The 53,187-nt window shown below is 49.3% G+C and overlaps 3 protein-coding genes across 6 annotated transcripts in view; 1 reads left to right on the top strand and 2 right to left on the bottom strand.

The window, feature by feature from the left end:
- The first annotated feature begins 25,946 nt into the window (after positions 1-25,946).
- LOC100191412 (Putative two-component response regulator family protein) lies at positions 25,947-30,882 on the top strand. 2 transcript variants are annotated; one of them, XM_008659770.4, is made up of 6 exons: positions 25,947-27,078; positions 27,513-27,665; positions 27,797-28,222; positions 28,333-28,409; positions 28,981-30,102; positions 30,432-30,882. In XM_008659770.4, exons 1-6 carry the CDS (start codon positions 26,919-26,921, stop codon positions 30,501-30,503), a joined length of 2,010 nt encoding a protein of 669 aa, XP_008657992.1. In that variant the 5' UTR covers positions 25,947-26,918; the 3' UTR covers positions 30,504-30,882. The 2 variants fall into 2 exon arrangements, with proteins under 2 accessions (XP_008657992.1, NP_001130318.1); NM_001136846.1 differs by lacking the exons at positions 25,947-27,078; positions 27,513-27,665 and having other exon boundaries at positions 27,955-28,222; positions 30,432-30,800.
- A 6,843-nt stretch (positions 30,883-37,725) lies between these two features.
- LOC100278723 (uncharacterized) lies at positions 37,726-41,518 on the bottom strand. The gene is made up of 8 exons (NM_001151907.2): positions 41,208-41,518; positions 39,550-39,633; positions 39,390-39,424; positions 39,153-39,261; positions 38,937-39,025; positions 38,368-38,467; positions 38,143-38,286; positions 37,726-38,053 (listed from the first exon to the last, which is right to left on the bottom strand). Exons 1-8 carry the CDS (start codon positions 41,433-41,435, stop codon positions 37,976-37,978), a joined length of 867 nt encoding a protein of 288 aa, NP_001145379.2. The 5' UTR covers positions 41,436-41,518; the 3' UTR covers positions 37,726-37,975.
- A 1,687-nt stretch (positions 41,519-43,205) lies between these two features.
- LOC103637982 (CHD3-type chromatin-remodeling factor PICKLE) overlaps positions 43,206-53,187 on the bottom strand; it is a 20,905-nt gene continuing 10,923 nt past the window's right edge. The window contains exons 19-31 of one of the 3 annotated variants that reach the window (XM_008660979.3): positions 50,678-50,756; positions 49,858-50,046; positions 48,961-49,105; positions 48,766-48,868; positions 48,319-48,393; positions 45,999-46,060; positions 45,850-45,926; positions 45,451-45,581; positions 44,632-44,758; positions 44,414-44,554; positions 44,173-44,293; positions 43,870-43,934; positions 43,206-43,765 (exon numbers count right to left, since the gene is read on the bottom strand). In XM_008660979.3, coding sequence (XP_008659201.1) covers positions 43,475-43,765; positions 43,870-43,934; positions 44,173-44,293; positions 44,414-44,554; positions 44,632-44,758; positions 45,451-45,581; positions 45,850-45,926; positions 45,999-46,060; positions 48,319-48,393; positions 48,766-48,868; positions 48,961-49,105; positions 49,858-50,046; positions 50,678-50,756 — 1,606 coding nt within the window. In that variant the 3' untranslated portion in view covers positions 43,206-43,474. Of the gene's footprint in view, positions 43,766-43,869; positions 43,935-44,172; positions 44,294-44,383; positions 44,555-44,631; positions 44,759-45,450; positions 45,582-45,849; positions 45,927-45,998; positions 46,061-48,318; positions 48,394-48,765; positions 48,869-48,960; positions 49,106-49,857; positions 50,047-50,677; positions 50,757-53,187 lie in introns of all 3 variants that reach the window. The other 2 variants (XM_008660980.3, XR_004852554.1) reach the window with 2 other exon arrangements.

The following is a 53,187-nucleotide window of genomic DNA, read 5'->3' as shown; positions in this document are numbered from 1 at the left end:
TATCTGGCAGCCGTTTTGTACGACTTGTCGCGATTCACGAACTCGCATGTCCGCGTCCCCATATCTAGAAATTTGGAATCATGCCATTACGAAAAGTGGATTTCGACACTTTGTCATCGGGTGAGTGGTTTCGTCTGTATGCCATTATGAACCCTGATCCAAACACTTGCCATCGGGAGAGTGAGTTTTGTCTGTATGCCGTTATGAACCCTGGTCCAAGCGCTATAATATCATTTCGGTGTTTAATAAAATATAAAAAGGATAACAACTCCATAATGCTCGTATTTGCCGTCAACAATTCACGACATCGTTGTCCTCCCTGTTGAGCACCAAATTGACCGAGCGGACAGTTCGGCCCTGAGGCCGGACGGTCCGTGGTCCGGACTGTCCGTCGTAGCGGCGCAGACCGTCCGCGCGTGCGTAGAGTCAGTTAAGGTTCCAATTTTCTTGCAGGATTTGTTAGCTAAATATGCAGTATTAACTCGAGAACCGTCTTGTAGCGGGTCCAGACCTCCTTCTTTATATAGATAAAGGGCTACGGCCGATTGAACCCCCAACAATCGACCAATCAATCAATATACATTTAGTTCTTTACTCCATGTCTTTAACGCTATAGAAGGAAACCAGGAACTATTTTATAGTTTTTTTTGTGGCATCCTTGCAATCAATATTCTTACTTCTATAGATGGATTCAAGAATGTTTTCTCCATTTTTTTGTGTTCAAATGTAACAACTGCTAACTGTATATTCTTATGGACTGCAACCAAGACCAAGTAAGAAAAGTGCGTCATCCCTGAATTGAGCATTGGTGGTGTGTTACATAGCAGTGTATTGTGTTCAAATTTTTTCTCGAACACTATTGTTACTCCATGTATCTAGCGCTGCTAGTTTTCTTATGAACTCAAGCAGTTAATGTCTGATCTCGTGTAATTTGTTTTTACTTCTAGATAAGGATACTCTAAATGTAAGTTTGCAGCCACCTCGCGAAAATGGCTATGCGGATGATGGAAATGCAAGTCACCCCATTACCCTTTGTGTTCTCATCTGGATTCAGGTTCGTTTCAGTTTGGTTACTTTACTATTCTGGCTTTTTGTGCAGTTTGAGTTGATGGTTATGAAATACTTCCTCCGTTTCTTTTTATTTGTCGCTGGATAGTGTAAAATTGCACTATCCAGCGACAAATAAAAATAAACGGAGGGAGTAGCAAATAAGCATTTAACTGAACTGATATTTTAGTTTACTAGAAAGGAAGCACACTATTTCAGATTAAAAATGAACGTCTCCACCAATCTACGGACTTGGACCCTTGAAGCTGGCTTGGCTTGGATGGTGACAAGGCGTCGGCCTCCCCATATTGGTAGAATGGTAGTATATACATGACGATCGCACTTGGTCGCACTACAGGAAACGCCTAAATTTTCGTGGGCCGAGATATTTTCGTCGGCCGGCCCACGAAAATACTGACGTTATTTTCGTCGGTCCCTAGGCCGACGAAAATAATGCGTATTTTCGTGGGCCCATCGATATGTTCGTCGGCAGGCCGACGAAAATACAAAAACGTATTTTCGTCGGTCACTAGGCCGACGAAAATAACGCTTATTTTCGTGGGCCATGGCCAAACCGACGAAAATACATCATTAACCGTACTCTATTTTCGTCGGCCTAGTGAGGCCGACGAAAATAGAGGCCCAACATCGTCGTCCTCGGCCCCGCTCGTTTCAATCGCGCGTCACTCGTTTCACCCAACGCCGCCGCCCCACGCTCGCCCTCCCCTCGCCGCGCCACCGCCCGCCGCCCGCCGGTGCCCGCGCCGACGCGCCACGCCGCCGCCCCGCGCGCTAAGGGAGCCCGCCGGTGCCCGCGCCGCCGGTGCCACCTCGCCCGCCGGTGCCCGCGCCCGCCCGCCGGTGCCCGCGCCGCCGGTCCCCGCGCCGTCGGTGCCACGCCGCCGCCCCGCGCGCTAAGGGAGCCCGCGCCACCGAGCCCACGCTCACCGCGCCCCTGCACGCCGCCGAGGCCCACGCCCGCCCCTGCACGCCGTGCCCCTACCCCTACACGCTGCGCCCCTCGCCCGTGCACGCCTGCCGAGCCCCACGCCCGCCCCGCCGAGCCCCACGCCGCTGCCCGCACGCCCGTCGTCCGAGGCACCCCGCCCGTCCCTCGCCGCGCCGTCGTCCCGCCCGAGGCGCGCTGCACCGCATCGCGACGGCCTCCCTGCGCCGTGCCGCCGCCCACACGCCCGCCCGCTCCGTCGCGAAGGTCTCCCAGCTGCGTCGTCGCCCGCCTCGACTCGCCCGCATGGGAGGAGGAGCATGCATTTATCTACGGTATCAGCCGGTACGTGTACTAGTACTACGTAGTACTTTTTGTACGTACAGCGGAAATCATCATCATGAGGATCGGAATCTGCAGGATGCGTGTGTGTGTGTGTGGTGTGGGGACGGGTGCTACAAAAGTTGTGGATGTCGGCGAGCACCGGTCTGCAGCCCGCTCTTGTCGATCAGCAGACGGCAGGGCAGGGTAGCGCCAGCCGCCAGCGCGCATCATCAATTCCCCTTCCCCCGTCCGATGCTCTCTCCCTTCCTCGGAAACGGAGACCGTGAGCAACGGACGGGGACATGCGGTTCAGGCGTCGCGTAGCGCTGGCGACCCCTGCAGGCCCAGACCGCCAGACGGGCAGCCTCGCGTCTCGTCTGGCCAGCCAGGGCCCAGGGATGGCGTTGGCGTTGGGCCGGGGCGCCGAGCTCGGTGTGCTGTGCCTGTGCGAAGCCAGAGCCAGGCCGCCAGCCGCCAGGTGCCGCACTGGCAACTCGGCCAGTGTGGCCACGGCCCACGGCAGCCCGCGCCAGTACGGGGGGCGCGCCAAATTCCGCAGGATCCGCAGTTATTGCCCACGTAAATAAAAAGTAGTACTAGTACTAGCAGCCGCGGGTGAGGACTGAGGAGGCGGGGCGGCAGCATTCATTTCATTCACTCCGGCGAAATCCGGGGTTTAAATGAACTGCAGATCCTCTCGTTTTTGACCTGCTGGCTGCTGCTGCTGCATCAGCATCTGCATGCCCGGCCGCGCGCCAACGTCGCCCATGGCTCGCCGGCTGGCAGCGAGTTCAAGCTGCTCCTACCTACTAGTTCTTCATAGTAATTGCTGATGAGAGCGATCGGGCCGGCCGGGGGGCAGACCGATCTCATGCATATGGTCCTTGCTTTAGCTTTAGCTCCGTGTAGTGGCAAGGCCGGCAGCAGCTAGTACTACGCGCGCGCTGCCATGAATGAATGAATCAGCGTACTCCTCCCCTAGCTACTTGGTACGACGTACTGTGCTACGGAAAAAATACTTCTTCACAAATCGCAAGAGATGCTGGTTCTTGGCCTTCCCCTCTCGATCGGGCTCCAGCTCCAGCTAGCTTCTGCGCCGTGCATGCATGCATGTGTTTCCGATCAATTCGAATCACCACACACGGCGACACTTCTGAAAAGACGGTTCATTTAACCACGCATATCTCTAGCACTGTTTGCGCGCGCCGGGTACGAAGATATCTCTCACACAGTCTGCACAGCACGATCACTGCACTGCACCATCCCGTGCCGTGCATATATACAGATCCACGGTCGCACAAGCGCGCGCGCGCGCGCGCACGTCGATCTTGGAATACGACGTGTCACTTTTTTCCACCCCCCGCCTGGGTCGGGCGTTCATGAAAAGCTGCGATACTGGGAAAAGAAGGTAGCGCCGCCATGGGCTTCTTTTATATATATACTACACACACTGCCGCTAGCTGCTGCTGCTGCTGACGCGGTAGCCTTGGGTTTAATGCGTCTGCGCCATGCATTATATATCAGGCATCAGGAGAATCATATCTTAACAAGGAGACGGAACAAGAGCTAGAGGTTAGGGGACGAATATGTATATACGTAGGTAGACAAAGGGTGTGAGAGAGAGAGAGAGCTAGAAAGTGTTCGTCCCGTTGAGAACTACGTCACCACGTATCACTAGATTCGATCTCTTCCCTCCCTCCCGTTAACAGTAGAGAAGCTGTAGATGACCTGTCTCACTTTCCATAAACACGACAGAATAATACACGAGACACATGATATAGGGTTGTTGGGACATATTCGGTATATATAAAGACACATGATATACAGTTGTTCGTTGAAACGACTCAGCTAGCAAACCTGCCGAACTACGCTAACAACACTCTAACAACAACTAGCAGAGTTGGAGAGAAGCCTATCTATCCCGATAAAATGGGAAGCTAGGTTAGTTTTAACCAGCTGCAAACACCAACAATTAAGGTCGTACAAAGAAGCAGCACACACGAAGTGGACAGAGCTCAACGACGACGTCCGCAGACACATCATCACCATCATCCATGCCCGCTCGCCGCGCGCGGAGGAGCGTCTCGTCGTCGTGCACACGTACTCACGCCGACAGCAACGCGGTTCCAGTACTGTGTCTGCGTGAGAGACAGAGAGAGAGAGATTTGTTTTCATTACACGCGGCCAGGGCCCTGTGTGAGTGAGTGTGACGCCGGCCGGCCGGGGAGGGTTGACTTTGGGCGGGATCCGGATCCGACGCGTTGTTATTGTTGCTGTATGGGACGACGCTTCTGCTTGCACTGTGGAGTACTAGTACGTAGAAAATCGATCGGCCGAAGAGCCAAGCTAGTACACGACTACACGTAGAGGCCAGGAGAGGAGGAGGATACGATACGAGAGATCCTCAAGTACAGCGTGCGCGTACGTGTACGCTAATAGCTGGTGCAATGGCGACGATATATAAATTATATAATATAATATACCATATATACCATTCATGCAGGACCGATGATCGAGCTGCAGCTGTGCACACACGTATCTACTGGGACGAGTACATGGGGCCGGCACCGCCTGCAGCTTGCATATTGCACCGTGCGCATATACTTTACACTATCCAGCGATAAATAAAAAGAAACGGAGGGAGTATCATTTTGAGACTGTGAGCGACAAGCCAGCCAGCCCAGCCCAGAGGGGGACCTTTAAGAGCTAGCGTCATCAGTACGTTCTGTTAGGCCTGCTGATTATTGGAACTCTACATACATACATAGATGGTATTTATTGGTGTACTACTACTGGTCTACTGCCACTGATACAGTCCCTCGTACGTGGCGGAGGCGTAGTACGTACACCGCATATATAGGATGCAACAGTGTATATATATATATATATATATATATATATATATATATATATATATATATATATATATATATATATATATATATATATATATATATATATATATATATCCTTGGAGTAGATACACGATACGTACACCGCCGGTTGGGGTTTCACTCCAATCCATATGTATTGGAAAGGATTTAAGGTTTCATCTCTACTAACTTTGTTTTCAATCTCACGTATTTGGTGCAAACCAACCTCTTCGTGCAACTATGCAAATTTTTAATCTAAACCACATGATATTGATCCAAGGGGGCGTGCGGGGGAGTGGGAGGAAGAATTTAGGCCATGTTTGGTTTCTTTAGTCTAGGGACTAAAGTTTAGTTAGAGGACTAAAGTTTAGTCTCTAACATGCTTGGTTGTAGGGGCTAAAAATAGTAAGAATATATTAAATGATTCATAAGAAGACTAAAATGGTCTTTAATATTCTCCTACTATTAGTATAATTGAACTAAATGTGGAATTAATATGGTTTAGTCCCTTTTAGCACATATATGAAGGATTAAAGACTAAATCATTTTAGTTCATATTTTAGTCCTAGTGTTTGACAAAAAAAGGGACTAAATGAGACTAAAAACTAGAGACTAATCTTTAGCTCCTCTAACCAAACACCGCCTTAAAAAGGTGTGATTAACAACGGGTGGTTAAGTGTAAAATTATCCACGCCAAAAGATTAGAAGTTGCATGGTTGCACAGAGAAGTTAGTTTAATTTACCTTAGTTCCCCTCGTCTATATGCCGTATACAGGAGCAGGAATAACCAAAAGATTGCGCACTGGCGCGGTACGTACGTCTCGGACGCGTGCGTGCGCTCGTAGCCCGCGGATATCCCGTCCCGCACCGGCCGGGACCAAAACCCCTACGCACATGTATGCCACGCACGCGCACGACCCAGAGGATCGAACGGCCGGACGAGCTCCTGCGTGTACGTACGTACGTGCCGCGCATAGCTAGCGAACTAGAGAAGGGATCGCATGCACAACTGCATTTTTCATGCATGCGTAGTTAGGCTCCGTCATCGGTAGCGTGTGTACGTACGTACGTGACCATCATCGGTAGCGTGTCCCGCAGCTGTGTGTGTGTGGACGTGAGATATGATAATCCATATGTACTGTTTGCAGACGCGATTTTAGCTACTGGTAGTTAGGCTCCGTTTGTGTGAGCTACTGCATTTGGAGCTTTTCTGAAAAGTTGATGCTGGGTTTCTTGATACTCAGAAGTCAATAATAGATTTGGGTGACGTTATTAGCTTTCTAAACTCAGGAAGCTATAGAAAAGCCATAAAGCCAAGCCTTCCAGTTTGGGAATGCATGAGACTTTGGTGCACATAAACTAACAAAAATTTTAAAAAAAATCTAATAAAATTGATACATATTTTATTCATTCTACTCTAATTATACATAGATTTCAAGTTCAAATTCGATATATAAAACAGATAAAATTTGTAACAACTTTAAATAAAAAAATCGGCGAAAATGTTCTCTTTGGTTTTTCCCCGGCCGGCTTAATTTCCTTTGGTTTTCCCCGGTTCGAAGGGGAGCCTATTTACTCTCACCCGTGCGCGCGTATCGTGATTGAATATACATGCAGTCGGCGTGCACGTGGGTACGAGATACTGTACGCCGGCTGCAATAACACACACTACTACTACACTAGACAGACAATATACTACCCTTACAGTAGTACGTAATTCAGGTCATATATATATTCATGTTAGCTCGCACGCTGGGTGGTGTATATATATGTGTGCGTTACTATGTACGTATCTATGTTGTACTATTAGCTAGCACACTGAGGACGTATACGTACGTGCAAACGTCTACACTAGGTGGTAGTAATACAACTGTATGCATGCATGTATACCTCATGCATCCCGGCGGTAGCTATATAACACCCACAGTCAGAGTATGTATGTATGTATGTATATTAGGATACACACGTACGTGCATACGTGACACGTGTCCTGATGACACACGTATATTATAGCTAGTATACGCAACGCACGTGGCACACGTTCGCCGTACGCGTCTGTTATGGAGCAAAACGCAAACATGATTCTCACGACGACGACGCGCGCGGATCCCCCACCACCCGAAGGTCCGGACAGTGACTTGGCGGGGGGCGGATGGAGATCTGTAATCGCCGCGCGTTCGTACGCGTGCATATGCATGCACGGCCGTACCCGTACCTACGAGAGAATCCAGGGAGCTAGCAGCGTAACAGTAGCGGACGGATAGGACGACGATCCCCGGCCGCCACGTACAAACTGTCCGTCGACAACGGATCAACTCGAACTAGCTAGGGGATATTATTAAAAAACTACAACAATAATGATGATGATGATGAATTGATGATATATAAGGAGCAGCTACTCGCGTCATTATTACCCGTTTGGGTACTGTGGCAAGCTAATTTTCGGGCCCATTGATCTGATCTGAAACATCGATCACGGCCTCCCGATCGAGCTCGCAAACAAGCGACCATGGTGCCCGGCGGCCCATCGGTGGTGGGGCTTCCACAGTTGCGCCTCCAGGAACAAGTGGGGGATGCAGTATTCAAAGCTGCCGGTCCATCAGTGGATCATCATATATAGACATGAAAAACACACACACACACACACTCATTATGTGCCATAATGTATTTTCCCTCGTGGAATTGGATTAAGACAATGCCCATTCACTACCGGCCGGAGTGATCACAACTATTGTATTCACTTGATTTTAATTTGTACCGAATTATACTGGTTCTATAATATTTTGTCTATATGGATTACAGACGTCAATCAAGGACCCGTGCTTCTACGGCTTGAGATATATACTATAAAGCTAGCTTGGAGAAAAGGTCAATCAGAACCGCTGTGCTTGCATTCAGGTCCTACAAACAATAAGGTCACTAATTTGGCTGCAAAGAATCCGATTTGCAGCACTCCCTCCCTACAACGCCCCGCCCACACGCAGACGTCGGATCACGCGGATTCGTTTCATAAATGCGGCCGGGCGGGCGCGCCGGGAGAGATCCATGGCGGGCCACCGCTGTTGCACAGCGCCTCCGATCTGTCATTGAAGAGGAGCAATAAACTGCTGCTGCGTAGTAGTAGTAGTGGCGCGCGGGGTACGTACGTGGGTAATAACAGTAGGCGCAATAAACACCAGGCGCCAGCCCCGTCATGAACTCATGATGGCGGCGGGTCGACGGACGGACGGCCGGCGGCGGCGGCGGCCGCTCGGGCGACCGGGGACGCGGCAGCTAGCCGCCTGGCGGATAGGCAGGCAGACAGGGCGACCGAGCTAGTTCGTCAAAGCTGCCATCGATGGCCCCGTTCTTTTTCGATCCCGCAATAATGAGGTCGCAGATCGCACCATTAGCCGTCGTCGATGCCTCGATGGCGCCATTAACTCTCCGTAGAAAGCTTTTAGTAGTAGACTAGACCACCGGTCGGCCGGCGGGGGCCGGGGACCAGGCGCACAGGATTCCGTTCTGCCGCGCGCGACGGGCGACATGGTTGGACGACGATTCGCCGGAACCTACGGATTAAGGATGGGTTGATGGCGACGATGTTATATTCATTTCGACGGGTCCATGGATGGCATGGCATGGCATGGCCACTGAAACAATACTGCTGCCGACTTTGAAAATCGATAGATGGTCGGGAGCTATGTATATATGAACTTCCTTTTATTTTTGAGGGGTCGACCGACTCGCGACCCTATTTGCACAAGTACTGCGAAGCTTTTGGTTAGGAATTAAAGAAGGTTTCCGTCCTTAACATATATATAATATGCATGGCGTTGATGACACGTAACGCGAGCAATATTACGCATCAAACCTTTCGTTTTAAAAGAAACACACTAACAAAAAAGTACAATATATATATAATTAGTTACTCCTAGATAGATGACTATTATATATGAGATGTTGCCGCGTCCACAAAGTTTTGGTGAAAAATGAACTAGGTAATTTTTGTTACGTACTGAATACTGATGTACACAAACTCCTAGATAGTAACAACGCGAATGCTCGTACTGAATACTGATGTACACAACCCCGGCCGGCCGGCCCTTTATCACCCACCACACCAAAAGTTGACAGCCTTTTTGTTATTGTGTGCAGGCAGACAGATGTTCATTGTTGTTGATCGACTCAATCAAAGAAGTTATACCTGCAGAGGATCATATCAGACATGGTTAGCCCGATCGAACGACACTTCCCGGCCGGACTTCAATATATATATAGGCGTATTCAATGAATATTGTATCTACAATTTTGATCTTCAATTATGTACATATTGATGATGAACGTCTCATTTTTCACCAACCCTATATATAGTTAGTGCGAAAGTAAAATCATTAATAAGAGCCGTCCACTTAATTAGATTAAGTAGTTATGCATGATTATACGTTATTTTTAGAAGGTAATTTAATACGTGAAATATATAACAGTAGGCAGGAGTAGTACCAAAAACTTATACACGTATACATCCATACGTACGTGCACCATATACGTGCAGTGCAGCGCATCATTCGCGTCGTCACGCGTCTTTGGTATCGATCGGGATCTCTCAGGACATATATATATATATATATATATATATATATATATATATATATATATATATATATATATATATATATATATATATATATATATATATATATATATATATATATATACACACACGTGTACCATATATACATTCATATATACACACGCACTGGTGATCGATTCAAATTATTTAGTTTTACACTATATACTGCCATGTTTTTTTTTTCAAAGCATGTAAGGAGTTGTGGCTGGGATCACGATTTGCAACCGCGTGCATGCATTGCACGCACGCTTTCTCTGGTCCGAACTTTGTCTTGAAGACTTTACGTACAGGAGGAAGCTAGCTAGGGTGTGCATGCAGCAGTAGGCAGTAGTACTAAGAACGTATAAACGTGCACCATATACGCGCAGCGGATCATTCGCGCGCGTCACGCGTTTTTGGTATCGATCGAGATCTCAGCAGGACATATATATACTACGTGCACCATTACATACGTTCATGTATACGCACATGCACTGAGGATCGATTCAAATTGGAGTACCTAGCTCGTACGTAGCACACGTACTATACTACATTCTATCGCATGCATGGACGTCTCTTGGACGAGAGCGAGCGGTGTACGTACGTACGTACGCGCAGGGCTCTTTGCTCGACGATCATGACACGCGTCAGCTCCCGTTTATTTCCACCTTCCAGAGTCGAGAGAGCTAGCTAGCTTTGGGTACACACGTGTCCTTGGATCCTGCAGCTGCACAAAAAAGCACACACAACAATATGCATGCATGCATGGGCTAGGTAGATCGCGGGCGTAATATTAATTTTCCATATCGCCGTAAGGCTGTGCCAAGATATGGACGCGTGCATGATCACCGTACGTGCCCCGCGCGCGTCTTTCCCGCCCTAGCTAGCTAGCTGCCCAACCAACAAAACGCAACGCAACATTCATCGTACTACAGTATATGGCTCAACTGGCGCCGTCACTATTGGGGTAAGTAATGCCGGCCGGTCGTAATTACGCGCGCCAATTAACGTGTCCACCTTTATCTGATCTCGCCCATATCATCAGCCTTTTGCTTTCGGGGATGGCGGTAGTTATTATTGACCCATGATAGCAGGGGGCCGACAGATCGTCAGCCGCTACACACTGCCGTTTCCTCCTCTCGCTAGCTCGTACTGTATCGGAGTTCAAAATTCAAGTTTTTTTTTCTCTCTCTTTCTTGTTGCTGCTTGTTTTCAGCACCATTTATTCGTCTTCTTTATGGTGAAAAATGCAAATGCAGTGCAGGATATTTCTCAGAGATCGAGTACCACGGGCGACTAAAGTCATGTTTAAATAATGCATCAGAGAGCCATAGTTATCTGACAAAATTAGTTATAGACATCTAAATAACCTAACTAATAGTTAGGTATTATATGCTTTTAGTTGGAGACATTTAAACACCTTATCTAATAGTCCAGCTAACTATTAGCTATACCCTCAACTATCTGTTACCTAATTAGCTGGTTCGACCCAGCTAAACTTAGCTAGTAGCTAGCTATCTAATTTCACTAGCAGTTTTTAAAGCTACCTGTCGGGGACCATAATTAGGGGTACCCTCAAGACGCCTAATTCTCAGCTGGTAACCCCCATCAGCATAAAGCTGCAAAGGCCTGATGGGTACGATTAAGTCAGGGATCAGTCCACACGAGTGACTCGATCACGCTTCGCCCGAGCCTAGCCTCGGCCAAGGACAGCCGACCTCGAGAGACTTCCGTCTCGCCCGAGGCCCGCCTTTTAACGGCGGACACACCTCCGGCTCGCCCGAGGCCTTGGCTTCGCTTAGAAGCAACCCTGACTAAATCACCGTGCCGACTGACTAGGTTGCAGGAGCATTTAACGCAAAGGTGGCCTGACACCTTTATCCTGACACGCGCCCCCTGGCAAAGCCGAAGTGACCGCCGTCACTCCACCGCTCTACTGACCAGTCTGACAGAAGGACAGCGCCGCCTGCGCCACTCCGACTGCAGTGCCACTCGACAGAGTGAGTCTGACAGGCAGTAGGCCTTGCCAAAGGCGCCATAGCGAACTCCGCTCCGCCCGACCCCAGGGCTCGGACTCGGGCTAAGACCCGGAAGACGGCGAACTCCGCTCCGCCCGACCCCAGGGCTCGGACTCGGGCTAAGACCCGGAAGACGGCGAACTCCGCTCCGCCCGACCCCAGGGCTCGGACTCGGGCTAAGACCCGGAAGACGGCGAACTCCGCTCCGCCCGACCCAGGGCTCGGACTCGGGCTAAGACCCGGAAGACGGCGAACTCCGCTCCGCCCGACCCAGGGCTCGGACTCGGGCTAAGACCCGGAAGACGGCGAACTCCGCTCCGCCCGACCCCAGGGCTCGGACTCGGGCTAAGACCCGGAAGACGGCGAACTCCGCTCCGCCCGACCCAGGGCTCGGACTCGGGCTCAGCCCCAGAAGACGACGAAACTCCGCCTCGCCCGACCCGGGGCTCGGACTCCGCCCTGGCCTCGGCCGAACGACCTCCGCCTCGCCCGACCCGATGGCTCGGACTCGGCCTCGGCAACAGAAGACAGACTCAACCCCGGCTTCGGAGGAGCCCCCACGTCGCCCGACCTAAGGCGCAGGCTCGCCACGTCAACAAGGAGCGCCATCATCATCCTACCCCGAGCCGACTCGGGTCACGGAGAACAAGACCGGCGTCCCATCTGGCCAGCTCCGCCAGATGGACAATGATGGCGCCCCACAAGCCCTGTGACGACGGCGGCTCTCAGCTCTCTTACGGAAGCAGGGCGACGTCAGCAAGGACTCGACCGCTCCAACAGCTGTCCCTCCGCCAGGCTCCGTCGCTCCTCCAACAACCACGACATCACGCCAGCAAGGTGCCAAGACCTCTCCGGCTGCCACATTGGCATGTACCTAGGGCGCTAGCTCTCTCTCCGCTAGACACGTAGCACTCTGCTACACCCCCCATTGTACACCTGGATCCTCTCCTTACGACTATAAAAGGAAGGACCAGGGCCTTCTTAGAGAAGGTTGGCCGCGCAGTGACGAGGACGAGACAGGCGCTCTCTTGGGGCCGCTCGCTTCCCTCACCCGCGTGGACGCTTGTAACCCCCCTACTGCAAGTGCACCCGACCTGGGCGCGGGACGAACACGAAGGTCGCGGGATCTCCACCTCTCTCACGCCCGTCTCCGGCCACCTCGCCTCTCCCCCCTTCGCGCTCGCCCACGCGCTCGACCCATCTGGGCTGGGGCACGCAGCACACTCACTCGTCGGCTTGGGGACCCCCCGGTCTCGAAACGCCGACAGTTGGCGCGCCAGGTAGGGGCACGCTGCGTGCTGACGAACGGCTTCCCGTCAAGCTCCAGATGGGCAGTCTCCAGCAACCTCTCCGGCCCGGGACGGTGCTCCGTTTCGGGAGTCTTGAGTTCATGTCCTTCGACGGCAGCTACGACATGATACTCCTTCCACTGCCGCGCGACAACGACAATGGCGGCCGACGACCCGCCCGCCAGCGGCGGAACTGACGACATCTTCCCCGCGCGGTGGAAGAACGACATTCGAGCTCACCTCGTCCTCTCCCCCGCCAACGGAGGAGGAGGCGGGGCAACCAAGGCCAAGCGGGAGGCCGCGCTTCATCGGCTGTCGAGCGAATCGATGCCCCCAGCGCCCCGACGGAAGGCGCGTCGGGCGTCGACCTCGCGTTCGAGACGAAGACAAGCGCCGTCCCCCCGCGACACGCCGATCCCGAGCAAGTGGACGACGCCGGCACACTCGCGGAAAGCCTGCAGGACGTCGCCCTCGTACCTGAGATGACGGTGCAACCAGTCCCCGATGTGACTACGTTGCCCCGCGTCGACCAAAAGGTACCGACTAACTCCCATCTTACGTCATTTCGACTCGGCCTCAACCTGCCAAGCGACCTCGCTTCGGCGGGCGCTCTCATTGAGGCGAGTGCAACCCCACTGGGGTTTCGTATGCGGTCGCCTTGGGACCGGCTGACGGACGTCTCGACCTACGGGCTCTCTGGGTCCGAGGAAGATGACGATCCCAGCATCTGTTGGGATTTCTCTGGACTTGGCAACCCCAGTGCCATGCGGGACTTCATGACCGCATGTGACTACTGCCTCTCCGACTGTTCCGACGGAAGCCGCAGCCTTGACGACGAGGGCTGCGGCCCAAGCCGCGAATGTTTCCACGTTGAGCTGGGGGATCCCTCCGAAGGCAACCATCTTGGTATGCCGGAGGACGGTGATTTCCCTAGGCCCGTGCCTCGCGCCGACATCCCGCGGGAGCTAGCTGTGGTCCCCGTTCCGGCGGGGGGTCGCGACCCACAGCTCGAGCAAGTCCGTGGGGCGCAGGCCAGGCTCGACGAGGGAACAGGAGCGCTTGAGGCGATCCGCCGGGACGTCGGGCAGGTATGGGCGGGCCAACCCCCGGCCGGAGAAATACGTCACCTGCCCCAGGGTCTCCAGCACCGCGTCGCCAATGATGTCAGGGTCAGGCCGCCGCCCGCATCCAGCGGGGTTAGTCAGAACCTGGCAGCCGCAGCGATGCTCCTCCGCGCGATGCCGGAGCCATCAACCACCGAGGGTCGGCGAATCCAGGGAGAGCTCAAGAATCTCCTGGAAGGCGCTGCGGCCCGACGGGCCGAGAGCACTGCCTCCCGAAGGCAGGGATATCCCTCGGAACCTCATGCCGCGACTTCCCGATTCATGCGGGAAGCCTCGGTCTACACCGGGCGCACGCGCAACACCGCGCCTGCGGCCCGGGCCACCTCGGCAACGAGCACCATCGACGCGACCGTCGGGCCCACCTCAACGAAAGGGTGCACCGAGGTTACCACCCCAGGCGTGGGGGACGCTACGACAGCGGGGAGGATCGGAGTCCCTCGCCCGAACCACCCGGTCCGCAGGCCTTCAGTCGGGCCATCCGACGGGCGCCGTTCCCGACCCGGTTCCGACCCCCGACTACTATCACGAAGTACTCGGGGGAAACGAGGCCGGAACTGTGGCTCGCGGACTACCGCCTGGCCTGCCAACTGGGAGGAACGGACGACGACAACCTCATCATCCGAAACCTCCCCCTGTTCCTCTCCGACACTGCTCGCGCCTGGTTGGAACACCTGCCTCCGGGGCAGATCTCCAACTGGGACGACTTGGTCCAAGCCTTCGCCGGCAATTTCCAGGGCACATACGTGCGCCCCGGGAATTCCTGGGACCTTCGAAGCTGCCGGCAACAGCCGGGAGAGTCGCTCCGGGACTACATCCGGCGATTCTCGAAGCAGCGCACTGAGCTGCCCAACATCACCGACTCGGATGTCATCGGCGCGTTCCTCGCTGGCACCACCTGCCGCGACCTGGTGAGCAAGCTGGGTCGCAAGACCCCCACCAGGGCGAGCGAGCTGATGGACATCGCCACCAAGTTTGCCTCTGGCCAGGAGGCGGTCGAGGCTATCTTTCGAAAGGATAAGCAGCCCCAGGGCCGCCCATCGGAAGAGGCTCCCGAGGCGTCTACTCCGCGCAGCGCCAAGAAGAAAGGCAAGAAGAAGTCGCAATCGAAACGCGACGCCGCTGACGCGGACCTTGTCGCCGCCGCCGAGTACAAGAACCCTCGGAAGCCCCCCGGAGGTGCTAACCTCTTCGACAAGATGCTCAAGGAGCCGTGCCCCTACCATCAGGGGCCCGTCAAGCACACCCTCGAGGAGTGTGTCATGCTTCGGTGTCACTTCCACAGGGCCGGGCCACCCGCCGAGGATGGCAGGGCCCGCAACGACGACAAGAACGAAGATCACCAAACAGGAGAGTTCCCCGAGGTCCGCGACTGCTTCATGATCTACGGAGGGCATGCGGCGAATGCCTCGGCTCGGCATCGCAAGCAAGAGCGCCGGGAGGTCTGCTCGGTGAAGGTGGCGGCGCCAGTCTACCTAGACTGGTCCGACAAGCCCATCACCTTCGACCAGGCTGACCACCCCGACCATGTGCCGAGCCCGGGGAAATACCCGCTCGTCGTCGACCCTGTCATCGGCAACGTCAGGCTCACCAAGGTCCTGATGGATGGGGGCAGCTGCCTCAACATCATCTACGCCGAGACCCTCAAGCTCCTGCGCGTCGATCTGTCCTCCGTCCGGGCAGGCGCTGCGCCCTTCCACGGGATCGTCCCTGGGAAGCGCGTCCAGCCCCTCGGGCGACTCGACCTCCCCGTCTGCTTCGGAACGCCCTCCAACTTCCGAAGGGAGACCCTGACGTTCGAGGTGGTCAGGTTCCGAGGAACCTACCACGCTGTACTGGGGAGGCCATGCTACGCGAAGTTCATGGCCGTCCCCAACTACACCTACTTGAAGCTCAAGATGCCGGGCCCCAACGGGGTCATCACCGTCGGCCCCACGTACAAACACGCGTTCGAATGCGACGTGGAGTGCGTGGAGTACGCCGAGGCCCTCGCCGAGTCCGAGGCCCTCATCGCCGACCTGGAGAACCTCTCCAAGGAGGTGCCAGACGTGAAGCGTCACGCCGGCAACTTCGAGCCGGCGGAGACGGTTAAGGCCGTCCCTCTCGACCCCAGCGGTGACACCTCCAAGCAGATCTGGATTGGGTCTGGGCTCGACCCCAAATAGGAAGCGGTGCTCGTCGACTTTCTCCGCGCAAACGCCGACGTCTTTGCGTGGAGTCCCTCGGACATGCCCGGCATACCGAGGGATGTCGCCGAGCACTCGCTGGATATTCGGGCCGGAGCCCGACCCGTCAGGCAGCCTCTGCGCCGATTCGACGAGGAGAAGCGCAGAGTGATTGGCGAGGAGATCCACAAGCTAATGGCAGCAGGGTTCATCAAAGAGGTATTCCATCCCGAATGGCTTGCCAACCCTGTGCTTGTGAGGAAGAAAGGGGGGAAATGGCGGATGTGTGTAGACTACACTGGTCTCAATAAAGCATGTCCGAAGGTTCCCTACCCTCTGCCTCGCATCGATCAAATCGTGGATTCCACCGCTGGGTGTGAAACCCTGTCCTTCCTCGATGCCTACTCAGGGTATCACCAGATCCGGATGAAAGAGTCCGACCAGCTCGTGACTTCTTTCATCACGCCGTTCGGCATGTACTGCTATGTCACCATGCCGTTCGGTTTGAGGAATGCGGGCGCGACGTACCAGCGGTGCATGAACCATGTGTTCGGCGAACACATCGGTCGCACAGTCGAGGCCTACGTCGATGACATCGTAGTCAAGACAAGGAAGGCTTCCGACCTCCTCTCCGACCTTGAAGTGACATTCCGATGTCTCAAGGCGAAAGGAGTCAAGCTCAATCCTGAGAAGTGTGTCTTCGGGGTGCCCCGGGGCATGCTCCTGGGGTTCATCGTCTCCGAACGAGGCATCGAAGCCAACCCGGAGAAGATCGCAGCCATCACCAGCATGGGACCCATCAAGGACTTAAAAGGCGTACAGAGGGTCATGGGATGCCTCGCGGCCCTGAGCCGCTTCATCTCACGCCTCGGCGAAAGAGGTCTGCCTCTGTACCGCCTCTTAAGGAAGACTGAGTGTTTCGCTTGGACCCCTGAAGCCGAGGAAGCCCTCGAGAACCTGAAGGCGCTCCTTACGAAGGCGCCTGTCTTGGTGCCCCCAGCTGATGGAGAAGCCCTCTTGGTCTACGTCGCCGCCACCACTCAGGTGGTTAGCGCCGCGATTGTAGTCGAGAGGCAAGAGGAAGGGCATGCACTGCCCGTTCAGAGGCCAGTCTACTTCGTCAGCGAGGTACTGTCCGAGACCAAGATCCGCTACCCACAAGTTCAGAAGCTGCTGTATGCTGTGATCCTGACGAGGCGGAAGTTACGACACTACTTCGAGTCTCATCCGGTAACTGTGGTGTCATCCTTCCCCCTGGGGGAGATCATCCAGTGCCGAGAGGCCTCGGGCAGGATCACAAAGTGGGCGGTGGAAATCATGGGCGAAACGATCTCGTTCGCCCCTCGGAAAGCCATCAAGTCCCAGGCGTTGGCGGACTTCGTTGCCGAATGGGTCGACACCCAGCTGCCGACGACTCCGATCCAACCGGAGCTCTGGACCATGTTTTTCGACGGGTCGCGATGAAGACAGGAGCCGGCGCGGGCCTGCTCTTCATCTCGCCCCTTGGAAAGCACCTGCGCTACGTGCTGCGCCTCCATTTCCCGGCGTCCAACAATGTGGCCGAGTACGAAGCTCTGGTCAACGGGTTACGGATCGCCATCGAGCTAGGGGTCAGACGCCTCGACGCCCGTGGTGATTCGCAGCTCGTCATCGACCAAGTCATGAAGAACTCCCACTGCCGCGACCCGAAGATGGAGGCCTACTGCGATGAGGTTCGGCGCCTGGAAGACAAGTTCTTCGGGCTCGAGCTCAACCACATCGCTCGGCGCTACAACGAAACCGCAGACGAGCTGGCTAAAATAGCCTCGGGGCGAACGACGGTCCCCCCGGACGTCTTCTCCCGGGATCTGCATCGACCCTCCGTCAAGATCGACGACGCGCCCGAGCCCGAGGCACCCTCGGCTCAGCCCGAGGCGCCCTCGGCTCGGCCCGAGGCACCCTCGGCTCAGCCCGAGGTACCCTCGGCCCCTGAGGCCGAGGTACTGAACGTCGAGGAGGAGCAGAGCGGGGCCGCGCCTGATCGAAACTGGCAGGTCCCGTACCTGCGATATCTCCGCCAGGGAGAGCTACCCCTCGACCAAGCCGAGGCTCGGCGGGTAGCACGACGCGCCAAGTCGTTCGTCTTGCTGGGCGACGAGGAGGAGCTCTACCACCGGAGCCCCTCGGGCATCCTCCAGCGATGCGTCTCCATCGCCGAAGGTCAGGAACTCCTGCGAGAAATACACTCGGGGGCTTGCGGCCATCATGCAGCGCCTCGAGCCCTTGTCGGGAATGCTTTCCGGCAAGGCTTCTACTGGCCAACGGCGGTGGCTGACGCCACTAGAATTGTCCGCACCTGCGAAGGGTGCCAATTCTATGCGAAGCAGACCCACCTGCCCGCTCAGGCTCTGCAGACGATACCCATCACCTGGCCCTTCGCTGTATGGGGTCTGGACCTCGTCGGTCCCTTGAAGAAGGCGCCCGGGGGCTACACGCACCTGCTGGTCGCCATCGACAAATTTTCCAAGTGGATCGAGGTCCGACCCCTGAACAGCATCAGGTCCGAGCAGGCGGTGGCGTTCTTCACCAACATCATCCATCGCTTCGGGGTCCCAAACTCCATAATCACCGACAACAGTACCCAGTTCACCGGCAAAAAATTCTTGGATTTTTGCGAGGATCACCACATCCGGGTGGACTGGGCCGCCGTGGCTCATCCCATGTCGAATGGGCAAGTAGAGCGTGCCAACGGTATGATTCTACAAGGGCTCAAGCCTCGGATCTACAACGGCCTCAACAGGTTCGGCAAGCGATGGATGAAGGAACTCCCCTCGGTGGTCTGGAGCCTAAGGACGACGCCGAGTCGCGCCACGGGTTTCACGCCGTTTTTCCTGGTCTACGGGGCCGAAGCTATCTTGCCCACTGACCTGGAATACGGCTCCCCGAGGACGAGGGCCTACACCGATCGAAGCAACCAAGCTAGCCGGGAAGAATCGCTGGACCAGCTGGAGGAGGCTCGGGACAGGGCCTTACAACACTCGGCGCGGTACCAGCAGTCCCTGCGACGCTACCACGCCCGAGGGGTCCGACCCCGAGACTTCCAGGTGGGCGACCTGGTGCTTCGGCTACGGCAAGACGCCCGGGGAAGGCACAAACTCACGCCCCCCTAGGAGGGGCCATTCGTCATCGCCAAAGTTCTGAAGCCCGGAACATACAAGCTGGCCAACAACCAAGGCGAGATCTACGGCAACGCTTGGAACATCAAACAGCTACGTCGCTTCTACCCTTAAGATGTTTTCAAGTTGTTCATATACCTCGCACCTACGCAAAGTTTAGTCATCAAGGAAGGGTCGGCCTAGCCTCGGCAAAGCCCGACCCTCCCTCGGGGGCTAAAAGGGGGGAGGCCCCCCTCTGCGTCGAAATTTTCCTCGAAAAAGGATCTCTTTTTAGCAGAATTTCTTTCGTGCTTTTTGACTACTTCGAAAAGCGGATCCTGGAAACGACGGAGTACACATAAGCAGCCAAGGCCGACCGAGCCGAGGGACTCCTACGCCTCCGGGATACTGATACCTCACTCATCACCTTCTGCGATAAGTAACTCGCGTTCGGATAAAGTGATTCCGCGGACCGAACAAGTCTTCACGTTCGGAAGCTCTTCTGCCGAGACGGTCCTTCAAGCCTTCTCGACTGAATCGGTGACATGGCCTCATGGACGGGCGAAAGTACGCGTAAGCGGCAAGGCCGACCGAGCCGAGGGACTCCCACGCCTCTGGGATACGAATACCTCACTCGTCACCTTCCGCGAGAAGCAACTCTCACCCACACAAACATCCCTGTTACCGACGGAAAGTCCAGATGCTCGAAATAAGAGGAAAGAAGACACGACTTTACAACGGAGCGAGGGTGTGTTTTCTGGCCTCGGCGGCCGCAGAAGGCACACGCTACAAGACAATCTGATCCTGCAGGCTCGGGTCTTCACGCTGAAGGGGGCTGCAGCACCCTCGGCATCGATGATGCCTTCAGTAAGGTCCGACCCAGCCTCGGACGGCGACGCGGTCCAGGGACTTCTCCGGGAATCCGGCCCGAGCAGGCGGCTCGGCTGGTTACCCCTGGGGCCTCGGCCAAGCATCTTCCAAGGGCGCCAGCCCGACCCGAGGCCTCGGGTCATCGACTCCGACATCGAGCCCCGCTGACGGGCAACCCGGCTAGGCTCCGGCCAACCAGGTTCCCATTTTCGAGCCAACTCCGCCTCTGTTTGTACTGATATCGCTACCCCTGGCCTCGGCTCATCGAAGAGCGGCCAAGGGGTCCCTTTAACTAAGCTAGAGGAGCCTCAGACAACAAGGCCGATCGAGCCGAGGGATTCCTACGCCTCCGGGATACGGATACCTCACTCGTCACCTTGACACGGGGCGACTCACGCTTGGTGAAGCGGTTCAGATAATCAACAGGCAAGACTTAGTGCACGAAGACGAGGAAAAAACACGGCTCCGTGCCGAAATTACATACATGTTCAGGCCTCGACAGCCACAATGAACAAAAAACACTGGCATTCGAGGTGCCATCACAAACGGAACTCCGGTTCCGTCCCCGCGGGTACGAGCGGCCTCGGGCCTGCGGGGCGACGATCATCGGGAGGCTCGCTAGTGACCTCTGCGGCGGCAGCCATGGTCCCGGGCGGACGCGGCCACCGGGGGGCTCTTGTTCGCGGTCCCGCTCAAGGGACGCGAACCAGCCATCAAAGCCAAAGAGCAGGCCGCACCCAAGCGCTCCGGCAGATCCTCGCTGCCGTCCTCGCCGCAAATGCGAGGGGAAGGACGAAATGTTGCATCCCAGCTGGGCAGCAACAGTTCGCCTTCCCCGGCATGACTGGAGGACGTCTCCGTCGCAGCACGGGAGGGCGATTGCCACCACCAGAAGCTGGAAGAGGAGGTGGTCCGCCGACCCGCGCAGGAGGTAGAGCCCCGGCTCGCCTCGCTCCCCGCCCCAGCGAGGATGACGAACACCCCCGATGCTGGGGGCGGGGTCACAGCCTGGTTTGCCTCTCCCCATCCAGGAGCTGGAGGTCACCGTCTTGGGTGACCGCCGGCGGAGGAGAACAACCAGGCTGCGTGATAAAAATCCTTGAAGCCGAACGATGGCTGAAAGGTACCAACTCCCACGGAGTTGCGTTCCTCCGACGAGGAGGCAGAAAGACGGCGGGTACCCCCCATCCGGGGGCTTGGAAGATGGAAGGACGCGACGCATAAGGGAGGAAGAAGACATGGTTGCCTTCCGAAAGGAGTCGCCCTCCTTTTAAAGGCGACTCTCCCTACGTGCGACTCCGAACGATACGGGCCGAGTCTTCTCCAACACGCTCCAAGGCCCTCCCCTGCGGCGCGGGGGCTGGGTCCCGCATGTCAGGCAAACCGACTCAGAAGCAGAAGAAGCCAAACCGCCGCGCGCGGCGCACACAACCGCCCAGCGGTTACAAGCGATTCCCCACTTTCGCCCAGACCAACGGGCGGGAGGGGCGGACAGCCATGCAGGCGGCACGCAACCGCGCCAGGTGGACGCGCTTCTCCGACTTCTGACGCGCCGGCTTGGAGACCCAGGCCCACGCGTCGCGCAACCAGCGCGCCAGCTGCTGCATGCGAGTAACCGCACCGCCACTTGTGCCACCGTCGCGCCTCTTCGGTTGCGGAGCCTATGCCGCGACTCGAGGCGACCCAGCAGCGCCAGCCTGGCGCGACGGTCAAAGCGCCCGAAAGTGGGCCGGCAGTAATGGCGGTGGCAGGCGGGCGGGCGCAGCAGTCACGTCGTCAGCCAGGCTCACGTCCCATCCTGGGACAGCAAGAGAGCCTCCCCCCACGGCGTGAAGACGGTGCACCCGTGATCCGTTCCTCGAACGGCTCGCGCACGCGCAACGACCGCCCCGCCAACCACTCGCCCCGTCGCATTAACTCCGCGGCGGGACAGGCGGCGCCTCTGGCAGGAGAAGCGGACGACGCTTCGCCTTCGCCGTAATAACCGCGTCAAAAAAGGTACGCCACGTCGTTCGATTTCGTATCCTTTTCCTTTTTCCTCTTTCTCTATCTCTTGCAACAGGGACCGGGAAAGGGGGATACCCCGAAAAGGATCCTTCCCTGTGAAGGAACCGGGCTCCGAGCCCCCCCTACTGATCAGAGGTTCGAAGGCTGGCCCCCCGAGGGGTTCAACAGTCGCCTCAGATCGCGTGGGCCCGACACCCACTACTGGTCAGGGGTTCGAAGGCCAGCCCCCCGAAGGGCTCCATGGCCGCCTCAGGCTACTCGAGCTCCGCGCCCATTACTGATCAGGGGTTCGAAGGCTGGCCCCCGAAGGGTTCACAGTCGCCTCAGACGCCGAGCGAGGGATGACCAGGGGTACGTTCGATACATAACCGAGGCTCGGGCTGCGCTCCCGAGGTACCCTAGGACATTTCCGAGACCAGCGGGAACGATCTTGTAACGGAATCCCATCGGAGGGAGGCATCGAGCCCTCGGACCCCGTCGCCAGGGGACCGGGTCCGGCAAATCACCCGCAGGTACTTTTGGGCGTGCCTCTGGGCCCCTAGCCGACCCCCAACGAACGGGGCACGGACGTCCACTCGGATCACCCGCTTGCAGCTCACCAGAGACACCATGTTCGGTGCCCATCGAGGGTAACATGGCGCTCTCCCCCCTCCTCCTTGCGGAAAGGCGACGTAGGGGCATATATAAAAAAGCCGAGTCTGTCCCTGATCGTCCTCTCGCCCTGTGCGGAGGCTCGGGGGCTGCTCTCGCAAACCCGGCTCCGGCCAAACCGTTGACAGCGTCAACATACCAGCCCGAGAGCTTGGGCCCCGACCGTGCACCCGGGCTACGGCCAGTTCGCATGAGGGAACAACCAGACCAGCCGAAGCATTACGCAAGGCATTAAGACCTCGAAGGAGTGTAACCACTCCTCCGAGGCCTCGGGGGCTACACCCGGCGGGTGCGCTCGCGCGCACCCACCGGAACAAAGTACAACCGAGAAAGGCTGGTCCCCTTGCAAAAAAGTGCGACGAAAGCCTCCAAGCGAGTGCTAACACTCCCTTCGAGGCTCGGGGGCTACTGTCGGGGACCATAATTAGGGGTACCCTCAAGACGCCTAATTCTCAGCTGGTAACCCCCATCAGCATAAAGCTGCAAAGGCCTGATGGGTACGATTAAGTCAGGGATCAGTCCACACGAGTGACTCGATCACGCTTCGCCCGAGCCTAGCCTCGGCCAAGGACATCCGACCTCGAGAGACTTCCGTCTCGCCCGAGGCCCGCCTTTTAACGGCGGACACACCTCCGGCTCGCCCGAGGCCTTGGCTTCGCTTAGAAGCAACCCTGACTAAATCACCGCGCCGACTGACTAGGTTGCAGGAGCATTTAACGCAAAGGTGGCCTGACACCTTTATCCTGACACGCGCCCCCCGGCAGAGCCGAAGTGACCGCCGTCACTCCACCGCTCTACTGACCAGTCTGACAGAAGGACAGCGCCGCCTGCACCACTCCGACTGCAGTGCCACTCGACAGAGTGAGTCTGACAGGCAGTAGGCCTTGCCAAAGGCGCCATAGCGAACTCCGCTCCGCCCGACCCCAGGGCTCGGACTCGGGCTAAGACCCGGAAGACGGCGAACTCCGCTCCGCCCGACCCCAGGGCTCGGACTCGGGCTAAGACCCGGAAGACGGCGAACTCCGCTCCGCCCGACCCAGGGCTCGGACTCGGGCTAAGACCCGGAAGACGGCGAACTCCGCTCCGCCCGACCCAGGGCTCGGACTCGGGCTAAGACCCGGAAGACGGCGAACTCCGCTCCGCCCGACCCCAGGGCTCGGACTCGGGCTAAGACCCGGAAGACGGCGAACTCCGCTCCGCCCGACCCAGGGCTCGGACTCGGGCTCAGCCCCAGAAGACGACGAAACTCCGCCTCGCCCGACCTGGGGCTCGGACTCCGCCCTGGCCTCGGCCGAACGACCTCCGCCTCGCCCGACCCGATGGCTCGGACTCGGCCTCGGCAACAGAAGACAGACTCAACCCCGACTTCGGAGGAGCCCCCACGTCGCCCGACCTAAGGCGCAGGCTCGCCACGTCAACAAGGAGCGCCATCATCATCCTACCCCGAGCCGATTCGGGTCACGGAGAACAAGACCGGCGTCCCATCTGGCCAGCTCCGCTAGATGGACAATGATGGCGCCCCACAAGCCCTGTGACGACGGCGGCTCTCAGCTCTCTTACGGAAGCAGGGCGACGTCAGCAAGGACTCGACCGCTCCAACAGCTGTCCCTCCGCCAGGCTCCGTCGCTCCTCCAACAGCCACAACATCACGCCAGCAAGGTGCCAAGACCTCTCCGGCTGCCACATTGGCATGTACCTAGGGCGCTAGCTCTCTCTCCGCTAGACACGTAGCACTCTGCTACACCCCCCATTGTACACCTGGATCCTCTCCTTACGACTATAAAAGGAAGGACCAGGGCCTTCTTAGAGAAGGTTGGCCGCGCGGGGACGAGGACGAGACAGGCGCTCTCTTGGGGCCGCTCGCTTCCCTCACCCGCGTGGACGCTTGTAACCCCCCTACTGCAAGCGCACCCGACCTGGGCGCGGGACGAACACGAAGGCCGCGGGATCTCCACCTCTCTCACGCCCGTCTCCGGCCACCTCGCCTCTCCCCCCTTCGCGCTCGCCCACGCGCTCGACCCATCTGGGCTGGGGCACGCAGCACACTCACTCGTCGGCTTGGGGACCCCCCGGTCTCGAAACGCCGACACTACCTAATTATTAGCTATAGTACATTCAAACATACCATAAGGCCCCGTTTGAATGCACTAGAGCTAATAGTTAGTTGACTAACTATTAACTAATTTTAGTAAGGTTGAACTAGCTAATAACTAATGGTTAGTTGAGCGTGTAGCTAATATTTAGCTGGACTATTAGCTAAGGATATTTAGAAGTCTCTAACTAAAAATAGCTAATAGCTAAATCATTAGTTGAATTGTCTAGATATCTTCGGCTAATTTTAGCAGCTAACTATCGGTGTTAGCGCATTTAATTATGGCCTAATAGTCTTGCAAGATATATATTTTTTCTGTAGCCACAAGAAAAAAAAATAATTACTAGCTAGCCCACCAGGCCAGTGTACCTTATAAGATATATTATGAGCTTGTTTGGATATAATTTATAAGATATTTATGGTCCACACAAACTAAAATTGGAGAATCTCTTTTAGCCTTTTAGGGCCTACGATATTTCTTTGGCGGCTCGAGGTTTTCGGCAAAACTAGAATCCCCCAATCTTCTCTTAATAATAATAATAATAATAATAATAATAATAATAATAATAATAATAATAATAATCCTAAAGTTAGCCCCAACTAAGCATACTGTCTTTTTTTATATATAAAATATGTTCCCCTGGTCATGGAAGAAGAGCGCAAGCATTGTTATCCATTAAAATAACATTCCTTGGACACGATACCTTTTTCTCGCCTTTGCATTGCATCAGCCATCGGAGCTCCCTTTGGACCATTTCCCCTCTTCCTCCCCCGTGACAAAGCACAAGAGCCAAATCCCCCAACCCAACTGCCACTGGAAGCTTGTGGAGTGCGGGCCCCACCTCCCTGCAATTGATTTCCCCCGTTGCGTTGCATCCTCAGTTCCTCACGCCGCCACCGCGACGCGCCGACGCCCATACGCCGCCATCGTCCTATAAAGCAGCCGCCCACACGTTCCCATCCACCCCCATCCATCCATCCTCTCCGCGCGCTCTCGCTCGCCCTGCTACCTCCGCCCGCGGCTTCCTCTCCCACAAGAGCCAACTGTCGCCGTCGCCGGTGCCTGCCTAGTGCCGCCAGCCAGCCAGTGCTGTTCCCGCGTCCTGGGCAGCTTGCGTTGCCGTTGCGTGCGTTCCCGGCCACCACCACCTGGACTGGACTGGACGGTCGCTGTCGCCTCTCGCCTCGCCTGGCCCCGTCCCCACGTCCCGTTTTCGGTGTCGCTGTCTTTTGGGCTCTACCCGGGCCCGTCGCTCTCTCCCTACCTCCCTTTTCGCTTTCCCAACTCCTGCCTGCCCCGGCGCTCAGCACCGAAGCAATCATGGAGGCGCGCTGGGTTCGTTCCTGACCTCCGCCCGCCGCTGCCCTCCCCCGCCTCGTCGACAAATCACGCCGCGCCTTTTCTTTTCTTTTCTTTTCTTTCTCAGTTTCAGGTGTTGTTTTGCCACTAGCTGCTGCCTGCCTGCTGCCGCCGCCTTTTTTCCGGCTTTCGCTTTTCCGCTCTCTGCACCAGCCTCACCCTCCCAACCGCGTCTCCGTCCGCTTTCTCTTCCGTCGGGGCCGGCCGCACCTCGGACCCATCAGGTGCTGCTGTGCTGGGCGAGTTCTCCCCCCCTTCCTTGCTTTTGTCTGGCATTCGCTCGCTCTAGTTTCGCGCAACCCGGCCGCCGCCGCCTCGGGTTTCTCGCCTGTGGCTTTGAGCCGAGAGGTTGGGGACTCGGTTTCCTTCCTGCTCTGAGTTGGGTTTCGCGCGGCTCGGACTTTGGCCGGCGGGCGAATAAACCGGCCGGATGCTTCTGGGCGCTGCGGCCGCGAGGATGGAGGAGAAGCGTGTGATCACGGGGAGGGAGCGGGACCAGTTCCCCGTCGGGATGCGGGTCCTCGCGGTCGACGACGACCCCGTCTGCCTCAAGGTTCTCGAGACCCTGCTGCGGCGCTGCCAGTATCATGGTGGGCACTCTTGTCTTGCTTCCTCAGTTCCTCCACCTCCATCCATTCCCCCATTCCGTTATTACTGTTACATATCATTATCTATGTGCCGTTAAGTACGCTTTCATTAGCCATTTTCTAGTCTACATGTAAACAACAGTAAAAACAAAATGTCTGCGCCGCAGCTGCTCTCTGTACAATCTGCACACTGCTTTTGCTGCTGCTGCTGCTGCTGCTGCTTGCAATTTACCATGTACTTTTTTTGGGGCAAGCAATTTATCATGTACTAACCATCACTTAAATGTCCTCTGCGGCTGCAATAGTTACCACATAGTATCTGACATGTTTGTCGCCGCGGGCATGCTGCTAATGCAACTCTCGCTGTTACCTTCGCTGATTAGACTTGTTCTGTAAACTGATAAAAAAAAGGGGTGCTGTGTGTGCTTCATTGGCAGTAATAACGACCAACCAGGCCATCACCGCGCTGAAGCTGCTAAGGGAGAACAGGGACATGTTCGATCTGGTCATCAGCGACGTGCACATGCCCGACATGGACGGATTCAAGCTCCTTGAGCTTGTAGGGCTTGAGATGGACCTACCTGTCATCAGTAAGATTCAGACCTTCCTATCCTGTTCCTTCTTCCTATAGCCAAGCGATCTTGAGAGAGAGGGGCTTGCTGAGTAATGCTGTTTGGGCATGTAAAATGTGGATGATGCTAACCGTGCACGTTCTGCGCAGTGTTGTCAGTGAACGGGGAGACGAAATCCGTGATGAAGGGGATAACCCATGGCGCCTGCGACTATCTCCTGAAACCCGTCCGCATCGAAGAGCTAAGGAACATATGGCAGCACGTCGTCAGGAGGAAGTTCAGCAAGCGAGAGCGCAGCAACCTTGACGTCTACAAAGATTTCAACAGGCTGCCAGGCGCGGATCCATGCCACAGCCACGGCCACGGCCACGGCCAGACCACTGCCGGGGCTTCCGACCAGAGCGGGAGGATCGGCAGGAAGAGGAAGGAAATGCACAGCGACGAGGAGGACGACGGCGAGGAGAACGATTTCCAGGAGGGCGACGAGCCCTCCGCGGCTAAGAAGCCGAGAGTCGTCTGGTCGATTGAGCTGCACCGGAAATTCGTCGCGGCCGTCAACCAGCTTGGGATTGATAGTACGAACGATCGAACTGTCACAGCTCCCTTCTGCTTTTATGTTCTTGTCCTTGCATGTTACAGCAACTCATTCATGTTTCGTCCTTTGTTTTGCTGCTGTTGCATGCAGAAGCTGTTCCGAAAAGGATTCTTGAGCTTATGAATGTGGAGAAACTCACCAGGGAAAATGTCGCGAGCCATCTACAGGTATGGGATGTACATGTACTCCTAGCTAGCATTAATTGTTTTACTGCTTTGCTTTTACGTCTACCTGTTTTTCAGCTTGTTCGCTGCGGCTTGCTGCGGCTGCAATCCGGCTGCGGCTGCGGCTTCTACAGTATTTTTCTCTCTATGGATTGCAGCTGCAGCAGTCCAAACAGCTGCAACAGTGTCGGCTTGTAGCCAGCCGAACACGCCCTTTGAGCTTGTGATGCATATGAACCAAAGCCATAATGGGAAGTGGGTCCAGCATCATCTTGTACCAAACCATCAGATTTTTTTGCCACTTATTACTTAACTATCGACAGATCCAAGTGCTGCTTACCATAGCTTAGTTTTGTGTTATGGCTGGTGCTAAAGCATCACGAAAGACATCATTTCAGTTTTGTTTTTTAGGTGTTAGGTCATGTGTTCATGGTTTGGAAGAACCTACATAATATGAAAACCAGTGTTATTTAATGCCTCTAACTCTAAATATAGAGATATTTCAATTAAAAGTATAAACTGTTGTGCATACTTAGTGTTAATGCCTAACCAGTTAGTGTTGTGTGATATGCAGAAATACAGGCTCTATCTGAAACGGTTAAGTGCTGTGGCATCACAGCAAGCTAGCATTGTCGCCGCATTTGGAGGTAGAGACCCCTTTCTCCACATGGGAGCCTTTGAAGGCCTTCAGAGCTACCAACCTTTCGCCCCCTGTGCTGCTCTATCGTCCTTCATCCCACACCACGGCTCGCTTGGTAGAACTACCGCGGCAGCATTCGGGGTCCCGGAGCTTGCTCCTGCCATCACAGTTCAAGCTGCTGCCAGCAATGGCATGATAAGCCACTGTGCTGGCGACGCAAGCAAGTTTCAGCTCTCCGGTATACAAGAAAACCAGCAACCAAATCTGGGACAAGGCTCGGCCACCTCTCTTGGGCTGCCCCAGCTCCAACAGAAGTGGATCCAGCAAGAAACTGGCGACTTGTCTGCTGTCTTCTCTGGGAGTGCACTGGCTAACACTCTGTCTGGTGCACTCCAGAGAGTTGCGAGCAGTCCATTGCCACCGCAAGAACTTTTGGAGGGCGTACAAACCAAAGTTAGTGCCCAGCCACCAATAACAATGGCATCTGTGAGTTCAGAACTTGTTGAGAGGACTGTTGGAGTTTCGGCTAATTTGCAGGACTCCGGTATATCCCCGCAGGGCACTCTTCCAATAAATGATGGATTTACTGCTGACAAGTTACAGCTGCAAGATCCATTCGACAGCAATGGTGGAACAAATTTTTCAGTAAACATGCCTGTTTGTCCCTCTGGTAGCCTTACAGCATCCAGCAACGCCAAGGGTGGTGCTAGTTCGTGCAGTCCAGTGCTGCTCGCTCCTGATACTGGGAGACATTCAAACTACTTGCAGTTTGGAGTTGCAGGCAACTCTGGACATGACATGAACGATATTAAACAGGACCATCTGCATCAAGGATTGAGCACTGGAGGTTTCAATCACGATTTTGGCACCTGTATGACTGAACAAACAGATCCAAATGTGCCGTATCTTATGCCACAAATGAAGCCTAACACCTTGTCATCAGAGGATAAACTGAAGCAGAGGAATATTTATGATTTGGGGATTCCAAAGCTCCATGGTGGTTTTAGCTCTAGTAGCTGCAATTTTGATGGTCTTCTCAATTCCATGATCAAAGCGGTATGGACCTTTAGCTGCCACAGTTATTTCTGTCTGTTTTTAGAAAGAAAACTCCTACAACTTTTCTACATGATTTTTTTAAAAAAAATTAACTTGTACTATTATGTTCAATGCTTTTTTGGTAGTCTTTACTCTTAGTTTTGTAAGTTACAAAACCTTCCCTAAACTTCAGGCATTGGAACCATACCTATCTGACATTCTGTCCCACTAGGAATTCTTGAAATGCTACACTCTTGCCAAAAAAAAAATGTAGAGCCAAAACGACCCCACAAAACATGTATGATCCTTCAAATCCAATTTGTTGAAGGCTTGTTTTTATTCTAATGCAGGAAAAGGATGATCTCTCATTCACGGATAGCGACCTGGGGTGCGACTTCTTTCCACTCGGTGCTTGCATATGAGACCTCTTAACAACCCCTCGTGCAGATTGGCCCTCGACGGGATGGGATGGGACTACGGCCTACGGGAGAGGTTGTAAAGTACACTGCTTAGGAGCATTGGCCAGTTTATGCTGCCTAATGTGTTACTATGCTTGGTACTGTGCACACTAGAAATGCTAGGGATACAGGTAGCTACGGACATGCCTTGTAATCTACATTTCCTCCTCTTCGAATGGGAAATGAAAGTGATTATGGTTAGGTAAAAAGGAGCAAGTATAATGCTCCAAATTAACATCATCTTCATCTTAAAATTTTACCAAATTTTGTTTCCAAGTGTCATTAGCTCAAAACTAGACCATTAGGTGCATTGATGACACGTATAATCGAAAATATTGTAATAGTCCTTCCTTTGGCAGTGATTAGACAACAAGCAAAATTAAATTCAGTACACACAAAAAATCACAGTACATATAAAGTAAAGTGACATCAACATTACTTATTTCACACCGCAACCCACAAAACTTTCGTATAGTCATACATTGCATTAAGCAATTAGGATCAATTAGGACCGATGCTTGATGAACATTTCAGTTGGCAGTCCACAATACTACGATTCAAAAGCAATATAATGACCCCCTTCCAAGCTAAATCCGGAGGACTAACAGATCCAAGGCCACTGGTACTGCCATTCAGACTCTCGCCTCATACGGCTCCGTCCTGGAATCAGGCCCCCCCTTTCCTTTGACCAACGGGTCCTTAACTCTTAGCGCAGTTTTATAATGTTCGTTGCCAACAATCCGAGGCTGTAACATAGTTGAGGTTTAATCTAAAGGATCTACTGCGGGATAAATACCCTTGGAAGCTAATCCTCTGGAAAGTACGGTAGTAGCGTCCAAATGTGCAAATGTTGTGGCAGGAGCAGGGTCGGTCAAATCGTCTGCAGGTACATAAACTGCTTGGATCGAAGTTATAGACCCCTTTTTGGTAGAAGTAATTCTTTCTTGCAAAGAACCCATTTCTGTACTAAGGGTAGGTTGATAACCCACTGCCGGTTGCTTCCACCGACAGCAAGGATGAGGAATCCGACTTCTCTAATGAACAGGTGGGGGACCCTCACTTCAATGATGACAATGATGATGAAGACAATACCTCGGAGGGGTTGTAAGGCTTTGGCCTCCCCCTTTTGGGCCGTTTGGTGTTTTCTGTACACTGGTTGGCAACTATTTTGTTGGTTAACGGTTGGAGCTGGCGCGCATGTGGCGCTCTTTGTTTTTCTGAAACGTACTCTGATGGAACCGAGGTTTATTTCCTGTTTGATACAATTAACTCTGTTGGAGTCAATGACTCTTTGCTGCCTGAAATGGTTAATTCTGATGGCTGTAGGTTCGGTTATTTGTTATGTGGGCTCTCTTTACATTTTTCCGGTTGGGCCCATTGGATGCCTTATTCCCCTCATGTCATGTTGATTATGCATGTGGCCCTTTCAATTCTACTGTTTATGGATTTATACGGGAACAAGGAGCTATTGGTGTATGCTATGCATACCGGAATTCCTTAATTTTAAGACTGATAGTTTACCATGACTTTCGGCCTCAGAACTTACACCACTCCTTGAAAATTTTGTCTCATAACATTAGAGGAATTAGCTCAGAGACTAAATGGAATTCCTTACGAAATAACATCTCGGACTCTAAATGTGATATCATATGTATCCAAGAGACAAAAAAGAGTCCTTTGATGATTCCTACATTCGTCGCTTCTGCAGCAGATCCTTTGATAAGTTTGAATTCGGTCCTTCTATTGGCGCTTCTGGGGGCTTCATAACACTTTGGAAAGGCTCTCTTTTTGATGGGGAGATTATTGATCAAAATTCTTTCGGTCACACAATCTGATTCCATACAAAGCTTACCAATCAAACCTGGTGGCTCACCAACATTTATGCCCCTTATACTCCTCATAGGAGAGATGAATTTCTCTCTTGGTTTTCCAGCATTGAGATTGATGACAACAAATTATGGATCTTCCTCGGTGACTTTAATATGATCAGATCCCCTGATAACCGCAACAAACCGGGTGGGGATCACCTCAGAATGATGGGTTTTAATCTGGCAATCAGTCAACTGGGACTGCAGGAAATTCCACTCAAAGGACAAGCATACACTTGGTCAAATATGCAACGTCACCCGCTTCTCGAAAAACTTGATTGGTGCTTTGTCTCACAAGCTTGGTCGGTCATCTTTCCAGCTACCTCTGCACTCACGCTTCCTAGAGGAACCTCGGATCATATCCCTTGGATGGTCAATGTCCAAATCAATGTGCCCAAGCCACCCATCTTTAGATTTGAAAACTATTGGCTTCAGCTTGATGATTTCCACTCTATCTTTCAAGACCCTTGGAATCAGCCTATCTTTCAACCAGACCCTGCTAAAAGGCTCATGGCAAAGTTTAAAAGGGAACGCAAGCACATCCATGGCTGGTGTAAGTCTCTCCCCAACTTAACAAAATTGATTGATAAGGTCAAGTTGGTGGTGCAACTGCTAGACTTCATTGAGGAGAGCAGAGACTTAACCATTCAGGAATGGAACTTCAAAGAAATCCTGCTTCTCCATTTACAAGATCTTTTAGCTAAACAACAGATTTATTGGAAGCAAAGAGGTCAAATCAAATGGGCCACCCTTGGAGATGCCGGCACTAAATTCTTTCACGCCAATGCCACTATCAAGCACAGACATAACCTTATCTCCTCTCTAAAAGATGATAATGGAAATATGGCGCTCTCTCATAATGAAAAAGAAGTTGTGCTTTTTAATGCCTTCAAGAACCGTTTGGGGACTTCTCAGCAAACTACTATGGTCTTCAACTTTTGATTCAGCCAATTGGTAATCTATCCGAGCTTGAACAACCTTTCTCTAGCCTGGAGATCGATCAAATCATTGCACGTCTGCCTTCAAATAAATCGCCAGGTCCGGATGGCTTTAACACAGACTTTGTTAAAAAATGCTGGCCGGTAATTGCCCCTGATTTCTATGACCTATTCAACAAATTTTTTTAAGGATCTCTCTGCATGCATAGCATCAACGGATCATATGTGACCCTCATTCCCAAAAATGGCTCTCCTGATTCTGTTGGTGACTACAGACCCATCTCCCTCCTTAACACGAGTATCAAAGTCTTAACAAAAATCTTAGCCAATCGTCTGCAGCTGGTGATCACAAAGCTCGTCCATCGGAATCAATATGGTTTTATCAAGGATAGATCGATCCAGGATTGCTTAGCTTGGGCTTTTGAATATATTTCACTGTGTCACAAATCCAGAAAAGAAATGGTTATTCTAAAGCTTGACTTTGAGAAGGCATTTGATAAGCTGGAGCATGCTGCTATCTTAGAGATCCTGAGACACAAGGGGTTCGGTAATAAATGGATCCACTGGATCTCTATGATTCTTGGCTCCGGATCTTCTGAAGTTCTTTTGAATGGAGTCCCTGGGAAAAGATTTCACTGTCGACGCGGCGTCAGTCAAGGCGACCCCCTATCTCCGCTTCTTTTTGTTCTTGCTGCTGACCTTTTACAGTCTATTGTCAACAAGGCCTGCGAAGGTGGCATTCTTCGTCTTCCATTACCAAACAATTGTGGCCCGGATTTCCCTATCATACAATATGCTGATGATACTATTCTCATAATGGAATCCTGTCCTAGACAACTTTTCTTCTTAAAAGCAATGCTCAACTCTTTTGCTGACTCCACTGGGCTCCATGTGAATTACCATAAGTCCAACATTTACCCCATCAATGTCACGGACCAGAAAATGGAGATCCTTGCAAATACTTTTCATTGCAAAATTGGATCATTGTCCTTTACTTACTTAGGGCTTCCCTTGGGTATCCAAAGACCTAAATTGGGTGCTTTTCTACCCCTTATCCAGAAAATTGAAAAAAGACTGGCGTCTACCTCCATCTTCTTATCACAGGCTGGAAGGCTTCAAATGGTTAATGCAGTCTTCTTCTCTCTTCCAACATATTACATGTGCACTCTGAAGCTCCCCAAAACGGTGATCTAGCATATTGACAGACTCAGAAGGCACTGCCTTTGGAGAGGTGCTGATTTAAATGCCAAGAAACCCCCTCAAGTTGCTTGGAGTTCGGTTTGCAGGCCAAAACATCAGGGAGGATTGGGTGTAATCAATCTGTCATTACAAAATCAAGCCCTTCTCATGAAAAACCTTCATAATTTTTTCAACAGAGCTGCCACCCCCTGGGTCAGTATTATTTGGACCAATCACTACAGTAATTCTCTGCCCTCGGATAAACCAGTTGGTTCTTTTTGGTGGCGAGATATCCTTAAAACGCTTCAACCATTTAAGAGTATTGTTAGGGTGGAAATTGGTGATGGAAAAACAACACTTCTCTGGCATGATAACTGGGATGATATTCCCAAATCAACACAGTATCCAGAACTTTGGTCCTTCTCTGCCTGCAAAGACATCACTGTGCTACAGACAAGATTGGCTGACTCCCAAGAATTGTTCCATGCACCGTTGTCCACTGAAGCCTTTGTTCAACTTCAAGAGTTGAATGATTGCTTGGATAATCTCCCACCTAATAATCACAAAGACAAATGGTGCTGCTCTACTCCTTCTGGCTTATTTTCCTCGCAAAAAATTTATGCTCATCTGATGGGTAACCAGTGTACACACCCCATTTTCTCTTGGTTGTGGAAATCCAAATGTCAACCCAAGCACAAGGTGTTCTTTTGGCTACTACTGAAAGACAGACTAAATACTAGAGCTTTTCTGAGGCAGCGGTCCATGTTTTTGGAATCTTACTCCTGTGACAACTGTATTCTCCAAGTTGAAGAGACGACCATTCACCTCTTTTTCAGATGCAATTTTGCTAAGAGATGTTGGTCCTTGATTGGAATTTCTCCTTCACTTTCTGCGGATTTACTAAACACCATTTTAAGAATTAGAAGACGTTGGCACGTCCCTTGGAAACTTGAAGCTATAATTCTATTGACCTGGGGCATCTGGAAATGCAGAAATAATTGGGTGTTCAATGAGACTCCGCCCACGGTAGAAGGTTGTCGAGCTATGTTCAAATCCGAAATGAACCTTCTCAGTCACCGAGTTAAACCAGTAATTGGAGATAAAATTAGAACCTGGCTTCTTTATTCTGTCCTGTAATTCCTCTTTCCTCTGTACTCACCCTCCTGTATCTTCTACCCCGCTCTGGTTTCCTTAAAAGCAATAAGCAATAAAATACTGTAGGACCCCCTACAGTAACATTTACTTCAAAAAAATATACAACATATTAACTAGGGCTCCTGGTACTACCACCACCACTACCAGAGAAACAAACTACATGGGCATGCATATATAAGACGTTATCATTTCACAAGATAATCAATTAATCATAACTATGGAGGCAAACTTGGTGGACATAGTGTTCAATCTAAATCTTTGCATCATCTCATGAAGAATCGCTTGCATAAAGACACAAAAGCAGGAAGTTTTTTGGCCAGCCTCAACATTAGGAATGGATAAACGTCATGTACGGTGGATACGAAAAAACAAGATGTTCCTTTGCCTTCGACTAAACGTCATCTTCGCTGGATCTGTAAAGATACTAACTTAAATTAATGAAGTAGAGAGGGGCTGTGAGGGTTACGTTAAAAGGAGTTGTAATCTAGTACGAGCAGTAAGAGTAAAAGTATCATTTTAAGCAGTAGAAAATAAAAATAAAATAAAATAAAAATGACTCTCTCAACCCATCAACGGTCATCTCAACGGCTAACTGACATGTGGCTGGTGTCCCATGAGGAGGGAAGGCTGGAGCAGTTCCCATTGATGACGAACGACCGTTGGGTGTGGTGCACCTGCCGATAGTAGATTTTTGGCAATTCTCTCAATAACTCTTTGAGGGCATTTATACTATAAATAGCCCCCTAACTAGCCTCCTCGAGCAACCAAGTCACCCAAGCTCTAGAGATTCATTCCTAAGCATTAGAGCAACACAACAAAGTTATCCAAGCGCCCATATTCCCGAGAAGAGTCTAGAAAGAGTTGTGATGTAGTTGTGCGCTTGTGTTCTTTGTTCTTTGGTGTTGTTGTTATGCTTTTGTGTGCGCTCTTTCTCACTCTTGCTTCCATTGGAGTTCGAACTCCCATCAATTGTGTATGACTAGCAAAGAGTCTCCAATCACTATGGAGTACCTTGTGAGAAAGAAAGATCAAATCAAAGGAACCGAGGGCACAATTTGATCGGTGGATCACTTGGGAAGATCGAAAGAGGCTGACTCTGGTGGAACTCCTCAATGGGGACGTAGGCTCTTCGAAGCTGAACATGGGAAACAAATTGTTGTATCTTGTGTTCTTTACTTTCTGTAATTTGTTCTTCCTCTCTCTCTCTCGCTCTAAGTTCTTGCTAGATCTTCATTTGTGATATTGCTTTTGAATTAATTCCACAATTTAAAAGAGCATCAAGTGCAAGAACTTCGGCCTTTCCTTACTCTTTTGGATTAGTTTTTGAGCTAATATATAATTTAGGATTCAAGTTTGTTTTAAGTTGTGAAATTTCAAACGTTGTCTATTCACCTTCCTCTAGGTAACAATTAGTTCCCGTGTAACTGTGTTTGCATGAGTATAGGAGCTTTAAAGACACCGCTTATGTTTCTCAAATCAGTTTTTTTATTTGCTGAAACTCTATTGTGACCAACTTTGTCGCATGTGCTTGTTGAGTTGATATTATTCTTATTTAGAACAAGTTGATGCTATTGCTGGGCTTCGGGGTATTATGATTTCACAAGAGTATCAGATGGACTATGCTCCCAGCTCCTTGTACCAGTATGCTCTATGATTTGATGAATGAACATTATTGTTTTACCCTGCAGGATATAAATTTCCATATTAAATCCAGCTGTTCGGACTGCTAGAGCTGCAATTCATAGAGACAAAACAGTAGAAGCCGATACAGATTAAAACCAAGCGATAGCCAAAGCCACCTTTGGAGCTGCGAATTCACAATTTCACAGACTCTTTGTCAGTCAGCAAGTCTCCAAAGAAACTGCTATACCACCAACCGTATCTTTCTGAGTTCTGAATTTAGTTTTTGTAAAAGATAAAATGAAATGTAGTGGGCCGTAGGAATCATCAAAACGATAGTTACAGCCTTGCAACCATCATCTAAAATTTCTGAAACAAAATCGGACTGTATCGGTTGAGAGATCAACTGGCACAGAACCAGCAGATAAAGAAAAGTAATGTATTAACTAACTTCTCGTCCCTGCTTGGGCAGCACTCTGCATGTGATAGTGAACTCTTGTATGTTTGTAAATAATGATAAAGACTACCTACAAACTCAAACATGTTGAAACAGGCAAAATGACAAAAATCTAATGCAGCTTTTTTTAAACTGAATGAATACAATACAACACAACATTATGTCACGCCTTTGTTCGGCGCTACGACATAATGGAACAGAAACTGAAAGTTGTGAGGTTCACATGGCTCCCGTTCCATGCTGCTGAACATCAGATCTCTGAACTAGCTTGCCTTCTACATTTATCAACATTGACTCCTGCCACATTTTGCCAAATGGAAATTTAGTTGTTTCGTACTGATATTGGGATAAAGAAGGGAAAGCGTCGCGTAGAGTCATGAACTCACCATCTCGAGGGGTCTAACTCTGTGCAAGAAAAAACCATCTACACTTGTTTGGGCACCACCAGGGCTCCTGGGGTGTCCAATGTACAGTATCGAGTTGTCTCGATGGAAGTAGCCACAAGACCCGCCCATGCTTATGTATGCATTCTATATGTATAGAGGGAACTAAGTACTAGCAATCATTAATTTAAAGGAAAAAAGGCGATCAATGAAGAGGACAGAAGTTACCACTTCATATTTTGCAAAAATATGTTGAAATGGCACATCGAGCTTTGTTGTTTCTTTCCCATTGCAAACAAGTAATGGATTATATCCAACAACTATTTTCCTTTTTTAAAACAAAAAGAATGTGAGCATTATGGTTACAGACAGTAACACATGCATAAATCTCCATATGCAGCATGAAGGCATAAATTCAACTAAACAGGGTTATTTTACTATTTCTTATGGATGTTTAAAGTTTCTCAAGGTACCTTCATTCTTCAATACTAAACTATACAATGCTAACTCAGTCCCGCTAACTCAGTGCATCTCTTTAAACAAGGCATGTTGTAGTTTGGAAGAATTGGTGATGCATATTTTTAGACATCATGGATGGGGATCTGCATTTAGGCTTTGTCTCTAGTTTCGTTTCTCAGCTCTATATTATGTTGTCTGAGTTTGTAATAAATCGGCTGTAGTCTCTTTGAGACAAAAGTCGGGAACTTTCAATTCCCATTATCTAAAAAAACTAGCATATCCAATAACAATACAAAGAGTTTGCACAAACACAGGGACAAGTGCTAGTAAGCACTTACCAATTGCTTTCAGTGAGTGCTAGTAATCGATCCAACCATTTAATTTGTCCCTTGTAAGAAGTGCTTATCCTGCCACCATGTAGAGGTTCCTTGTAAAAACAGTCACAAATCAATGTATAAGAATCCATAATTGCCGGCGTATGTAAGGTGATGTGCTGCTGTTTATCAGATAGGTTGCCTGCTACAATGAACTCAAAGGTGCTCAAGATTTAATACCTGCAGAGGCCATGTGCCCAGACCAATAATATCTAGAACCTGATCGTAGGGCATCTTCACTTTCTTCAAAAAGTTACCAACCGTCCGCCCATGTGATGAAGTGGAGTACCTTATGGAGAAGAAATTTAATGTATACACAGAAGAGGGCAAACCTTGGGCAGTACAGCGAACTATTGAGCTACATTTTCCTTACTATTAAGTCAGTTTACATGTGTGAACCAGGAACTACTAGCTTACCACGGGATGTTCAGAGCCTGGAAGTACATGGAACCCTAAAAATAGGAAACAAACAAACAAACAAACCATAGAGCTGAGAATTTGATTCACTTAATGTTACAATGGTAATGCACAAGTAATATTACACATGAGACCAACATTATTATCACTAAATACATACATTTTGCCAGAGTGGATCATCCGCTCCCAGTTGAGTAACATCCAGCACGAACTTGACTTCATAAAGCTTTGCTGTGGTCTCCATCTTCATAGATAACGGTTTTTTATCAAAAAGGCAAACCGAGAAATGATTGTAGAAAATATACATTCTTCCTTGGTGCATTTTTTAATGCCATGAAAGAGGAAAAAAAGGCTAGATTGTGGATCAATAGAGTCACAAACAACCTGACATTTCCAAGGAACACCAAAGACAGACTTTTGCATCGATCAGCGGCAAAAATATGCCAAACGGGCTAGTGGAAAATCAGAACTAACTTGTGTACTTGTGTAGCGTTAACTGATACATACGGAATTACGGAGAAGATTGGTGGGGCACGATCACTATACAAGAATGCAGTTCGGGACAGGTCAGTGCTTATTGCAGTGAAAGCATTATCAGGAGGCACGTGTGCCTCATCGGGAAGAACATATGCATGTGCCGGATCCAGGTAAGTCCAATGACATGGTTATATAGTAATACCAATCTTGGATCAGGCATGTGTAGGCCATCAAACCTGACATCTATTACGGTAGAACCTGTGGAAACGCATGGCTGGTCAGAAGAACAGGACACGCAACTACGTGAGCAAATCGTTGTCAGAATGAGGGGAGTCATTTCTGAATTTAATTCCATGGTTCAACCGTTGCGCACTCAACATGTTCCGTGCAAGATTTACTGAGCACTATGTTAGCAATCTACGACCTTAACCCGTAACCTAACGTCCTAACCACTAGACAATAAATAGATCGGATGATATATCTTTAGGATTGGGAGACCACAGAGAGATTGGATCTTAGTGTGTAGGAGGCAAGAAGGTACGACGAAATTGAGAAGAAAAAAAATTCTTGCAGGGAAAAAACATTCTTAAAACTTTGAACTCAAGCTTAAAACCTTGCCCAACTTAAAGGAAATACAGAAAATAAAATAAATAAAAGGAAAGAACACTATTATTGGCTCTAGTACCACTGTTAATAGTCTATGAACTTAGCTCGTAACTTAGTCACTAGAAAACGTAAAACAGAGGTATACCTTCGCGATTAGGAGTAGCGGTTATGGGAGTCGGATTGTGGCGTTCGGACGCGATGAAGACGATGGCGGCAGCCATTCCTTCACTAGCCGTGGAGAGATGATCAAATCTTGGTGTGTGTGACAGTGTGAGCGATAAGTACGACAAACATCATCTCTATTTGTTTAAACGGTACGAATGAAAGCCGTAACGAACGGGTTGTTGCGCCCCGATTAAGACACGAGTATGATGTCGTCTCGGTCCTGTGACTGAGTCGGATAGTGTGATGCGTTGTATAAGAAGGCTACCGTGGTGAACGAGACCATGTTTCACGCGTGTGCGAGCTGCAACCACACAAACGACCATGCCAATTGCCAACGCGAAGTGGGGACGAGGTGAGGTCGACAAGAGCGCCTCTAAGAAAATCCTGCGCATCACGAAGCAATGGGGAAGGGGACAATGCCAGGTCGCAAACAGGGGAAACCAAATGAAGAACACCACTCCACGAGGAGAGCAGAACCAGGCGCCGGAAGGCGCGTGTGAACTGTGAAGCAGAAGAGATCCCGGACCTATAGGGTGTGGAGGTGGGTGGGTGAGTGCGAAACGCGCGCACCTGCCTCAGGAGCCTCTCCTGGTCGATGGGTCCGCGCGCGCCGCCAGCGACGCTGAGGAAGGCGACGCCGCCGCCGCGCGCGCCCCGCCCGAGTGCGTCCACCCCGCCCCGCGGGATGAGCTGCGGCTCGCCGAGGCTGAAGGCCGCGTAGAGCGCGAGGCAGAGCGCGGCCTGCACGGCTACCGTGCAGCGCCACGGCGGCCGCTCGCGGTCTGCCGCTTCTCCCATGTCGGCAACCCTCTCTCTGGTGCTGTCAGGCCGGCTCCAACTCCAATGCCACCCCAGATAGCTCTCTGACCGCACGTACGGGTAGGCGTGGTAGATCACGATCCAAATGTCGTTTTATAATTTGTTTGAGTTTTTAATTACTTTTAGTTCATAAATAAATAGAAATAGAATCCAATTTGATTATTTGTAGTCTAAGATATTGAGTTTATTGCCACCTCTAGGTATGGGGCTACAATTTCCCCACCAATAGGGCTACAATTTCCAGTAGATAACTAAAAATGTATTTGTCTCTTTTACAGGTTAATTATATCGTTTTTAATTTTAATTATGCCCTATGATATAATAATAATGTGCACTATGGCAATATTATGATTTTTTAAAAAAGTCAAAAATGGTAAATATGTATGTTAATTAATATAGGGGAAGTTGTATAGAGAAAAATGTTTAAGATAAACTAAGTAAAAGAGAAAAATCTTTTAGAGAAAGAGTGAAATATATTAGAAAGTATAGATAAACGAATGTATGGGGACAATGGTTAGAGAGAACCTCAGATCCAAGCTGAAATGACGGAGACTAAGAGAAACTTTAAAAGATGTAAATCAACCCAAAACCATTAGGCCTTGTTCGTTTGTGTCGGATTGCACCCGGATTCGTTCCACTCAATCAAAGTTTATATAAATTAGAAAAACAATCCGGTTAGGAATTATTCCGACCCACCAATCCAACAGAAACGAACAAGGCCTTATTAGGAAGGAAAACTGGTCTTTCTTGTTCAGCTCCCTCGTCCTTTCACTAAAAATTTGGCGTCCCTCGTCCCATCATCTTCTCCCGTATATTTTCGCGTCATGTATCCCTCCCCAGTCCCCAATCTGTCCGCCCTCCGCACGCACAGGCTCCCGCGTATTTCGCCGCGCGCACACGGCGCCAGGCTGCCAGCCACGAGTAGCAAGAGCAGAACGCCTGGAAGTAGGAGAGAGAATGAAATTCTTTGATTTGTTTGTTCCACGTACGGGAAATTGGAGCAGAACGCCTACAGGCTACAACGAAGGATAAAATGCTTTTTTTGTTTTGATTTTCCTTGTGTCTGGCCAATAATACTGTTGGTTCATCTGTTTGTTTCTGTTGTACAGAAATCAGCCTGAAATCACAGATAGACAGATTTCAGGTTTTTTATATACTTTAGGGAACTGTTGGAGTACACGCTATAACTCACTTCTAAAAAAAATTAGAATGCCTTCAATAATCATTTTTAAAAGAAACTTTTTAGCATTCTTTTGGAGTTGATCTAACGTTGGCATCAATGTCGTGGGTGATGTGGATGAGGACGATGGAGTGACGCTTAAAAATTCAATCATTCAATGGTCCCAGTCGATCTCGAAGCCGCCACGCTTATGATTGGTAGATGTTGATTTCACAGACGATATAACCGCGGGCATCCGTCGGCCCTGTGGACCTCCGCTTGCCGCCGCTGCGTTGGCGGTAAAGACGGTTCGACCAGCGACGAAATCGACGGCAGGGGCGCCGCCAAGTGGGATATTTGCTATTTTATCATTATTATCATCGATGAGAATTTATCATCAGGTCTGCAAATTAGTTGGCATAATAAAAAGGAGGCAACAAACTGAGTTAATAGGTGAACTAATTCTTTTGCTAAACTTTTAACTAATTGTTTACCATCTAGCTAGCCAAAGTTTAGCTAATTGTTAACCAACAAGCTAGCCAACTATAGCTAATCCGTACTTATCCGTACTTATCTTTAGCCCCGTCTTATAATTAACCATTCGTATCCAAACAGGCCCTAAACACAGTACAAGACAACAGGGCAGCGATCCACCGGTTCGAGCACACAAAATGGCTGCATGAGTTCTAAATGTGTATGCATATTACAAGGACAACAAGTAAACCAAACGCATTAGCAGTAACACCCTCAGGCCTGGAGGTGCTTTCTTTGATGTTACAATATATAGCGCACATTCTGACCACAGTATACATAATGATTAGAGGGGGATTCCCTTTCTTACCACTCTGGAACCTACAAATCAACCATCGATTTCCATGTCCGCCTTGGCTGTCGAAGACTGCCCATGCGGTGCATCATGGCCTGAATCTTGTTGAGGAGCTGCTGCTGCTGCTGCTTTGGTGGCTGCATCTACCAATTCCTCTTTGATGGCACTGCCAGTACCATTTTGGTGTGGTCGCAAGGCCTCGACGACATTCTCGCACACAGTTTCAAACTGTCGAAGGCTATTGGCCAAACTAGAAGATGCGGACTTGTCTCCAAAGAAGGAACTGAGCGCATAAGCACCACTCTCTTCAAGCACTCCACACATCTGCAGAGCATACGTACACAGTCTGGTTATAATGTTAACTCGAGGAAAACAAATGATGCGTTCGCCCATGACCCATGAAAACGTGTGCCATTGCGCTTACACACCTTATTGTAGAGATGGGGAACTTGTAACTGACCAGCTGTGCCCTCAGAAACCAATTCATTGGTAGCTGGAAACGAGGATCCCAGTTATCAAAACAAACAAATGAACAAACCTCAAGACTCAAGAGTATATGTCAACAACAACACATCTTTAGAGAGAGTTTAGTAAGACAAGAGTCATGCATGACACATGATTAAAAATTGTGAGCATCTGCCCCAGCATGTTCTATGCCACTATGTGACTGTCTCTTCCTGCATAGGTGGAGAGAAGGAATATATATATATAGGGAATAAGAGATCACTTACAAATTGGCTCAAGATTGGGCAATTCCCGCAACAGTTCACTGATATCTGGAATAAAAGGAGCATGTCCTGCTGGAACACCTTGTTCAGTAATATCATCAGGAACAGGAATTTTTTTCTTTATCTGCAAGAGAAAAAGGTACGCTTTAAAAAATGCTGCAAGATACTACATGAACAGCTACTGTGCACTCCCATGTGAGCTTTGAGTGCATGCCTGTTCAGGGAAAAAAGCCTAGTACCGTACCACAGCATATTCCATATTCAAGGCTCTCTCCATAAGATGATATCTCTTTCTCAAGAACTCAACTATCTTTCTCTGGATCTCCTTGTAATGCGACATGCTTGTTGTGTTCGCTTGGCCTTCCTGTGCACCTTCCAAATTCCCCTAGAAAAGGAATGGAAGAAATAAGAAATGCAACACTTCAAAATTTGGAGGAAGGGACATAGTGAGCACATGCTAACATTTGCCTCGTTCAACTGAGCACCAATTATTTCATTAACCGAAGGGAGATGAAGCTCTCGTCGTGCAGCCTCAAAAAGCCCATTCTCTCTGTCATCTGATATATACTGCCACCTTGCATATCCATGCCTGGTGAAGGCAAAACAAATGCATTGTGTTAATACCTTAAATATAGTTTTGTTACAGTGTGAAACAATAGTTGGTAAAAAATGCATTATCCACAAGGAAAAAACACAAAGTCTATAAAAGCAAAGGAGATCGCTGTGCAGGTCAAGTGTACCCCTTGAAAACCTACATTTTTCATTAAGCTGTTCCACATGATTACAATTGTAAAAGTATTAAACAGAATCAAAATAAATAATTTAAGTTAGATATCAAATCAAATGTGGAGCTCATCTGGTTTGCATGTGATACTTCAGTTTGCTTACTCAACGTTAAGATAAGTTGAATTTGTTGCCTTAATTAAACAGTTCCTGAACCCGATGTCTCCAAAATCACTAGAGCACTGGGTGGACAGGCACCACCTGGAAGCTATCAAGCTATGCGAAAAGATACCCGTTAGGGTAACCCTAACTTCTGAGCACAATAGGTCCACTCGGGCCAAGATGCAAGCCACTGCTGCTATACTAAAAAACTAATAATCCATCAACCAACAAGTGAGCCAAACAATTCAGTTCTGTCATTGCAACGCCACTGCTGCTGACACAAACATCGACTTTTTAAGGCTACTCTTGCCAGAACTGTTCCAGCCACTGCTAGTTTCATGGAGGGGTAATTTTGTAGAGCTGATTGTAACAAAGAAAATATTCGTAGTTTCGTACTTCAGTATGCCTCTCAGTAACAGTAGATCATGCTCCGCTTTCCATATTCTTCCACCAGATAAGCCTTGGAACTCATAGAGCAAGTAATTAGGAAAAATGTTTGTAATTTTTCCTGGTCCTGTGGCAGCCATCTGGAACCACAATACAAAAGTAAGAAAGAATACAGTACACAAAGGTTGCCTCATTGATAGCAGAATCATATCAAGGTATTGTAATCAACCGAATTCTATAAGGTGCAAGTTTAAATACTAAACTTCAGCTCTCGACAATCCTTGCACTTTACGCAAGAAAGAATACAGCACAATCATGTTTGTATTGAACATCATCAGGATGCTCATAAGTTTCTTTTGAGTTCTAAGTCATGTTAAGATGCAAATAACAAATGAAAGCCACATGCACCTTCTCCTCAATAAGGGATATGTTTGCTATCCTGACTAGTACATCATCAACACGCATCATTTCCTTTGGAACGCCATCTGCATTCATGCATATGGAGGATAAGAATTGGATGCGTAAAAATGATAGTAGCCATTACTAAGCTCAATTACCTGAAAAATAGTCAGAATCATTAATTTCTTCAACAAGATGTGCCATGACAAGTTCAGCATATCTGCAAGAACATATTATATATACAAAAATAAATTGCACAAAGGTTATTGCTATGAATCACTTTGAGGATCTCCACAAAAATAATTGCCTAAAACTGGGTTGTTTGGTGGGAATATAAGAGGTGTACTTGACTTAAATGGGTGTTATACAAGCCTACCCTATACATAAGTGGGTGTACAACATTCTTGTGGTTATGGGCTCTACAAGGAAAAAGTAATGATAGAGCTATATGAAGGACAGCATCTTGATGCCTGTTCCATGTTCATATGACGTTTACTTAGATCATGTTTGGTACTACTGTCACGAAGCTCCCAGCGGCTCCAGCTCCCCTAGGCTCCCGCTCAGGTTGCTCCCCACCTGCCGATACCAGTGTTTGGTAGTGCTTCTCCATCAGCTTCGGCTCCAGCTCGCCAGGGCCCACATCCTCCAAGTGCAGCACTCCTCGCCACGGAGGGTCTGGCCTCCCTCCTGCCCTCTTTATCACCACCACGGATCTGCCCAGTGCTCGTGGTCCACGCCACCGTTAATGAGCCAGAGAGGGGCTGTGCAGGCAGAGATGCGGTGGATAGCGGCGTGGGTGGAGAGGGGAGCAGGCAGCAGAGCGGGAAGTGGAGAGAGGAGCATGCTGCAGACAGAGCGGATTTTTTCCGCTCCCCACCCATAATGCAAATCGACTGGAGCATAGGGCGAGCACTTCCGAGATGGAGCAACAGTGTTTGGCAGCGGCGCAGCGCTCTGTCCACAAAGCGCTGCCAAACTAGCCCTTCAGCTGCAAGCTTTGGTAACTGTTGGCTCATTTTGCTACTAGCACTGGGGTTTGTTAGAATACAAGTGAATTGTCCACCTCTCTATAAGCTTAAGTTTTTGGGTTGAACTGGCTGGTATATGCGACTTAATATGATATCAAAGCCAGATATCTTGAGTTCGAATCCTGGTTAGCGCAATTAAATAAAATAATTGTTGTCCGTTCTTATTCCACGTCTAAGACCTAAGGCTATCTCCAGCAGCTTACTCATCCACATCCCCATATGCAAACAGTATAGTCTACAGTGAAAACCAGTGTTTTGATAACCGTATGGGTGAACTGCTGGAGACGGTCTAAGAGAGCCTCGATGTGAGGGAGAATGTTAGAATACAAGTGAATTGCCACCTCTCTCCATCAGCTTAAGCTTTTGGGTTGAACTGGTTGGTGCATACAACTTAATAGGGTTAGGTTATGGCCGCCTGCTATTCGCACTTCAGAGGTAGTCTAGCTTTGGTGACTGTTGGCTCAATTTGCTACTAACAGTCTAGCACTGCAGATATAGTCTGACTTTGGTGACTGCCTGCTTAATTTGGCTTCATATGTGATGATGCCACATCTTTCCTTGTTGGCAAGGGTGCAATAGTTATATAAATTTGCAACATAATAAACAAAGCAAGAGTCCAACCAAGCATATTTGTGTGTACACTTTCACTACTACCAGCAGTCGACTTTGCCTAAATATGTGTACTATCAGAAGCCAGGAATGCCCAGTTACCCATCTCATCAATTCTTCGTCGAAGCACAAACTTGAATTCATTGTCTATATACCTAAGGCCCCGTTTGTTTCGTTGGAATTGAATTCCATTATAATAATTATAATTTAAGATAAAACTATTAAGTTAATATATTTATCTATGTAATGTATTTGTATATTATCCTAAATCATATAAGAGAGATAGTTATACACTACATTTATCATATAGAGAAGCAAGTAGAAGAGTGTGCTATAAGTTGTAAATTTGAAAAGTAGCATGTAAATCTATAGAATCAATTTCCATCTCTCACCCCATGAATTTGAGATTGGCTTATACATAAACTTTGGAAAGTTATGGAATATTACATTATAAAAAAAATAGCTTACTCCATCAGTTAGATTCCAATTCCTTAAAATGAAGGGAAACAAACGGGGCCTAAGAGAAAATCAATAAAAGGGCGAACCCAGTGCCATAGGCTTCTCGCACTGTGCGGGGTCTGGGGAAGGGTATCTTTAAGCGCCAAGCCTTACCCGCATAATATGCAGAGGTTGGGGCTCGAACCCAAGACCTTCCGGTTACAGACGGTAGGCTCTACCGCTGCACCAGGCCCGCCCTTCGCCTAAGAGAAAATCAATAAAATGTAAAATGTTGTGCATCATATCCATCTAACTTACGAAACTATGCCCCAGATTCTTCACTATTTGGTCTACAACTCAAAATAATTGGGGTCATAAAACATGGAGAGCACATTTCACATACCTCTGGATTTCCTCGACACTTTTTCCTTTAAGACGAGGAAGATACTCTTTCCAGTCATAATTCTGAAAACCGAATCTACAATGTTGCATGGGGTCACGTTCATGTTGGTCTGATAGTACAACTAGGGAATAGCCAATGACCTCAGTGCAAATATTTTATGCTTAAAATTGGACCAGAAATTACAATTTGGTGACAAAGATACAGGTCAGAGCACACAACTATTAGAAACGAGTGATAAAAATGTAAACACTAACCAACAATTGTAAAAAAAAAAGGATTCCATGATTAAAAATGTACACATGGCCAAGAGATACAAATGAAACAGAAATTTCTGTGTGCCTGCTTTATCACGCAATGTAATAGCATCTCAACATCTGCACATAAACTTTAGGTTCAAGGTACTCACTCGCTGACCAGACAGGTTCAAGAGGCATATCAGTAACTAACCTATTGAGTGTCTGTAGGAACATTGCTCGTTGAGCATGGTTGAATCCAAGAACTCTCAAGGTACGTCCTTCGCCCTCCATCAATGGAATAGAATCAACATTACCTAATGACAATGTATTTGCAAAGTATATAAGTACAGAATATTCATCATGTAACAATAGTCCATAGTGCGATGTATTTACATTGCTCTCTTACGTGATTTTCTCTTAGAATATTGGCCCCTCTTCCCAGAAATATTTCCTTGCAAACTTGTGTCATTATCTGAAATGTCATCCTCCAATGAGTAATCCTCATCTTCGGAACTTAAATCATGAATGTCATCTTCATCAGCGGCAGCCATCTGCACATGACGCAGAAAAGAAACAAGGTTCATCAGTCTTTTCTCTTACTGAAAATGTATATGGTCACTCTAAAATTTAAATCGACCAAATAAAAACAATACAATACATTACCAAACAGACATAGTACATTAAGCTATAGTCAATGATTGGTTTGGGGTGGGGTGGGACGAATAATGAACTAATATATATACTGTACAGTAACAGCAAGAAGGATCTAACACAAAATGTCTATACTCAACTTCATCGTCATGCAAAACTAGTTTAAAGAGAAGTACCTTCGCAAAAGAAGATTACACTACACTGAGCAGCAGATGTCATGTCTGGCTAAGAAGTAATGCACTAATGGCACTGCGCCGTTAAACCAAGAAAGATATAACAAATAATGGCTACGTTCTTCCTTAATTTCATGCTTATCTTCATGATAAGATTAGTTATATGACTTTGATGCATATTGTCAACGCTCAACAGTGATTGGTTGCATCAGTTATCCTAGTTGGTGTATAAGCATGATTTCCTAAAATTTAATTACAATTACAGTGCTTAAATCGAGTTTAAAAGATATTCTACAAGTGAAATACTGTAAGTTGCCAACAAGGCAACAACTATGATTTTCTTTTTGGGAAGGAACAAATATGAAATTACATCTATTGCCAACCGCAAAGCAATGAATGCAGATCACAAAACAAGGGAAAATGATATGAAAAGGGGCACAAGTCACAAGGTTAACAATGGAAATGGTTAGAAATTAAACCTGTTTGCGGCTTCTTTTCCCTTTTCCCATAGCAGTATGTTCTTCAACTTTCTGTACATCATATCTATCCTTCAATAGTTCATCCCAGTAGTTTCTTTCAGAATTTTCAGCCTCAGCTGCAGCCTTTCTCCGTGCCTCCTCTTTTTCTGCCTGAGCCTTTGCCTCATCGATATATTCAAAGTTTGCAACCTAGCATAGAGTAATACAAGAAGCGAGAATCGTTTTGCTTTGGGTTAAATAAAGGGACTCTTTTGTTTGCTAGAATGTGCCAAACACTTAGAATGAAAAATGAGTCATGAGGCAGTTGTAGTATGCAGCATTTTCAACAATAAATGAAACACAAATAGTATTGCCCTATGAGTAACATAGCATGTTTGAATTGGAAGAATAGGCCTACAGATGAATGAGAGAACAAGAAACATTGTTTATTTGCATAGTGTTTTACTCAGCACTACGCAATTGTATATCTTAGATGGGCAGGTAAAACTAACGAGATAATTCAAATGAGAAAGCATGCAATGCATACATAAAATATCTCATTCATCAACAAAATCTGATGCATAGGTTAATCCTATCAAATATCAATAGTGGCTTGATTACATGCATACTCGCAAACATACAAATAACAGAGTCAGACCTCACTGCCTCACAAGTGTACTTGTGCAAATAGAGATTATGTGCACTTTAACAAATACATGTGCACATAATAAACAAGAAAAAGACTAAACAATGTAAACCACAGTAAATATCAAGAGGATAATTAAAATGAAGAAGCTCCTCAAGCATTATGCTTGTAATAATTGAAAGAAGACCCCAATACCTTGAATCCTTTTAAGAATCCATCTTCTTCTTCATCTTCCACAGATTCATCACCGTCAACTTGATCACGGTCTAACAACCTGTGAGTCCAGTCAGATATATTACGTTGTCTCCTCTAACATAGAGCACTACAGTTTTAAGTCATAACAAAGAAGATAAAAATTGGGGCCATAACAACAAGGATTAGTGTTGTGCATAATCTGCATGAAGACAGATTCCATACTATGAATTACTGTAATAGGAGAAAAGAAGGAATTTCATAAGAAAATGGAATTAAACAAACAAAATCAATTATGCAGCTCATGTTGTTCTTACGTATAGGGTGATATTGAGTATAAACTGTGCTATTTATTGCCATGGTCATGAAAATTTCCAGGTTTGCAAAAACAACAACAAAGCCTATTAGTCCCAATCAAGTTGGGCTAGGCTAGAGTTGAAACCTAATAAAGCCACAAATCAAGATTCAGGCACATGGATGAGTTGTTTCCCATTCGCTCCTATTTAAGGCTAAATCTTTGGTATATTTCATCCTTTGAAATCTCTTCTACTACCCATTTCCATGTCAACTTTGGCCTTCCTCTGCCTCTCTTGTCTCTTCTCATTACTATCATGACTTAGAATTCCACTACACATTGGTGTCTCTAGAGGTCTCTGTTAGACATGTTCAAACCATATCAATCGGTGTTGGAAAAGCTTTTCTTCAATTGGTGTCACCCCTAATCTATCATGTATATTATCGTTTCGTAGGCACTACTTGACCTTTCAAACTAACATCGTTTTCCTTATGTGTAGTAGTGCCGAAGACACATCTCATGTATTCAGTTTTAGTTCTATTGAGTCTAAAACCTTTGGACTCTAGAGTCTCCCGCCACAGCTATAGTTTCCTATTTACTCCTATCCGACTTCCATCAAATAACTCTATCCGACTTTCATCAAATAACGCTATATCGTCCGCAAGGCATAAACCAAGGGATATCCATTTGTATGTCCTTTGTGACCTCATCCATCACCAAGGCAAAAAGGTAAGAGCTCAAGGTTGACCCCTGATGTAGCCCTACTCTAATCAGTAAGTCATTTGTGTTCACATGACTTGTTCAAACACTAGTGACTAGTCACACCATTATTGTACATGTCCTTAATTAGTCACAAAGTACTTCGTTGGAATTTTATGTTTGTCCAAAGCCTACCACATAAAATTTTATGTTAGTCACAAAGTACTTATCTTATTAAGAAAATGGCTTCCATGGTTGAGCTTGCATGAAACCAAATTGGTTCATACAGGTCCTCGTTTTTCCTCTCGATGCTCGATAACTCTCTCCCATAGCTTCGTAGTATGGCTCATCAACTTTATTCCCTATTAATTGCTACAACTTTGAATATCTTCCTTATTTTTGTCGATTGGTACCAATATACTTCTCCACTTGTCAAGCATCTTGTTTGACCGGAAGATAGACTGAACAACTTAGTTAGCCTATTATAGCTATGTCCCCCAAGACATCTCCATGCCTCGATTGGGATAACATCAGGGCCCACCGCATTACCTCCTTTCACCCTTTCAATGCCTCTCATGTGGCAACTCCGACGGTGGCGAGGACAAGGCCGACTGCTGGCGGGCGGGGGGAGGAAAAGCCCAGCGGCCCCCAAGCGCACGGATGAGGAAGGGCCTCGCGTCCAGACACTGCGGCGACGGCTGGACGAGGGGAAAGGGGCGCCGATGGAAGGAGGTCGAAGGAGGGTCGCCGACACCAGGGAAGGGGGAGGGGAGGAAGAATGCCGACAGCGGCAACTACTGTAGCGGTGGCGGCGACGGCTGGGTGGGAGAGAGGAGGCTAAACCTAGCTTGATACCATATTGGCTAGGTGGGAGAGAGGAGGCTAAACCTAGCTTAACATCAGGGTTCGGTGCTGTATTTATAATAGAGTTATAGGGCCTATGCTCATTACGCAAGATCCCATTACAAGGAATACACAGTTACTTAACAAATCTGACTAGAGCGTTTGCCACTACTACATGTCACAAAATGGGATTCTCTTCCTCAAACCCTCCATGAACCGCCTTGAAACCTACACTTGTTGTACCTACATGTCCGTTGAGATCTCCTATGAAAAGCTTCTCACTAATAGGCATAACTCTAATCATACCATCTAAGTCTTCCCATAAAAGTCTCTTAGCACTCTCAATCTCTCATCGTATCCTACTTGGTAGGGCATACATACTAATTATCTCTAGAATTCTAGATTTGCATCCATGATCAAAATGGTCTCCAGATTCCAATACATTTGTAAATTGTTACATAAATCTGGTAATACTTTAAACAACTTCACACCAAAAAGGCATGCTTAATGCACGAAATAACTTCCCAAGGTGAAGTTAGGGGCTTAAGGCCATGTTTAGATCTCATTATCATAGTGATTCTACATGATGATGTAGAATCTAGATTGTTAATAAAAAGGGGTAGACCCAGTGCTAGAGGCTCCCACAAATGTCGAGAGGCTGCTTTGAACCCACGAC

This window comes from Zea mays, chromosome 9 (assembly GCF_902167145.1).
Source record: "Zea mays cultivar B73 chromosome 9, Zm-B73-REFERENCE-NAM-5.0, whole genome shotgun sequence".
Taxonomy (NCBI): domain Eukaryota; kingdom Viridiplantae; phylum Streptophyta; class Magnoliopsida; order Poales; family Poaceae; genus Zea; species Zea mays.
Note: the sequence above shows the minus strand (reverse complement) of the source record. Positions and strands in the feature narration are given on the sequence as shown.

Bases quoted from the DNA above. Each gene is read 5' to 3' on its own strand.
- LOC100191412 (XM_008659770.4), top strand. From the start codon at position 26,919: ATGCTTCTGGGCGCTGCGGCCGCGAGGATGGAGGAGAAGCGTGTGATC. The intron at 28,410-28,980 runs GTATGGGATGTA...TGTGATATGCAG, and splicing joins ATGTCGCGAGCCATCTACAG to AAATACAGGCTCTATCTGAA. The intron at 30,103-30,431 runs GTATGGACCTTT...ATTCTAATGCAG, and splicing joins TCAATTCCATGATCAAAGCG to GAAAAGGATGATCTCTCATT.
- LOC100278723 (NM_001151907.2), bottom strand. From the start codon at position 41,435: ATGGGAGAAGCGGCAGACCGCGAGCGGCCGCCGTGGCGCTGCACGGTA. The intron at 39,026-39,152 runs GTATTAAATCTT...TGTTTTTACAAG, and splicing joins TGGGCACATGGCCTCTGCAG to GAACCTCTACATGGTGGCAG. The intron at 38,287-38,367 runs GTAACTTCTGTC...CTATACATATAG, and splicing joins TTTTTGCAAAATATGAAGTG to AATGCATACATAAGCATGGG.